At 40.2% G+C, this 62,877-nt stretch overlaps 1 protein-coding gene across 2 annotated transcripts; it reads right to left on the bottom strand.

Moving 5' to 3' along the window:
* Positions 1-2,387: 2,387 nt before the first annotated feature.
* ppm1ba (protein phosphatase, Mg2+/Mn2+ dependent, 1Ba) lies at positions 2,388-33,501 on the bottom strand. 2 transcript variants are annotated; one of them, XM_061911206.1, is made up of 7 exons: positions 33,158-33,501; positions 12,604-13,493; positions 9,470-9,587; positions 8,678-8,792; positions 7,049-7,106; positions 3,593-3,609; positions 2,388-3,075 (listed from the first exon to the last, which is right to left on the bottom strand). In XM_061911206.1, coding segments are annotated over exons 2-7 (1,188 nt in total). In that variant the 5' UTR covers positions 13,483-13,493; positions 33,158-33,501; the 3' UTR covers positions 2,388-3,074. The 2 variants fall into 2 exon arrangements, with proteins under 2 accessions (XP_061767190.1, XP_061767189.1); XM_061911205.1 differs by lacking the exon at positions 3,593-3,609.
* Between the last annotated feature and the right edge of the window lie 29,376 nt (positions 33,502-62,877).

The following is a 62,877-nucleotide window of genomic DNA, read 5'->3' as shown; positions in this document are numbered from 1 at the left end:
GGAGAAATAATAACTATCAATAACATTTTAAGAGGTCAAATGTTCAGATGAGTTTGACCTTCTACCTTAAATTGTCTTAAAATGACATAATTTTATTATAGCTTAACTACAAGGGGATTATAAACGGCAATCAAACACAATAAACTGTTCAGAGATTAAAGGTGCTATTTTGTTTTGTAGCCGATAAAATAGGATGTAACACACAAGCATGCACATATTTGGCTATTTCTAACACAAGGTCATCCCCAAGTAAGTAAAAATGACAATAATAATGAGTATTAGCTTCTAAAACACATGTTGAATTCTCCATTAAGTTTGCAGCATATAAATTGTTTTTTTTTTTTTTAAACCAAAGTTGCTATCTGTAGTACTGTATTACCTCAAAGGCTGGTTTTCAACACAGCATGTGGACCATTCCACTGAATTAGTGCCATTAGCTTGACGTAACAACCTCAAATTAAACCCAAAAAAAATGAGCTTTTCCCCAATTCCAAATTTGATAATAGTTATTAAATTACTCACACTAGTATATTCAAATTTTTTGACAAAGATCTTAAGCCAAAGATGACTCATTTGCAAAACAGGACCGAAAGTAACAGGAGTGACATTTTAGGGGTGTCTTTCATGCTAATAGCTTTCGTACAGCACATGATTTTTTATATCATAATTTAGGTACCAAACCTGTGTTTTGATTTGAAATCTTTGAAATATAAAAAAAATTAAAATGAGCAAATATTTCTTCTGCCTTTTCTGTGGGTTGTAGAGAATGTGGATGATGCAGATCTGGACCATGTGACTTATGGAATATTCCAAATATTTCACAGGGTTTAATGTGTTCGGGCAGTAAATCTCAAACTGTGTTAACTGTACCAGTAGTGGTTTGACAAAGAATCACTTAAATAAAGTACAGTGTTTTATTTTACTATCGTCAAACAGTGGTACTGTTCAAACAGTGTGTAATGATACAGGGGCCAAAATATTAAACATACTTGTTAAAATAAATGTCTGCCCTGGTTTTAATGAATAATTAGGCCTACTATGCTACTGCATTTTGCTGTTTGTCATTATGGTGGTACTTGGAGAAGCAAGTGTTTTCTAAGGGGGTACTAAGTAAAAAACATTTGAGAACCACTCTCCCGTACAAAGGCAAAACCTAGTAACTCACTTCTAGCTGATTTTGAGAAAACAAAGGAAAACCAATCTATCTTGATGCTGTCTTACAAAGATCTACAAAGTCATCAAAAGTATAAATGTTTTCTTGAGCTTTCATTTTCTTGCCGATTGAGCCGTGGATTGAATCTGCTCTCATGAACGTCTGCCCTTTCTCCAGATATTTTATCACAATCTCGGGTGGGTCCCATTCTGCGTTTACACATTGGGCAAGATCCGTGTACAGTGTCCAGTTTTTATTTAGACCTCCACAGTTATCTGCCCAAAAGAGTATGCAAGGGGAAAAATCAAGAACAATACATTTAATGAAGGTGCTTGCAACGTCCTGGGCCAATCTTCCAAATATCCCCTCGTGCCATAATATCACATAATCAGGTTGACCGTCGGCCCCCATTCGTGCAAATGTCTCATTAAAGACAATAAGGCAACTGACAAAGAAGCTCCGATTGGTCCCTTGAGATACTAGGTTTTTCTGTTGTATCTACGCGGTTATGTGGTACTTGCTAGGTCCTGCCATGCGCGTAACAGCTTACTTACGGAACAAATTACAATATCGCATACATTAATGTAAAGCATATCACCTAGGAACTCCAAAAGTATTATCAGCTCAGTTTTGACCAAAATTTAGTTACTGGGTTTTGCCTTTGGACAGGAGCACTGCGTTAGGGTAAAGAGACTGAGGGAAACCCTGGAGACACCACTATGGACTGAATTTTAACTTAACAGTTAAAAAAACATTTGAGGGATTTAAAATGATTATATTTCATGGTCAAATCTAATTTTAAGAAGTATGCACATCCAACAAAAAAAGTTGTTCCCAGTGTTTATGGTAATCATTTAAATTGCATTGATCAAATTTGCAATCATGTTGCTTGATAATAATTTTAAAATGGATTTTACAACAAATGTTATTGTGCATTTACAAGTTATATTTCCTGGGGACCAAATAGGCACCAATTAAATAGAATGGCACATGGCCACCATGTTTGCTTTTGTAACTGGGGCTAAAGTTTCACCATAATATCCTTTAACTTTCAGTACAATTTCCAATGTAGAACTCTGTGAAAAAAATCCAAGGCCCTGGTGGGATCACGTACTTGTGTCAAAATGTCATAGTACTCCAGATAAGTTTGTGCCTCACAAAACAAGTGTAAAGCGTTCACAAATATTGTATGAGCTTAAGCTTTGAAATTTAAATGAAGCAAACATTTCAAGAGTTGAAATTCATGTTTTGGCATTATTTATTGATTTAACAAATCACAAAAGAGAAGTGGCATCACAAGCAGGATTGTGTGTAGAGTCTTTGGAACGTTACCGTGTCGAAACAATAAGGAATACAGTTAAGAGTGATACTGTGTTAGGCCACGCGGCTGTCACTTACTTGAAATATGACCGGGGAATAGTAAATGATATCAAGTGTGGAGTCGAGGAGGAAGCACGTGCAAAAAAAGATCTGACATCACTTTGGACGTGGAGCCGGACCTAATGCGGTCATGCTCCAGTGAGCGCCCCCTTGTGTTAGGGTATCAGAAGGTTTTGGGTCTTTGGACTTAGTGGCTTTTAAAAGTTCTTTAAGTGGTTTTCAAAGTTCACTCTTTAATCCCCTTTTAGTAGCCGCCCAGGAAAAACTGCTTTGGGAATCGTTTGACAGGTGTGTAGTTCTTTAAGAGATCTCAGCAAGTGGGGAAGCCTAAAAGTATCCGGAGCAGTCCCAAAAAATTTTTTCAAAAATAAACGTATTCTTGCTCCCATGTTTTGCACAACAGGACTTCTCCTTGTGGTCTTTCAGTGTGAGGAATTGTAAAGAAAACATTTGTGATCCTGGCTTTTTCTGTTTTAAATCCATCCGGCCAATCGGGAAGTCGTTCCGACCGTCTACCAGTGGCACTCCAAGTCAGCGCCGCTCTGCCGGGTGAACGCCGCCGAGCGAGAAAGGGCGAGCAGGAGAAAAAAAAAAACACAATAGAGAGAAGATTAAAAGGAAAAGAGAGAGCACAGTCAAGAGGTTGTACTCCCCTATTTCAACTTGAACACAAATGAGAAGTTAAAGCAAGAGTAAGCCAGCCGGTAGAGTCTCTCAGGCCTGCAGGGGAAAGGTCCAAGAAGGTTCTCGGTCTTGTTGAAGGAAAGTGACACAGAGACAAAAAAAGGTAGTTGCTGTTTTGGAAAGGCCTGCAATACGAGGGCGGTGCATGCGTGTGCGGACAGTGCATGCGTGTTTTGTGACATCAAAAGGGACCTGGAAGAACGCGGACAGTGAACATTGTCGGCATACAAGAAGACGCAGGCGTGGACACGGATGGGGACAGAGAAGGTGGTCCCCTCCACATGCCTGCAAGACTGTTGTTAATTGGGAGGATACACGTGTGGAGGGGCGGGAGGGGGAGATGGGCAAAAAACACTTATATATGTCATCACTTACCAAATGAAACAGGAGGGCTGCGTTAAGCAGAGGGTGAACACACAGTTAGACAATCTCTACGTGTGCACGTAATGCCCTAATGTGCTCATTTGCAGCCGTCTGAGGACACATCATTAGGTCATTCCCAATAAGAAATAACCCAACGACATTAGTACAAGGCTGTCCTTGCGTTATGACATTACGTTCAGTAAACGATTAGCATTGTACAAAAAAAATTACAATTAGTTACGAGCGCACGATGGAGAAACACTTTGTTGCACATCGCTCGTCTCCTAAGGGTGAGACAGACCTTTCTGATGGCAGTACTTCAGAGAAATGGAAAGTAAAGGTGGACAATATTAATTTCAGTTAAATGGGACCGATAATGAATTTAGGGTCTGATTTCCACCATATGTTTCCTGCTGTTTATAGCTTTGAACAATAAGTAGAAGTACCGTTCCATCCCTAGCGTTTCTACTCATATGGATTCTTCATTCGTCACGCCAGGCAATGTTTGTAAAGTTTATAACAAAAAAATCTTACTTACTAAACCATACCATGTGGGATGATGAGTGTTTTCATGCATATTTGTACATGCTATCATAATGTAATAAAGCTAGCGCATTTGGAATTAGCTACTATGTTAACATTAGCTAATATGTTAACACGTTTACGAGTGTTTGTATTTACTTTATTGTTTCACAAAATCCCAAGTGAATTCATGAGAATGTCACCGTAGAGGTATTGAGTCGGTTTAGCTGATTGGAGAGTTACAGTAGCTTCCACAGCTGGTGGATCCATGACGATGACTTCTGTTTTGTTTAATTCACCGTTTTACTGCCAGGTTACAGGCACCGTTTGAAACAATTAAGTTAAGTAAATAAACATTTTTAAAATGTTTGTGTAAATAATTCATTTCACGACATACATATCTGTGGTTTGTATATGGAAACATATTTTTTCTTTTAAAATATAGAACGCTTATATACCGATGCGCTCTATGATCCGGAAAATACGGTAGGTAAATGTCTGCTTGTCACCTTTTCTTATCAGAATCAGAATTACTTTATTAATCCCCGAGTGGAAATTAAAATTATGATTTCAAAGTAAGTTATCCATCAATCTGAACATCAAAAAAATCTAATATTCAAATGTATCTGAAATCGTGTAATAACATAAGATGATTGTACATTAGTGCGGTCAAATCATATATATATTTTTAATCAGATGCATCACACTTGAATTTCAATTAATAACAGGTAATTATCCAAATGCAAAAAAATGCAATTATTATTTACTTTTGTTTTAAATAAACGGCCCTCTGAAGGAAGCCATTACTGCAATGTGGCCCTTAGTTCAAACAAGTTTGACACCCCTGATGTATATATATACGCCTAAAGAATGTAATATCTTGCAGACGGACTCAAAAACTGTTTTTAAAAGTGATTGTAGAATAAAATCTATGCAAATATTACCCAAAGCATATCCAATACAAATTATCTAGACCACAAAATGTTTTAAATGTAGAGTAAAATTATTATCGTTCACTTTTAATTTTTGTATTCAATGTTTTTCTGACTGTATTTCCTATGTTCTTCCTGTGTCCTGTGTACAGTGTGAGTGACATCGGTGTTAATTTCCAAATTAGTTAAGACTTGCACCATAACTTAACCTGCATCACCATCGTAGGAGCCAAACTCAGACCTTCCATATTTCTCAAGCACAAATAATGTATCTTTTTTCATGCATCTATGCCAGTGACATGTATTAACAGGCAGTGCAAGAAGTCCTCCACTAGATAGCAGAAGGTATATAATCAACCTGTGTGTCAATTGTCCACAGGTGTCAATGGTTGTTTGATGTGCCTCACCTATCGCCCTAAAGTCAGCCGTCTACAGCTGAACATAATGAGGACAGGTTTAGAAAATGGATGGATGGATATTAGGCCTGGGCCGATAAAACTATACAAATATACGTCATAATTGACACATAATAGCAATGAAAAAAAGGGTTGGATAAAACTTATATATTTATATTTTTTGGTCGGGACTAAACGGAAGTTACCGGAAGGTTGGTTGCATAAACAAAGGCACTCGCGCTCTGGTAACAAGCAAAGCAGGAAGTGATCACTGATCAGTGAGTGACACGCTAACAGCCAATCAGGTAACAGTAGCAACTATCAAGTTTTGTTGTGCCACCTTGCTGTCAGCCTGTTGATTCTCTGGATGAAGTGAGAAGAGAAAGTAAAAATGAGTGCTGCAGAGTACAAAGAAATTGTGGATAATACAATAAGTCTCCTCGACAATATGGCAGTATTTTTTTATTTAAAAAAAAAACAAAAACGGACCGTAAGTCCTTTGTCGCCCTTGCCTCTTTTTTTTTTGTTTCAACCCTTGCCCCTTCCCCATTTGGGTATACGAAAACAACAGGTAAGAACTAAAGTGCAGGACTGTATAAATAAAAAATACGAAATATAACAAATGTGCGACTTTAAAATAGTAATTTGTCCAATAATATTTAAACAGAATTTACGGTCTAAGTTACTTTCCTTACTTAAATAAGAATAATAGACAAAAAACAACTGTTACACAGCTGTAAATTCCTGGCACTAAATCCAGCAAAAAAGTACTCTTGAGTTTCTCTATGCTTACATTTTCACACGTTGCACCATTTGTATTGACTTTATTAGGCATTTTGTGCATATTCGTTATTTTTGCACCTTAAAGTTAAATAGCTACTCTTAAGTGTTCAATGTGTTTTTTTAGAATTGTGTTAACATTGATTGTTTCCAATGGTTGTGTTGACATTTTGGGATTATAATCAAATGAAGGTTACATTTTTAATAATGTTTACATTTAATATATTTTTCGTTGGTCCTTATTTTTAGGTGATAAAAAAATATAAATATTATCGATATCAACCGATATGAAACTCTTACATTTTTCAGCCATATCGCCCAGCCCTAATGGATGTAATTAATGATGGATGCCTGACTGTGACATACTGTAGAACGAACACTATCTGCCCACACTACAAAATCTGATAAATAAAGCACATTGTAAAAGATGATTGATTATGCAGAGGGTAATATTCCTAAACCTTAACAGGAAGGGTTAATGCGGACAGTGAAGATCTACAACATGCCTTCTCAGTTGACTATTCCTGTGGGTAGGCGTAAAAAATTGGTAGAAAATGGAAGGAAACTAGTCCTTATATGCTTTGGGAACACAGTCTGCAATAATCGTTGAACATAGTGACTTAATGCCAAACTTGCAAAAAGACACTTTATACACCAATACAACATTAACAATGTGGATGCGCATGCACACACGCGCACACACAAGCATACTCACACAAATACATACACACATATATATATGAACCACCTTTCCAAGTAAAACAGCAAAGCTAGGGATGTCGTCTAAACGCGGGATGCAGACTTGACAAAATCTTTGTTAGCAACGACTGAGTACTGACCCCTTCTTCTTCTCTGCATGGATTTAAACGGTGGTACACTGCTTCAATGACACTGCGTCTGCAAGACCAAGAGCAGAATTAAACAAAAATTTTAAAAAAGCACGAGAGGATGGGTGTGTGACAAAAAAAAATGTAAAACATCACCATAATCAATAGAGGTGCTAAAAAAAATATATTCACATCCAAATCACGAGTTCCATTTTTATTACAATTCCAAATCAACTCATCATTTTCAAGATCGATATTAAAAAAAATATACGTGTGTCTATATATATATATATATATATATTATATATTTTAGTTTGTGAAATACATTTTTGAATTCAGACATTTTAACAACCATCATTAATATTATTATTCATAGTTACTTTTATAAGGACCCAAGCATCAAAGAGTTACGGAGGCCCTTTTGAAATTGCTTCGTTTATTATTCTTCTGTATGTTTTGAGGCATTTTGAGGCCCTCAACGTGCACAAAAACTCACCAAAATTTGAAGACTGTCAGATCGGGCTCTCAAAAGAAAATAATGATTGGCTTTTTAAAGCCCCTTTGATAGTTGTTAAAAAAAAAATAGCCCATGCCACCAGATTCAGGTATTGTCACAAAAATTAATGGAGCGGTCTATCGTGACAGGAAAAGTCTCAAGAACCCATATTTGAAAACAAACAAGTCGGCCGTCTGGGTTTCCATTAGGGGATCCATGCATACCCATTAGTGGTGGGCGGAGCGTAGCGGCAAAAACTGCTCCTCACCATCAACCATCAAAAGGTAATGACTTCACTTTAGATGATCAGATCTCCTTCCAGACTGATATCAAGCTCTAAGATCGGGGTCTGATCGTCACTAAGCGGCGATATTTCGACCAATATCGCCGCTTTGTGGTAGAAAATCATAACGTTCATAACTTCCATCCACATTCGCTGATCCTGCTGAAATCTTTGATGATGGGTCAGGGCATTGGGAAGGTTGTGACTGCATGTCTGCCGTGGCACCAGAGTTGCCCATTTGTAATGGAAAATGTTACTTCTCATATGCTTCGATCTTCCTAAAATTTTGATGGCGAGTCGTGCAGCATTGAGAAGGACGTGACTCAATGCGCCATGCATACTTGCGTCAACCCTAAATACCATGGCGGTGCGAGAGCCCGTTCAATGCTGCTTTGTATTTGTATTTGTAGGTCTTCTCAATTACTTTGTAAATATAAGTCCTAAATATTGTAGGACAAGGATTAGGATGTGATTGGGTTTGCTTACCTTTTCTGTTATTAGATTGAATAACATTCTGATTTTTGTAAAATACAATTTTAAAAATACTTTTTGAAGAATACGTTTTTAGGCGCAAGTCGCATTTCAGCACCTAAGAGGAGCTTTTGTAACCTGTTTTGAAAAGGTTTTATTGAAATTGATACACAAAATAATATTACGATAATCGCGTTGAATCGAAAATCGATACCGAATCAAATCGTCATCACAACAATCGGAATCTAATCTAATCGCGCAGGGCCCAAATGGTCCCACCTTTAATAAGCAAGGCAATATAGTATAGTATATTTCTATCATTTACATGCTACAAAACCCACAATGTGTAACAATGCATGTTTCCTACAACCTCCAGTGGAGGAGCCCTTACTTGCTGGCGAGGCCTCCCCCTGGTGGCAGAGAGGGCATGTTGCAGTCTGCGGTCAGGTTCCTCATCACAGTGACCAGGTCGGGGACGCCCTCGTCGGCCGGCCTGGACAGCATCTCTGAAAAACAACGACACACTTATAGGAGGCGAGTGTGCGGCTGAACTTGACGGGAGACAAATGAGGAGAGGGGAAGCAAGGACGAGAGGAATGTTAGGGAAAAAGATGGATGCAGTTGATGGTGGCAAGTGGCCAGTAAAATGTTCCGCCAAAAACATTCCAGTCCCCTTCTCTGTTGTTTTAACTCCATGTTAGAAGCCAAACGTTTACTTTAACAAGCAATGCTAAATGATTTCATGATAATAAATCAGTATATATTAGTATCATTTAACCATACTGGCAAACAGCTGGCGAGCCCTTCTTGCCAGAACAGAGTTTATAACCAAACTGACAAAAACAAAAACTTTACAGCTCTCGAGAGGGACTCGTGCATCATGAGAGAACAAAATGGGATGAAATGATGGAAGAGGAAGAGAAGGAGACCAATGGTAGAGAAAAGAAGACGCTTTATGTGCGAGAGGACGAGAAAACGAAGAACAAAGTGAGTAGAGCAGCAAGAGGGAAGATGGGTGTTGGCTGAAATGGAAAAGGAGGTAATGTGCTGTCATTCTGGCAGTTGGGTCGAACAAGGCCAGAAGAGGTTAGACAAAAAATTATTTTAAACATCACTATTACATTTGATAGATTTGCCTTCAAAGGTCTTGTATGTTAAAAGAGCCAATGCCATCCATCCTCACCTTCCACTCGGGACTCCAGGTACTGGTTGAGCTCGGCATCCCTCCTCACGGCTTCCTCTGACACTTTAGGAGTGTTGGGCAAACACACCAATACAACGCTCATGTTATCTCGACTCCCCTAAGAAAGAAAGAGAGAAGAGAGGAATCCCAATAAGAGCAGGATAGGGGTGTCAAGTGTGTAGACTTGGGAAACACAATGGCTCAAGGGTTGATGACACCCACCCCGAACTGTGAATGTTAATAATAATATTATTGATTTATGGGTTTAATTCCATTAGACACCAGGGGTGTGGAAACATTTCCCCCAGAGAAAAATTAAAGGATTCCAGGGTCCACTTTGATATATTTTGTTCATTAATGATGCTAAACACAATCTAAAGCAAGTGAAGATATGCTCCACGATTATTTGCAAACAGATGAGTTTGTTACGCAAGATCAGAGCCTGATGTTTGGCGGTTTTACTACATCTTCTATTTGACAGTTAATAGGGTTACAACAGGTGATAAAAGTGTTTAATTTCCACCAATACCCTTTTGGTCTCTAGAATTTTCTATCTATCGATGTAAAATTGTTTTTGTTTATTTCGTTGTCCACTGACAGGGAACAAAATTATTAACTAAGAAAGTAAAATAAACAATGATCGGTCGTACGATAATCAAGATAGTGTAAAAAAAACAGGGGCAAAATGTTGGTGAAAATTTTAGCCGAAAAATTATTCATATGAAAAGTGGGGCATACAAAAAGGAAGGAAGTACTGTCCATCCAATATAAGAATTAATAGTTAAATGTTCTTTTTAATAATAAAAGGAGCGGTGGGCAAAAAATTACCGATCTAGAAGAGAGTTTCCCAACCTTTATTGAGCCAAGGCACATATTTCACATTAGAAAACTGTTACAGCACACCAGCAAGCATGTAATGATTTATATCCTGTTGTACAAATGACAACAGGTGGATCTACTGTAAGTTAACTATGTAACTTCTACCATCTGGCGGAAGAAATGTCAAGAGTGTTGTCAGCGACTATGCGGTGCTGACAGAGATGAATGAAAAAATATGTATTATTGTTGGAATAAATAAATTGTTCTGAGTAAAATCTAAAAAATTATTTTGGCACAACACTAATGTTCAATAGCAGTTATTTTCGAATAGTGGTGGGTGCATAGTGCGATGCCAGGGAGGGTAGGGTGCGTGTGACCCTGGGAACATGCTTTATCAAGATCATGCTGCAAACCCACTTCGAAAAGCAGTGTAATCCTGACGTACTCATTAGGATTAAAAAAAAAAAAAAAAGAAAAACATTAGAACAAATTGTTTTATTCATTTTGCGTTTTGCAGGTTTGTTTTATTTTTTGTTCACCTGAGTTAATATTGCTGATAAATTTGAATGTATTATTTATTGAATGGATTTAATTTTATTATTCAGTAGGGCTTGCATCAAACGATTGTTTCCTGAATCGATTAATCTATCGATTAGATATTTTTTTGCTTAAATTGTATTTTTATTTTTCAAAATAAATTCCCCAAACGTACGCCTACAATTTTATTGGATGTAGAAACTTTAAATGCATGTGGTTTGGTGCACAGATACAAAAGAATAGGAGATCAGCTAATACCATCTCGTGTATTAACTGTAAATTGTATTATGTATTTATGGTGAGAGATATTATCTATATGATCTAAAAAAGGAATCATAAAAGTGCCTTAATTTTTTTTTAAGTAAACTAGTAGTGGGACTGAGACCAATACATTTTACTTCAAAAAATGTAATTTAACTAAATTATTTTGTTTTTAATTTTTCTTCACAATTATAATCCGCAAAAAACACATGAAGTCATTATAACAATACTATCTAAATATTTAAACTATTTTAATATTTTTTTTAGTCAAAGTCCTCCTGTGTCTGGGGACTTATTCACAGATTTTTAATTTTTTAAACATTAACAAAAACATTTTATGAATAAACTATGCCGGTGTGGTCAATTATATTACTCATTACTGGAAGTCTGGGACGCCGCATACAGCAACAGAACACACGCACGTGCATATCTTACTGTAAAATTATCCTCTGTCTAGACTAATTATATAATCTACCTATTAATTTCTTAGTAATATCTGCAAATGTTCTGCTTTGAAGTGGTTCAATAGATGTCTGTTAAAGTGAGCTAAGCACTTATAGTTTTGTTATTTCATGCTTGTGTATCCATGTGTCGCATGTTCAGCCGCTTTCTCCAGTTCTACAGTGATAATAAAACTTGTAGGAGTAGTGGTTTATTTGCCACTATTGTGGAGATACTAATGGAGAACAGCCGCTCTGCATTGAGTATGGACATACACAAACAGCTGTATTGTAGCCTCGTCGGTCAACAAACGGACCAAGATGGAAGGTATGAGCCATAAATTGTTTTGTATTTTTGTGTGGTCAGTATTCAAAGGCATTAATTGGCATCTGGCGATCACAAACCTTTCCAGAGAAATTGGCCAATAATGATTGGTGGCGGATCAATTAAAAGACAGTGGCATCTATTTCGTTGTGCGTGACCATCCTATCTCGACGCATCAACGTAAGATACATGACGTCGACTAAGTCGATGAATCATTGTAGTCTTATTTTTCAGTAAGTCGGTCAAAAATGTTTTTAGCTTAAATTTCAATAAAACGTTTTTATTTTTTATTTTATGAAAATTTACACACTTTAAGTATGTTTTGTTACACCCTAAAACAATGTTAATATAAAGTTTTTCTTTGGAGTAAGTTGATCTGTATTTTTTTCTTTTTTCTTTCATTTTAAGGATAAGACATCACACAGAGGTGTATTTATGATAATTTTATAGACAAATTATATTATTTATAGTCGCGGGCAAGGGAGGTGAAATGTTTTCTTCTCCTTGGGGAGGCCGTACAGAAAATAATTGTGAAGCACTGATCTCAAGTAGGACAAATTTGAGCTCTGCTGTTAGGGACCATCCCTGCTGTAAACAAACTACTAAATCTCTTTATTCTTGCAATCTAAAAAGGAGAACCTTTAAAATGTTTTCTTTCTGTCTTACTAAAGTGAGTATAATGTCAAACAAGTGTAAATTTGTGAAGGAGTAATGTGAAATGGCACCAATAGTAATGCGACATTTGTACACACCTTGTGCAGGCAGGTGTCCAATACTTCATTGCAGACTCTCTCCAGATCATCAGACACCTCAAGCCTCGATTTCACAAAATCGCAGAGCTCCTCGTTGGACATGACGTCCCAGATCCCGTCGCACGCCAGGATCACAAACTGGTCTTGCTCAGGGCTCCGGAACATCTCATAAACCTCCGGCTCGGGGCTCACCAGCTGCTCGGTAGGTCCTTTGCCAACGACACACTTGTAATCGTAGTCCCCCAAGGCCCTGGACACAGCCAGCGACCCGTTCACCCGCTGGATCATTACGGATCCGCCGGCGTTCTGGATGCGCTCTCTCTCGCGCGGGTTGCAAGGCTTGTGGTCGTGCGTGGAGAAGCACACTTGGGAGTCTCGGTACAGGACAGCCCGAGAATCGCCACAGTTCATGAAAAAGAAATGCTCGGGCGACAGGAGGACGCCCACGGCCGTGGAGCCACTTCGGTCCATGCCGTTTCGCAGGTCGGAGAAGCTGCGCATGTGCTCGTCTATCCTCAGGAAGCCTGTCCTGATCTCCGCTTTGACAGCCTCTACTGTGGGGGCAACAAGGGCGTCATTGGGGGTGCTCTCTGAACCAGCCAGCGAGCTTTGCTGCCCTTGGACCCCTAAACCACTGATTATGTGTTCCAAAAGGTGCTTTGAGCAGTAATTGGCAACTTTGGAGCCCGCGTGGCCGTCGTAGACCGCAAAAAATGACCAGTCGGCCATGCCAGGAGTGGGTAATCCCAATGCGGCGGTATGAGCATCCTCCATCTCTACTCGCCAGCCCTGCATGGAGCTCAGCCCGTAGCAAATTCCATTTCCTTCCCCGTGGGAGTTGTGCTTCTCCGTCTTGGGCTTGTCCAGGAAGGCACCCATGGCTCAGTTGTCTGCGGGAGAGGAAAAAAGATGGACACAGGAAAAACACACTGAATTTCAAGTGGAAGTCAGTCTTAATGTTTACCAACTCTTGACAGGCACAGGAACTACACACCAGAACGGCTAGGTCAACCAAAAATGTGAATAAAATATATGTTAAGAATTATGTGAAGTCTTATTGTGCTTCCAAGTTTGTGTTGCGCAGTACCTACATCTTTAACAACTGATGGCATGATGAACATTACTTCCAACGTGCAGAACCTGCATCTAATTCAGGCCTGTCTGGTTAGTTAATGCAGAAAAAACGAGAGTAAAAAGTGCAAATGCAGGGCAGTACAAGATTCTAAGTCAGTGGTTCTTAACCTGGGTTCGATCGAACCCTAGGGGTTCGGTGAGTCGGCCTCAAGGGTTCGGCGGAGGTCAAAACACACCCGACTCATCGTGTCAATAAAAACTTCTCCCTACCGGCGTATTACGGATACGGCAACAGCAGAAATAACTAGTCATCATTAAGTACTTATTCATGCCTTATTTAGCATTGCCTCATTATAACCCTAACCCTCTAACCCTAACCAAATAACTCTGAATTAAGTCTTTGTTACTTAGAATATGTTCCCCTAGTGTCCAAAAAACTCTAAATTAAGTCTTTGTTACTTAGAATATGTTTCTCCATACTAAAGTGTTACCAAAAACACATTACGTTGTCTTAATTTTGAAAAAAATATATATATTTTTCACTAAGAAGGGTTCGATGAATGCGGATATGAAACTAATGGGGTTCGGTACCTCCAACAAGGTTAAGAACCACTGGTCTAAATGTAGAAAGAAATGACATCTGAGGCGCGCCGTATTGGCTTTGGAACGTATGCTATGTATGCATATTGCCAAATGTTATAATCAGTAGACAAATGATCAGTGACTAATGGACAAAAGTCCAACGCTAAATCCTGAAGTTTAGCTTAATGGCGGGCATATTCTTCTAACAATCTTGTTCATATTTTACAAACCGGTACTCATTTAGGTTTCCTAAGTGTATGTACCAAAGTCTGTGATGATTAGGTTAAATAAACCTCGAGTCTGGGTGGGTGTTTTGTAAAGTGCAATTAAAAACTCAGGAGTAGAAGAGTTACTTTTTTCACATGACTGAAATTGATGCATATTGTTGGCCGTCAAAGGTCTAATGTAGGGGTGCCCCAACATTTGGCAGCCAAGGGAGAATGTGCCATTCGTTGGCAGGCCAAACAGGTTTTTTATAATACAACAGCATAACATTTAGCCTCATAAGATCCCTCCATACCATAATATACAAAACCCAAAACCAGTGAAGTTGGCACGTTGTGTAAATGGTAAATAAAAACAGAATACAATGATTTGCAAATCCTTTTCAACCTATATTTAATTGAATAGACAAAGACAAGATACTTTAAGTTTGAACTGAGAAACTTTGTTATTTTTTGGAACTACTTCATTGGAATTTGATGTCTGCAACATGTTTTAAAAAAGCTGGCACAACTGGCAAAAAAGACTGAAAAAGTTGAGGAATGCTCATCAAACACCCATTTTGGAAAATCCCACAGGTGAACAGGCTCATTGAGAATAGGTGGGTGCCATGGGTATAAAAGCAGCTTCAATGAAATGCTCAATCATTCACAAACAATGATGGGGCGAGGGTCACCACTTTGTGAACAAATGGGTGAGCAAATTGTCAAACAGTTTAAGAAAAACATTTCTCAACAAGCTATTGCAAGATATTTAGGGATTTCACCAATATATCACTAATTTCATCAAAAGGTTCAGAGCATCTGGAGAAATCACTGCACGTAAGCGGCAAGTCCGTGACCTTTGATCCTTCAGGCGGTAATGCATCAAAAACCGACACCAGTGTGTAAAGGATATTACCACATGGGCTCAGGAACACGTCAGAAAACCACTGTCAGTAACTACAGTTAGTCGCTACATCTGTAAGTGCAAGTTAAAAGTCTACTTTGCAAAGCAAAAGCTATTTATCAACAACACTCAGAAACGCCGCTGGCTTCACTGGGACACAGCTTATCTAAGATGTACTGATGCAAAGTGGAAAAGTGTTCTGAAGAGTCCACATTTGAAATTGTTTTTGGAAAATGTGTACGTCGTGTCCTCCGGACCAAAGAGGAAAACAACCATTCGGACTGTTCTAGGCGCAATGTGTAAAAAGCCAGCATCTGTAATGGTTAGGTATGATGTTCGTTAAGAAATTATCGATGTCGATGCCATTATCGAATCCTCCCATCGAACCAATTCCTTATTGAATATCTTATCAAATCCAGATAGGCTGTTGTGTGTGCACTGAGTTCCAAAGGCCGTAAATGTTATGTGACTGGGTCACTGTTTATATGGAAGAAAAGCAGACATGACTGAAGACAGCATGCGGACATTATAGGGTGAAGGTTTCAGGTAAGAGAGGACGCTAAAGGCATGCCCTCAGTCAGCATGTGTGCATTGTAAATTAAAAATAATTGCCGACAAACACATCACCAACATGGAACAGGTGCAGCTCATTTTCGACATTCCGGTGAAGCACACAGTGGAGAAGAAGGGGACCAGCCCGCTAATGAATCGATACACACAATGGGGCAAGAGAAGTCGATTTTTACTGTTGTGCTAGCTTGCTATGCTAATGGCCAACGAGACTGACTTTGAAAATGAGGAAAGGGAATCTGGCATGTTTGATGGAGAACTTGCCCAGCTGTTCATTTCGGACACAGAAGATGAGGACTTTGATGGATTTGCGGATGAGGATTGATCAAAAAAAATGTGAAAACATTGACAAATACTTCAATAAAGTACAACCGAATTCAACTTTGCTCCTGCTACCTTTTTAAAACAGCATCCATGCATGCTAGTGTATGTTTTAAGCTAGCGTGTTTAACCATGCCTGCGCCCAAAAATACGTTGCGCCTTATTTGTGCGTTAAATACCGAAATAGCACACGTAACTGACACGGCGCCTTTTAATACAGAGCGCTCTATGGTCGTGAAAATACGATAACGGGAACCGGTTTTTAAAAAGGGATTCGAATCCAAGGAATCGGTTTTCTAATCGAACCATCGGAACAACCGGTTTTCAATCATCATCCCTAGTGAAGGTATAGGGTTGTATTAAGGCCCAAGGCATGGGTAAATTACACATCTGTGAAGGCACCATTAATGCTGAAAGAAACATACAGGTTTTTGAGCAACATGTTGCCATCCAAGCAACATGTTTTTTATGGACGCCCCTGCTTATTTCAGCAAGACAAGGCCGAGCCACATTCTGCACGTGTTACAACAGCGTGGGTTCGTAATAAGAGTGCGGGTACTTGACTGGCCTGCCTGTAGTCGTGACCTGTCTCCCATTGGAAATGTGTGGTGCATAATGAAGCGTAAAATACGACAACAGAGACCCCCAACTATTGAACAACATAAGCTGTACATCAGCAAGAATGGGAAATAATTCCACCTGAAAAGCTTCAAAAATTGGTCTCCTTCGTTCCCAAACGTTTACTGAGTGTTGTTAAAAGGAAAGGCCATGTAACACAGTGATAAAAAGCCCCTGTAACAACTTTTTTGCAATGTGTTGCTGCCATTAAATTCTGAGTTTATTATTTGCAAAAAAAACTGTATTTCTCAGCTCGAACATTAAATATTGAGTCTTTGAATTGAATTGTATTCAATTGAATATAAGTTAAAAGGGATTTACAAATCATTGTATTCTATTTTTATTTACAATTTACACTATATGCAAACTTCACAGGTTTTGGGTTGTGTATAAATATGAGTGGTCTGTTTAATTCACTTAACATGCAACTCGCATCTTTCATGTATATTTTTAACCTGAAAACATTCAAAAAGGTCATTTTTGGTAGATGTTTGCCATTTCCAGGTGTTGTTCTGTAACCGTTTCTTCCTAAGTATTTCATCTGATAGCCTTCAAATTTTACCAGGACAGATTAGACATATGGAGGATGCTACATTTTGAAATGTTTTAGGTTTTCATTTTTGGACGTGGGATAAGCATGGTGACCAACATTATCCTTTTTCTGTAGGGCGTCAAAAAGTCCCAACTTTGCCGTACAGCGGGCGTCTTCAGTTCAAATGCAATTAGTTAAACAATTTTTTAAAAACTAGCAGCTCAGTCAGCTGAATATTACCGTAAAACTTACATTGTGTCTTGTGTCTACATCAAAATGCTGTAAATTGAAAAACTGTACCAATGTTATTACATAAACATTCTGGTGACTGAGCTGCCAGTTCATCGTAAAATCTATGAGTGCCTACAAAAACACTACATAAATCTAATACATTATTATCATTTTTACAGTGCATTACCATAAATGAAACAGTACCACTGTTATTTTTACCACAAAATTGTGGCGACTGAGCTGATATCTTTTTACGGTATAATCTGAGTGTCTAGAAAATCACTACATAAATCTAGTCCATTAATATTAATATTTTTGCAGTGCATTACCATAAATTGAAAAACAGTAACACTGTTATTTTTACCACAAATTTCTGCCGACTGAGCTGCTATTTTTTTTTAATCGTAAAATCTACGTTCCACGCTTTACAGTGCATTAGTTGTAAATGGTAAAATGGCACCAGTGATTATTTTAAAAGGTAAAGCAGCCATTAAGTAGCCAGGTTATTACAGTAAAATCTGACTTTTTTTTTAGCAGTATAGCCTTGCGTACATGCTATCAGTGACGACAGAGCTTAAAAAAAATGTTTTAAAATTTGGTAGCCACCCATTGGCAGGCACAACTAAATGACATGACGGGCTGAATTTGGTCCGTGGGCCCCACTTTGGGCATCCCTGGTCTGATGTATTTGAACACAAACAATCTACTGAGCAGACTGCAAAGCCATGAGTCTTTCCACCTGTGCTGCAAATTCCTTCACACCCACTAATAACAACTTAACTCTGATGTAAGTGCTAATCTGTAAAAGTGATGTCCCCGCAGGCTGACATCTCCATGGCTACGCAGGTTCTTAGAGTGGCGACAGAGCGAGATAGCCACGGCAACAAAAGGATTAATTTCAGGCATTTGCAACATGCGATAAGAGCTACCAAAACGGCTGCAGTTGATGAGGGCTTCTTATGGGGTCTTGGCTGATTAGTTCAACTGTCTTGTCTTTGTTGCTGGTGGCAACTTAGTGTAATGTTGAGGTGGGGAAATAAGGCTGGACAAAATCCGGAAGGTCTGACACTGAAGCTTCCCGACTAGCAGGGCTGTTTTAATGAGCTAAGTCCATTGAGCAGTTAGTCAATGATCACATACTGTTCAGAGTTAAGGAGTTAAATATTGCTGGCAAACAAAGGTTTAATACCTCTTGTTCTCACCGTGGTAAGTTCTTTGGATGTCTCAAAAGTAAGGATGTGACTATATGAAATTTTCATTATCACAACTATTGTGACCACAGTTATCATGGTTACAATGTACTCATAACGTACTTAAACACACACACTGACGTATTTTAATCCAGTTTTAAATAACTATAATTAATTGACACACATTACACTTTTTTGGCAGAAAAAACATTAAATACTGTTGTAGATTCTTAAAAAACGTATTTTCTATTTCAATAATTTAAAAAAGATTTAGAATCTTATTTTAATTGATAAAGACAAATTGAGTGTTCACTTTGCTTCACGTCCAGTTTGTGACATCACGTGGGTTTACTTTAATTGTAGACCACTTTGTCTTTAATTAAGTCGTAAAAAATACATTTACATTTTAAAAATATATGTTAGCGTCATATGCCTCTGAGTATACAGATTAAACTAAAAATGTGAATATAGTGCTAAGGTTCATTTATTGCATCAATTAGAAACTAATACTACAGACTCATAACATGCAATTCAAGATATTTCAAGCCTTTTATATAATTTTGAGGATTATAGTTTACATTTTATGAAAACCTCAAATTGAAAACCTTAGAACATTTGGCGTTTTCAAAAAGTAAGTCCTGCCCATCAAAATTGCAACAAATAAGAGCTTGACATATCTAATTTTGCATATAATGAGGTAAGATTACGTATTAGTTTCACATTTGAAGCTGAATTGCTGACACAAATGAACATTTGCACAATATTCTAATTTTCAAAGATAGAATATCGATCACTCGGTTATAAGTGTGCACAAGCCAGTAGATTCAATGTCAACAATTTAATATTTTAGTTGCTCAGGCAATTAGTTTTTTGAAAGTTTAGTTAGTTGTATGTGGGGGGGTTTTTATGTGAAAAAATGTTAATGTGTCTTGTATTCATGTTAGCATTTAAACGAGCAAGCACTAGTCAGTCCATGAGTTATCAAAGTGCAGTTATCAATCACAGTTTTTTGATCATTAAAAAAAAAAAAAAAAAAAGTACTACCAAGCGTCAGAAGTTTTACCGTGGTTATCATTAATACTGTTTATTGTTACATCCCTACTAGAAAACAAAACATATATACAGTCGAGGCCAAAATATTTAGCTCCCCAGGAATTATGGAACATTTTCCTAAAATTCTCCCCAATGTTTGCAGCATTGATCGATATTGATTAAATCAAGCATTCAACAGTGCTATTTTGTGGCGTTTGTTACGTTTTAGAGATGAAAAACATTTTAAGACTTGCTTTATATCAAACATAGTGAAAAATGTGGTGGTAAAAAATATTAACCCACCAGGTGAATTTTTGCTTTCAAAACACTCTTAATTAAGCATTAAGGTTTCAAACCACACCTGTGCAATCAATTGGCAACCTGACAACACCTGAACATTCAATCAGCAAAAAAAGAATCCAAGGAACAGGGCAACGTGTGCACATTGAAAGGGATTACGTTTACGCATCATGCCAAAGACGAAGAAAATAAATCTCTAAGCTAGGGCTGGGCGATGTGGCCTTTTTTTAATATCTCGATATTTTTAGGGCCATATCGCAATACACGATATATATATCTCAATATTCTGCCTTGGCCTTGAATTAACACTTGATACATATAATCACACCAGTATGATGATTATATGTGTCTACATTAAAACCTCCTTGTTCATACTGCATTAATATATGCTTATTTAAAACTTTCATGCAGAGAGGGAAATCACAACTAAGTCAATTGACCAAAACTGTATTTATTTAGCAGTTATTTAGCAATGGCATAAAACATTCATGTCATTCCCAAAACAAAGTACAAGATTGTCAGAAACATTTTAAGTGTCATATAAAAATGAGCTGCATAATAGGAAATCAAATAGTGTTCGTCCTTCGCTATGTGGTAGGTTACTACGGACGTTATTAAATTCTGTTGTTGACTATTTTTTTCATATGGTGTTTATCTGGAAATGTTTGCCTCGGCATTTTGATGGTGTGGACGTGTAGCACCGAATGGAGATGTTGATATGCTGTTTCATGCACTCTTCATTCTCTAGCAGGTGACTTTTCAAATGATGCTACATATTAGCAGTAATGCTACTTTTGGTTGCAACACTTTTTGCCCACACTTGACAAATTATGATTGTTCGACATATTCCCACTTGAAGCCAAACCACCCCCAGACGATGTTTGGCGCCTGCTGTTTTTCTTGGGAATTAATTATTCTTTCATTCGCACCTTCTTTCTCTCGTATTGCCACTCACACGGCTCTACTAGCATCACAGCTAACGTTACCCATGCTGCTAGTTCTCTGCTCCACGAGGGCGTATACGTATGTGACTTATGACGTGACAGTATGTGACGTGTGTAAGTTTGTGCACTTGGTGTCTGAGGAGAGACAAGAAAGAGCGAGGTGAGCCTGTAATGTAATGCCCGAAGCTAAAAGCAACTGCGTGAGAACGTATACTCGAATATCACGATAGTCATTTTCTATATCGCACAGAGACAAACCCGCGATATATCGTGTATATCGATATATTGCCCAGCCCTACCTCCAGGTGAATTTTTGTTTTCAAAACAGTCTTAATTAACCAATCAGGTTTCAAACCACACCTGCACAATCAATTGGCTTCCTGACAACACCCGAGCATTCAATCAGCAAAAAAAAAAAAGAATATAAGGAACAGGGCAAGGTGTGCACATTGAAAGGGATTACGTTTAGGCCTCATGCCAAAGACGAAGATAATCAATCTTTAAGCTCAGAAAGAAGATAGTGGAGGCTCAGGTGAAGAGGGAATGTTATATTGCCATTTCCAAGCGATTCACAGTGTCTAGAACCGCTGCATATTGCATCATTGCCAAGTACTAGGAGAAAAATTCGGTAAGAAACAAACCTGGGACAGTTTGTAAAAGCAAGAGTTCAAGAACTCCAAAGAAAAAAATCATCAGACAGAACCACCAGATATCTGCCAAGATGATTGTTGCTGACTGGCCTCTTCTGGAGTTGATGTTGCAAGGAACAAGGTTGTGAGGGCTCTTCATCATGGTGGGCTTCACGGCCATAGTCATCAAGAAACCCCTTTACTAAAAGAGTGGCACATCACAGCAAGACTGAAATTTTCCCGTGAACATTTGAAAAGTAAAGAAGAGTTTGGGGAAGTCTCTGCTTTGGTCTAATGAGAATAAACAGGAACTGTTGGGGTGGTGTATGTTTGGCGAGGAAAGGGAGTGGCCTTCAACCCAAAGAACACAGTTCCCACAGTTAAACATGAGGGTAGAAGCATCATGCTGTGGGGCTGATTTGCAGCCTTGGGCATGGGGAGCCTTGTTCGGGTGCATGGCATCATGAAAAAAAAAAAAGAAATGTTGAAATTTTTAGGAATATGCCAAAATCTGCCCGCAGTCTATCCTTGGGTCACACTGGGTCTTCCAGCAAGACAATGACTCAAAGCACACATTGAAATTGGTCCAACAGTTCCTGAGGCAGGGTTTCCCGCAGCGCTTTGTTGGTAAGGCGGACACCTTAACAACAGCCACCGCCTAAAGTTTAAAAAAAAAAATAAATTAATTAAATTATTATTATTTTTACCTGTCTAGCTTCTCAGGCAAATAATATAGTTGATGTAGATGCCCATATCGGCTGTTCAGATTTACTTTACAAGAGAGAAGTGTAGGATACTTCTCTTGTTGCCTTATTTGTATTTGACCTTGTTAAATGTATTTATATTAAAATTTGGTGCTAAACTAAAGTCTTAACAAGCTGCTCCGCTTAGTTCTGCCGCTGCCTCTGCCTCTGTCGGTACGTCTCTGCAGCACGCAGCATTGTCCCACCCAAACAACCATCTGATTGGTTACACGCAGAGCGCAAACAGCCAATCAGCAGTGAGTATTCGTATAATGCCATTCAGCATACAGAGCAAACACAACCAAAAATTGTAGGCTTCTTCAAGCGACAAAGCCGGCCTACTTCACCACAGTCAGTAGTCTATTGCCCGCCAGGCAGCGATGAGATGGAGACCTACTTGATGGTGGCGACAGGCCAAAATACGCTGTTCCTTATACCTACCCAGCACCTTCCCATGTCGAGGGGCACCACCTTCACTACTTAACTATAGGATAACAGACATTCTAGGGGAAACACTGTGAAGGATATCTAAAGTATTTTCTGGCCCCTATCTTTTGTAATGTTACAATCAGGCCTTGTTTGTTGTTTTTTTTCCACAATGTGCCGTGGGGAAACAAAAACAAGCTGTGGCCCACAAATGGCCAGACTTTGGACACAGCTGCTGCTGTTAAGACTTGTATATGTTCTGTTAGATTTTTGTCACATTTTATTAGAAGTAGACAATTGTTTGGCGTTTTCGCAACTGGATTTAAAAAGAGTACTGGGATGTATTCCATAATGTATAAAGAATGAAAAAAAATCAATGGACGTCTTAAATGCTTTTTTTACAAGCCGGACGACTTTCCAGGGTGATGAGTCATCATTATGAGTCGCATCAATATACTGGAAGAGGAGCACTTTGAACAAGCATCTTCAGGCATTGTTAGTGCTGTTGCGTCTGGGAATACCGGGAATCTATCAGACGACGGATATGGAGTAGATGTGTCCTCCTTTAGAGTGGTTAATACACTAATTACTACACTAGCATGAGTGGCTAACTGCATACTGCCTGTCTTACAACATATGATCAACTTTTTTTCATATGCAAGTCGAGATAGTCTAATAATGTGAGGCCAATGTTTCCCATATAATTATTTATATGTGGTGGCCCCTCATCAGTAAATTTGGACGACAACAATTAGATTTAGTGCTACCTGGTATGCCTTTGTGCATAAACACCTTATAATGGGACTGTCCGTAAATGCAGCTTGTTAATATAACTCCGTAAAGTGCATGGCATCATAGCTCTGCTTCTTAATGCACCTCGTTAGCACCGGCTCTGCCAGAGCATGAGAAAATGTGTCGTCAACTTAGCGATTATTCCGAACCTTTTAGATTGTGGTTTTAAAAAAGCGACAGGTACGAAATCCAGCAACAGTTTCTAGTATTTTAAGACATTGTTTGCTCTTTTCAAAAGTGTCATCCACTTGTCTTAATTGACTCCCAACGCCACAAATGGATTGCAGTCCCTTGGGAAACACTAGTGGAAGCTGTAATCGCAAGAAAATAAATAATGTGGAAATGTGTGCTGATTTATTGGTTTTCTATAATATTACAAAACATGTCAAAATATGGATTGGTTTAAACAAAGCAAATCCAAAAAAACAGAACAATTTCCGACTTAACCAAGATTATGCAAAACCAACTTCTCTTACCTATCGGGTCCTGCTGTTGTGTAGTTGGGATATGCATAAATCCTGAAAGTTTGAAACCAATTCGCGGAGGCATGGCGGAGATATTTATGAAACAATCTTGCCTTTTTTAATAATTCCGAGAACAAAGCCGTTTGGAATCTGGCCATTTGGTGACGTTCTTCCCGTTGGTGACGTCAGCTGAATATCCATATATCGTATACATTTACCCAAAGGGCTTTGGACAAGTCCACCATTGCAGTACGAATCTGTAGTCAATAAGCTCTTTCTTTTTTGCAATCCTCCTGCTGTGGAGCAGACTGTCTCGTACATGCACATGCACCCTATGCTTTTGCCATTTCTAATACAAAGTAGCATATAGTTCAAACTTATATCGGTCAGTAGACTTGTGATGGAAATGCAAAAATCTACAACAAAGATGGCGGGGAGAAGACGCAGTCGAAGTGGAGGCATGTGAATTAGATCGTCCACAAAACAGCATATCCTGAAGAGATGGTCAGAAAGCAGCTTGAAGATGGTCTATAAAATAAAATTTTTATGTAGAATTTAGACCATCCATTTCCTACCGCTTGTCCCTTTTGGGTCGCTGGAGCCTATCTCAGCTGCATTCGGGCAGAAGGCTGCATACACCCTGGACAAGTCGCCAACTCATCGCACAAAATTTAGACCAAAGAACCACAATTATGTGTTATGTAGACCACAAGTGTTTTAAATGTAGGAAAAAAATCATATTATGACCCCTTTTAAAGGCCTACTGAAATGAGATTTTCTTGTTTAAAAACGGGGATAGCAGGTCCATTCTATGTGTCATACTTGATCATTTCGCGATATTGCCATATTTTTGCTGAAAGGATTTAGTAGAGAACATCGACGATAAAGTTCGCAACTTTAGGTCGCTAATAAAAAAGCCTTGCCTTTACCGGAAGTAGCCAAACTATAAAAAAAAAAAAAAATAATTTGTTTTTGCTGGACTGTGGAGAAGACTGCGACTTATAGTCCGAAAAATACGGTAATTCTGGGAAATCCCTTATCTGCCTATTGTGTTGCTAGTGTTTTAGTGAGTTAAATAGTACCTTAAAGTCGGAAGGTTGTGGCCACAGGTGTTTTGACTCCAGAGTCCTGCAGGAGGATGCTGGCTCCGCTGATCTCCGGTAAGAGGCGACTTATTTCCACAATTTTCTCATCGAAAACTGCCGGTTGACATGTGGTCGGGATCCATGTGTGTTTGTGTGGCTAAAGGCTAAAAGCTTCCCACCTCCATCTTTCTACTTTGACTTCTCCATTATTAATTGAACAAACTGCAAAAGATTCAGCAACACAGTAGTTCAAAATACTGTGTAATTGCGCGATGAAAAGAGACGACTTTTAGCCGTAAGTGGTGCTGGGCTAATATGTCCCCTCCAACCAATAACATCACAAACACGCGTAATCATCGCGTCATCATTCCGCAACGTTAACAGGATACTTCGCGGGAAATTGTAATTTAGTAAACTAAATTGGCATGTGTTGCAATGTTAAGATTTCATCAGTGATTTATAAACTATCAGACTGCGTGGTCGGTAGTAGTGGGTTTCAGTAGGCCTTTAAAGGAGTTTTAATAAGAAAAACCTACTTTTCTTACCTATTGGTAGCTTGTTATTGTATATTTGGAATCAAACCATGGCGGGGATATCTATACAAAAATCTTGCCTTCCTTCATACCTCCTTGCTCATCCTGTGACCATTTTCGCACTGATAACGTCACCAGATTATCCATATATGTTACAAATGTTTCTAAAGAGCTTTGCGTGTGTCAGCATTGTCAATAAGCTCTTCCTTTTTCTCAATCCTCTTGTTGTGGTGCAGACTGGCTCGTACATGCACATGCATGCTCCACTTCTGCCATTTCTAATACAAATTAGTGTATAGTTCTAACTTATTCCGTCAGTAGAGTCCATATGGAAGCGCTAATAACTACGACATGTCTGGCGGGGAAAAAGACGCAGTTGAAGTGTAGGCACATAAATAAGACCGCCCACAAAACAGTACGAGATGGTGAGGAAGCAGCTTGAAGACGGTCTGTAAAACATAATCTATGCAACATTTTGACCACAAAAACACCATTACATGTTATTTAGACCACATGAAAGCGTTTTAAATGTAGTAAATCACACTATGACCCCCTTTAAAGAGTCTTAATATGCAAAAACATTTTTTTTTACCTATCGATAGCTGTTATTGTATATTTGGGATCTGCATAAGGCCCAAAAAATTTAAATCAAACCATGGGTGCATATTTATACAACAATCTTGCCTTCCTTCTTACCTACTCCGAACAAGTTGTTTGGAACTTGCTCAATCTGTGACCATTTTCGCACCAGATTATCAACGTATGTTACAAATGTTCCCAAAGAGCTTTGCGTGTGTCCACCATTGTCAATAAGCTTCTTTTTCTCCATCCTTTTGTTGTGCGGCAAACTGGCTCGTACATCCACATGCATCCTCCGCTCTTGTAATTTCTAATACAAATTAGTGTATAGATCTAACTTTTTCCGTCAGTAAAGTCCATACGGAAGCGCTAAAAACTATGACATGGCTGGCGGGGGAAAAGACGCAGTTGAAGTATAGGCACGTAAATAAGACCACCCACAAAACAGCAGGAGAAGGTCAGGAAGTAGCTTGAAATCGGTCCGTAAAACATAATCTATGCAACATTTTGACCACAAAAACACCATTTCATGTTATGTAGACCAGTCTTTTTCAACTAGTGTGCCGTAAAATACAGTCTGGTGTGCCATAAGATACAGTCTGGTGTGCCATGGGAAATTATCTAATTTCACCTATTTGGGTTAAAATTATTTTTTGCAAACCAGTAATTATAATCCGCAAATGATGTGTTGTTGTCTAGTGTCGGTGCTGTCTAGAGCTCGGCTGAGTAACCATGTTATACTTTTCCATATCAGTTGGTGGCAGCCGGTAGCTAATTGCTTTGTCGAAGTCGGAAACAGCGGGAGGCAGGGTACAGGTAAAAAGGTGTCTAATGCTTAAACCAAAAATAAACAAAAAGTGAGTGCACCTAAGAAAAGGCATTGAAGCTTAGGGAAGGCTATGCAGAACGAAACTAAAACCGAAATGGCTACAAAGTAAACAAAAACAGAATGCTGGACGACAGCAAAGACTTACTGTGGAGCAAAGATGGCGTCCACAATGTACATCCAAACATGTCATGACAATGGTTCACAATGTACAGCCGAACATGACAATCAACAAAGTCCCCACACAGAAGGATAAATACAACTGAAATAGTCTTGATTGCTAAAACAACGTAGATGCGGGAAATATCGCTCAAAGACAGACATAAAACTGCTACATGAAAAAAACAAAAAAAGAGAAAAAGCCACCAAAATAGGAGCGCAAGACAAGAACTAAAACACTTCACACAGGAAAACACAAAAAAAACTCCAAATAAATCAGGGAGTGATGTGACAGCACACCTACTTGGAGACATGAGCTACAGTCATGCATGGTTGGTTATGGTTTAAAGTCACATCCAACAATTGCGACAACGTTTTACTGTCAACTGAGTTTATTTTTTAATGATTTCTGCTGGTGGTGTGCCTCCGGATTTTTTCAACGCAAAAAATGTGCCTTGGCTCAAAAACGGTTGAAAAAAACTGATGTTGACCACATGGAAGTGTTTTAAATGTAGCAAACAACCACAATATGACCACTTTATCAAACTAATGTGAAGATAAAATTCATGCCAACCGATTTCACTTATACTGTGCGCGGCTAGAAACGCACACGATGTTGTTTGGTGGATTATTTTAAAGACGGTGAGTGATATGCTGCTGCCTGCTGCGAAACCTGACAAAGAAATGGTGTGCTGGGCGTCAAACACTCAGTGTGCTGGAAAGGCTGCCAGTAATGACCTACAAGTTGTAAAGTATCTTGCAAGAAACAGACATCTTCAAGGGAAACATGGAATGTTAAAAGTGATTTCTGCACAGATAAAAATGATTTCAACAGATAAACTTAATGATAATATGAAAGTGCCATGGTTGTATATATTCATTTCACCCACTGTATAGAGTGTACATTTGTACAGAGTGTATAGAGTGTACATTTGTACGGAGTGTATAGGGTGTAGATTTGCACAGAGCGTACATTGTACAGAGAGTATAGAGCAGGGGTCACCAACGCAGTGCCCGCGGGCACCAGGTCGCCCGTAAGGACCAGATGCGTCGCCCGCTGGCCTGTTCTAAAAATAACTCAAATAGCAGCACTTACCAATGAGCTCCCTCTATTTTTTAAATTGTATGTATTTACTAGCAAGCTGGTCTCACTTTGCTCGAATTTTTTAATTCTAAGAGAGACAAAACTCAAATAGAATTTGAAAATCCAAGAAAATATTTTAAAGACTTGGTCTTCACTTGTTTTAATATTTTCATTTATTTTTTTACTTTTCTTCTTATTACTTTCAGAAAGACAATTTTAAAGTAAAAGTACAACCTTAAAAATGATTTTAGGATTTTTAAAAACATATACCTTTATACCTTTTAAATTCCTTCCTCTTCTTTCCTGACAATTTAAATTAAAGTTCAAGTATTTTTTTTTTGTGTAAAGAATAATAAATAAATTTTAATTTAATTCTTCCTTTTAGCTTCTTTCTTTTCGACAAAGAATATTTGTGAAATATTTCTTCGAACTTATTATGATAAAAATTTAAAAAAAAATTAGTCTGGAAAATCCAGAAAATCTTTAGAATCAAATTTAAATCTTATTTCAAAGTCTTTTGAATTTATTTTAACATTTTTGTTCTGGAAAATCTAGAAGAAATAATGATTTGTCTGTTAGAAATATAGCCTGGTCCAATTTGTAATATATTCTAACAAACTGCAGATTGGATTTTAACCTATTTGAAACATGTCATCAAAATTCTAAAATTAAGTCTTAATCAGGAAAAATTACAAATGATGTTCCATGAATTCTTTTTTTAATTTGTTCAAAAAGATTCAAATTTTTGTCTTCTTTTTTTCGGTTGAATTTTGAATTTTAATAAGTCGAAATTCAAGATAAACTATGTTACAAAATCACTGAAGACGCCGCACCAATCCGCCTGTCGATCTCACGATCCACTCTTCCCTCACTCGTGAACAAGACTCCAAGGTACTCAAACTCCTTCACTTGGGGCAGGGTCTCCAACCCAACCCGGAGATGGGACTCAACCCTTTTCCGGGCGAGAACCAGGGACTCTGACTTGGAGGTGCCGATTCTCATCCGAGTCGCTTCACACTTGGCTGCGAACCGATCCAGTGAGAGCAGAACATCCTGGCCAGATGAAGCCATCAGAACCACATCATCTGCAAAAAGTAGAGACCTAATCTTGCAGCCACCAAACCGGATACCCTCAACGCGTTGACTGCCCCAAGAAATTCTGTCCATAAAAGTTGTGAACAGAATCGGTGACAAAAGGCAGCCTTGGCGGAGTCCAACCTTCACTGGAAACGTGTCAGACTTAATGCCAGCAATGCGGACCAAGCTCTGACACTGATTGTACAGGGAGCGGACCGCCACAATAAGACAGTCCAATACCCCATACTCTCTGAGCACTCCCCACAGGAGTTCCCGAGGGACACGGTAGGGCTGGGCGATATATCGATATACGCGATAGATCGCGGATTTATCTCTGTGCGATATAGAAAATTACTATAACGTGATATTCGAGTATACGTTCTCACGCAGTTGCTTTTGGCTGCGGGCATTACACTACAGGCTCGTCCCACTCCTTCTTGTGTCTCCTTCTCATAGACAGTAAGCGCACCTTCTTACATACGTCACATACTGTCACGTCAGACGTAGGGCTGGGCGATATGTCAGTATATTCGATATATCGCGGGTTTGTCTCTGTGCGATATAGAAAATGACTATATCGTGATTATCGAGTATACGTTCTCACGCAGTTGCTTTTAGCTGCGGGCATTAAACTCAATGAGTCTCTCCTTCTCACAGACACTTAAAACAAGCGCACCTTCTTACATACGTCACGCGTGCAACGTCACACTCCCTCCCCGAGAAGAGAGGTAGCGGCATGGGTAACATTAGCTGTGATGGTAACGGTCTGTTGCGAGTGGTAATAATAGAGAAAGAAAGTGCGAATCTGGTAACAAATGAAGGAAGAATTAATTCCAAAGAAAAACAGCATGGGGTGCATCATCTGGTGGTGGCTTGGCTTCAAGCGGGAACATGTTGAACATTTATATGGCAGAAGCGTTGCAACCAAAAGTAGCAGCACTGCCAATTTGTAGCATCATTTGAAAAGTTACCTGCTAGAGAATGAAGAGTGCTTCAAACTCTGCATGTCAACATCTCAGTTGGGTGCCACACCCACAAAAGGGACGGCGTGGCGCCATGGAAGAGTGGCCGTGCGCAACCGGAGCGTCCCTGGTTCAATCCCCACCTAGTACCAACCTTGTCACGTCTGTTGTGTCCTGAGCAAGACACTTCACCCTTGCTCCTGATGGGTGCTGGTTAGCACCTTGCATGGCAGCTCCCTCCATCAGTGTGTGAATGTGTGTGTGAATGGGTAAATGTGTAAGTAGTGTCAAAGCGCTTTGAGTACCTTGAAGTAGGGCTGGCCAATAAATCGATATATACGATATATCATGGGTTTGTCTCTGTGCGATATAGAAAATGACTATATCGTAATATTCGAGTATATGTTCTCACGCAGGACTTTTAGCTGCGGGCGTACACTTCAGGCTCTCCTCGCTCTTTTCTGTCTCTCATTCTCACAGACAAGCAGGCTCACATTCTTACATACGTCACATACACGCCCTCGCAAAGACAGAGAGGTAGCGGCGTGGCTAACGTTAGCTGCTAACGTAGCCGTACGAGAGAAAGATGGTGCGGCTCTGGTAACAAACGAAGGAAGACTTCATTCCCAATAAAAACAGCAGGGTTTCGATCGTCTGGCGGTGGTTCGGCTTCAAGTGGGAATATGTCGAACAGACAACCATAATTTGTCAATTGTGGGGGGAAAAAAGCGTTGCTATAAAAAGTAGCATTACTGCTAATATGTAGCATCATTTGTAAAGTCACTTGCTAGAGAATGAAGAGAATTTCATAACCTTAGTAACATACCACATAGTGAAGAACGAATACTATTACTGTCGGGGACAGCGTGGCACAGTGGGAGAGTGGCCGTGCGCAACCCGAGGGTCCCTGGTTCAAATCCCACCTAGTACCAACTTCGTCACGTCCGTTGTGTCCTGAGCAAGACACTTCACCCTTGCTCCTGATGGGTGCTGGTTGGCGCCTTACATGGCAGCTCCCTCCATCAGTGTGCGAATGTGTGTGTGAATGGGTAAATGTGGAAGTAGTGTCAAAGCGCTTTGAGTACCTTGAAGGTAGAAAAGCGCTATACAAGTACAACCCATTTATTTATTTATTTATGCTCACACTGCCGCCACCCGCAGCTGTTGCTTTTTTTTCTTTTTCTTTTGTTTTCTAGTCCTTCACCATCAAAATCCTAATTCACGAGTCTTTCATCCTCGCTCAAATTAAAGGGGAAATTGTCGCTTTCTCGGTCCGAATTCCTCTTACTGCTGGTGGCTCCCATTAGAATCAATGTGAATATTTGTGGAGCCCTGCAACTCGTGACGTCACGCGCACATACTTCCGGTAAAGGCAGGGCTTTTCTATTACCGACCAAAAGTTGCGAACTTTATCGTCGATGTTCTCTACTCAATCCTTTCAGCAAAAATATGGTAATATCGCGTAATGATCAAGTATGACACATAGAATGGACCAGCTATACCCGTTTAAATGGGAAAATCTCATTTCAGTAGGCCTTTAAACAAGTTGAAAAACTTATTCGGGTGTTACCATTTAGTGGTCAATTGTACGGAATATGTACTGAACTGTGCTATCTACTTATACAAGTTTCAATCAATCAATCAAAGGTTCGACTATTCGACACTTCATTCACTAACAGTGTTACAAAAAAGATCAGTTAGAATAATACATAATGTTGGTTGTATAGAACATACAAATCCTTTATTTATTGAATCAAAGATACTGAAATTCCATGACATAGAGAAATTGCAAACAGTTAAAATTATAAAAGCATACTATAACCTGCTACCCAAGAATATACAACAATTCTTCTCAAGAAAAGAGGAGAAATATAATCTTAGAGAAAAATGTAATTCAAAACATTTGTACGCACGTACAACACTTAAGACCTTCAGTCTATCAGTATGTGGAATTAAATTATGGAATGGATTAAGCATAGAAATCAAACAATGTACTAATATGACCCACTTCAAGAAACTCTTCAAACGTAGTGTTTACAAAGTACAAAAATGAAGAATCATGATAAAACATTCTGAATGTATTCATCCATCCATTCTTTCATTCTCAAAAAAATCTTACTTATCTCATCGTATGGAATATAATTTACTTCACCAGTTATTTATTTATTTATTTTTATTGTGATAATTATGGAATATATTGTGAATACACTGAGAACAGGAAGTGAACAAAAGTTTTAGCAACTGATGTAAAAAAAAAGGGGGTAGGATTAAATAAGCTCTGCTTCTTCCTACTCCTTTTCGAACATGTTGAAAAGAGAAACTGGAAATTGTGATGTATCATGTTGTATGCTTGCATGTTCGAAATAAACTCAAACTCAATCATCATTGCTGTTGCATTAAAAAAAAATACCTCATCCATTACAATGCCTTTGATGGTGGAACACCTTTGATCAACAAGCAATATGAGCTCACAAACACTGCAGGCATTTTGTGTTGCAATGAATTGTTCAACAATTAAAGAGCAATACCTCTAGCAAGGTGTCTAATTGATGCATAATTAACCCCGGGGTGCTTCGCTGAAACTGACACCAATTAGGACGCTAACTGCAGCCAGCTAGCAAACTTGACACTTGTCACATTAGGACACTTATTAGCTGTGTTTATGCTCGGTCGACTAGTCCAGGTACTTACTTTATTGTAGACGGTGACTTATTTAGGTTCTTGCGGTGTCTTCAGAGGCAGGTTGTGTTTAAGGAGCCTAGCGGGCTTGTTGTGATAGGCTTAAAAACATTAGCCTCTCTTGGCGTCCACCCGCTAGCTCGCTTGGCTAGCTCGTTTTTTCACACGACCAGCTCCGCTTGCGACGCGTCTCCGCATCGGGCTAAGGCCTCCAATGTGACACTGGGCACGGTCAGTGGCTGGACGACAAACATACTTGTTTGCGTGCGGTGGAAATGCGCGTAAGGGCGGCACGCTAGTGGTGGCTAACGCTAGTTTAAATGTATGAAGGGGGTGACGTTTTTTTTCAATGTCCAAGGGGGGAGGAGCTAGAATGGCGTTTGACTTCTCTGATTGGACAAGCGTTGATTTGGAGGTGCGTTTCAATTGGCCAGTAGATCTGTCGGTCATAGGGCCTCTGACATATTGTAAACAAAGTGTGTGAGTGTGTGGCACTAACACACACTGGACACTTTATTAGGTACACTGGTCCAGTGGTTCTCAACCTTTTTTCAGTGATGTACCCCCTCTGAACATTTTTTTTATTCAAGTACCTCCTAATGAGAGCAAAGCATTTTTGGTTGAAAAAAAGAGATAAAGAAGTAAAATACAGCACTATGTAATCAGTTTCTGATTTATTAAATTGTATAACAGTGCAAAATATTGCTCATTTGTAGTGGTCTTTCTTGAACTATTTGGAAAAAATGATATAAAAATAACTAAAAACTTCTTGAAAAATAAACAAGTGATTCAATTATAAATAAAGATGTCTACACATAGAACTTAGGGGATTGTAATAGAGATCCATCTGAAATCATGAACTTAATTCTAAACATTTCTTCACAAAAAAAGACATTTTTAACATCAATATTTATGGAACATGTCCACAAAAAAATCTAGCTGTCAACACAGAATATTGCATTGTTGCATTTCTTTTCACAGTTTATGAATTTACATTCATATTTTGTTGAAGTATTATTCAATAAATATACTTATAAAGGATTTTTGAATTTTTGCTATCTTTAGAATATTTTTTAAAAATCTCACGTACCCCTTGGCATACATTCAAGTACCCCCAGGGGTATGCGTACCCCCATTTGAGAACCACTGTTATATTTTATCATCATCCATCCATCCATCTATTTTCTACCGTTTGTCCCTTTTGGGGTCGCTCCTCTTACCTCCCAGGGGGTGATCAAGGGTGATGGGTCAAAAGCAGAGAATAACTTCGCCTCGTGTGTGTGACAATCATGGGTACTTTAACTTTTTAACTTTTAATATTTAACTTATTACAAAAGAAAATGTGATAGTAGTTAAGGTAAAAGTTTTAAACATATGCAATTACATGTATTTTTTTTCTGTCACAATGGAAAGAACGAATACATTTAGTAAAGAAAGGTATTTTTTTAATGCATGTTATTTTCAGGCTTCCGTGGGTCGTATAAAATGACGTGGCGGGCCAAATCTGGCCCCTGGGCCTTGAGTTTGACACCAGTACTGTACAGAATGTGATTTCAAAATTAAAGTATCCATCCATTTTCAACCGCTTGTCCCTTTCAGGGTCACGGGGGGTCGCTGGAGCCTATCTCAACTGCATTCGGGCGGAAGGGGTTGTACACCCTGGACAAGTCGCCACCTCATCGCAGGGCCAACACAGATGGACAGACAACTTTCACACTCACATTTTTTATTCCTTTCATGAAAATGCATATATACAAGCCATGTACAGTTGACAGTTTCACTGTTTTTTTTTTGTTCCTTATACATTTCCATGATCAGAAAGTAGCAGATGGAAGAATCAATCAATAAATGTTTATTTGTATAGCCCCAAATCACAAGTTTCTCAAAGGGCTGCGCAAGCCACAACGACATCCTCGGTTTGGATCCCACATAAGGGCAAGGAAAAACTCACAACCCAGTGGGATGTCAATAAGAATGACTATGAGAAACCTTGGAGAGGACCGCAGATGTGGGTGACCCTCCACAAATATAAGAATACTATTCTTATATTTATCTGCCCCCTTTTGAACACAAATTATTTTAAATGACTTTATAACTGTTCCCTCCACCGACACCCGAACTCCAACATACTTTTCATTTTAGTTTAAGCATTTTCACAATGACACGTCCAATCAAAATCAAAAATCAGTTTGATATAATTCCAGTTGTCTCTTTTTGTAACTCTTTTTAACCCAGGGTGTACCTCGCCTTACGCCCGAATGCAGCTGAGATAGGCTCAAGCGACCCCCCGCGACCCCGAACGTGAGAAGCGGTAGAAATGGATGGATGGATGGATGGATGGATTCTTGCAACTTTTTAAGTCCCAAATGTATTTCAGTGGTTCTCAAACTTTTTTCACCAAGTACATAATCCATCCATTTCCTACCGCTTGTCCCTTTTTGGGGTCGCGGGGGGTGCTGGAGCCTATCTCAGCTGCATTTGGGCGGAAGGCGGGGTACACCCTGGACAAGTCGCCACCTCATCGCAGGGCCAACACAGATAGACAGACAACATTCACACTCACATTCACACACTAGAGCCAATTTAGTGTTGCCAATCAACCTATCCCCTGGTGCATGTTTTTGGAAGTGGGAGGAAGCTGGAGTACGCGGAGGAAACCCACGCAGTCACGGGGACAACATGCAAATTCCACACAGAGCCCGGGATTGAACCCAGGACTAATAAGGAACTTCGTATTGTGAGGCACATCCACTAACCCCTGATACATCGTGCTGCCAACATACAAACCCCGTTTCCATATGAGTTGGGAAATTGTGTAAGAGGTAAATAAAAACAGAATACAATGATTTGCATATTCAACTGAATATGGGTTGAAAATGATTTGCAAATCATTGTATTCCATTTGTATTTAAATCTAACACAATTTCCCAACTCATATGGAAACAGGGTTTTTACTAACATAATGACAGATATTATATACAGTGGTGTAGTAGGCCTAAATTTTCATTAAAAGCAAGGCAGATGTTTTATATAACATGTGTCACGCCTATGTTTCATGTTTTGTTTTGGTCATGCTATGTTTAGTTTTTTGGACATTTAGTTCTGTTTTGCATTTCCTTGTTTGTCTTGTTACCATGCCAACTGATTTAGTTTTCATCTGTCATGTCTGATCATTAGTTTTGTATGTCCATACTACCCTGAGCATCCCCAATCTCCTCTGTTCTCAAAGCTAAGCAGTGTCTGGCCTAATTAGTATTTGGATGGGAGACTGCCTAGGAATACTAGGTGCTCTTTGGACTCTAAGTCCTTTTTTTTTCACTCCCTGTTTTGTTACCATGACGACCAATCAGTTCATCTGTCTTGTCTCACACCTGTTTTCACTTATCATGTTCATTATTTAAACCAAAGTTACCAGCTAGTCAGTCTGGCAACATCATCTCCTTCACGACCTTGATTATCTGCTTCATGCCTTGCTATGCTGTTCATTTTTTCCACCTAAGTTTTTTTCATTCATGCCATAGCACAAGTGTTTTGTTTCATGTTTATATTTTATAGCCTTTGTGTTAGTCTTTTGTTTTGTAGCCCAAGTTTTGTACCTCCATTGTGAGCGCTTTTTGTTTGTTCCTGTTTTTAGTTTATGAGTAAATAAATTAAATATGTACCTACCTTCACGCCGTTTCCACTACATTCGCTTCGCACCTCGGGAAAACAACCTAAGGCCAAGTCCTAGCCTGACAACATGCATATTTAATATTTTGGCCATTACACACAGTTTGAACAGTAACACTGTGTTGAATATTTACTTAAGTGATTCATTGATCTACCACTAGATGGATCACTGTTCTATATATTCATTTGTTTATTTATGTGTTCATAATATTGCCAAAACATTTAAAAAAATATTTTTTTAAGTTTGTTATCCACCCAGGAATGGGGCCATATGACTCATTTCCCTACGGTTTGACAATACTTGTATAAGGATTCACTTCATGGTATGATTACACTGCATGCACGCATTTGATTGTTAAAAAAAAAAAAATTCTGACACTGTAGAAAAAAAAATAATCTGTAGCTTTTACGGTAAAAAACTTGTAGCTTAGTTGCCAGGATTTAACTGTGAAATTTGACGGGGATTTTTACAGCATATTAATGTTAATGTTTTTGTCCGATAAATCTTTGGCAACCCAGTTGCCAATTATATATTTTTTTTACTGTAAAATCTACTGCTGTTGTTCGGAAATGGAAAAACAGGACCACAATTTTCCATAATTGTTTCCATATATATTGTAAAAAGTACGGTAAATTTTACGATAAAAAACTGACAGCTCAGTTGCCAGAATTTTACACGAAAAATCTACTGTCATTTTTACAGCACACCATTTAATGGGGAAGTTTCTTTAAGTTCGTAAGTCAAGCAGATATTTAGGTATTTACCCAAAAATGTTTTCAATTGTATGTGAATGTGAGTGTGAATGTTGTCTGTCTATCTGTGTTGGCCCTGCGAGGAGTTGGCGACTTGTCCAGGGTGTACTCCGCCTTTCACCCGAATGCATCTGAGATAGGCTCCAGCACCCTTGCGACCCCTAAAAGGGAAAAGCGGTAGGAAATGGATAGATGGATAATATATTCGCTGCTCTTTAAGATAATATCAAAGTTGAGAAGATATGCATTGCATGTATTTTTTTTTTTTGTTGTCAATATGGAAAGAACGAATACATTTAGCAAGAAAACATGGAGTACTTTCCTGACACTTATTTCCCCAAATCTGGCTCTGAGGCTTTGAGTTTGACTTCTGTGGTGTAACAGTAAAAATGCAATGTGCTCCACTGTAACGTTGGATGCATGTTCAAAATAAACTAAACCAGTGGTTCTCAAACTTTTTTCACCAAGTACCACCTGAGAAAACACTTTACTCTCCAAGTGCGTCTATAATGACCAACATTAAAATACAGTACTGTAGTAGACCTAATTATCCATTAAAAACAAGGTAAAGGTTTCATCGAACAGGTATATTTAATATTTTTGGCCACTTTAGCATTACACACAGTTTGAACAGTAACAGTGTAGTTTGAATATTTAAAAAGAAAACACTAATCACTTAATTGATTCTTTAGCATACCACTAGATGGGAGTCTGAGAGTCTCAATGACAGATGTCAAAACTTTTTGATTTGGGTGCTGCATTGGGCATATAAAGTATATACCGTATTTTTGGAATATAAGTCGCACCGGAGTATAGGTCGCACCTGCAGAAAATGCATAATAAAAAAGGAAAAAAAAAACATATACGTCGCACTGGAGTATAAGTCACATTTTTTGGGGATATTTATTTGATAAAACCCAAAACCAAGAATAGACATTTGAAAGTCAATATAAAATAAATAAAGAATAATGGACAACAGGCTGAATAAGTGTACGTTATATGAGGCATAAATAACCAACTGAGAACGTGCCTGGTATGTTAACGTAACATATTATGGTAAGAGTCATTCAAATAACTATAACATGCTACACGTTTACCAAACAATCTGTCACTCCCAATTGCTAAATCCGATGAAATCTTCTTCCTCGGTATCGCTTCTAAATAATATTATTTGATATTTTACGGTACTGTGTTAATAATTTCACACATAAGTCGCTCCTGAGTATAAATCACACACCTGGCCAAACTATGAAAAAAAAATGCGACTTATAGTCGGAAAAATACGGTATATATATATGTGTATATTGTCATGACGCAGAGTCAAACCCGCGACTCATCAGCAGCTGGAGCTGCATGCGCCTCTACTGACAGTGCGCCAAGAGGCGCCTCTGCTGACAGCGCACTCAGACACGCCCTCACTTGTGCTGAGTGCAGCACGTCCACGCAGCGACGAGCCTGCAGCCTATCAATAATCAACACATCTGGATTTGATGAGAGGGAGCAGCAGACCCGAGGAACCTTTGCCAGAACGTCGCTAACCTTCCAGTAAGCATCACGTCTGGCATTCCCTGTTTTCACAGTGATTTTCTCGCCCTTGTTTTGCTTTATCTCTCCGTGTTTTCCCCTAGTTCATGTCCTTTTGTATTTCTTCAGTGACTTCCCTGTCCTCCGTGATTGTGCCTTGTCACTCAACTCACATCCGGATTCCTGACTGCTCTCCTCAATCCACGACCTCCCTGCTCGAACCCAGACCACACTGCCCTGCTCTAGCCCCTGACCTCTTGCCTGTCCACGACCTGCCTCTTCGCCTTGCCCTCTTGGATAACGACGAAAGACACAACCAATATTTATAGACAACAACCTTTGGTAACAATTACATATTTAATATTACACATAGTCAACACTCATTCACTTTGAGTAGCATACACACGCCACGTATTCATCAAAGGTTTTAATAAACCTTGTAAACCGCAGTCCTGCCCTGGTTGTTGCTTCTTTCCTTTCTCTAGTACACAACATATATGAATGTAAAGTATGTATATATACATGTTACTTTACATGCCCAATGCAGCATATATATATATATATATATATATATATATATATATATATTATAATATATATATATATATATATATATATATATATATCCTATGCATTAAGAGTATATCAAATTTTGACTCCTACCTTGTTTACTTCCATGACGGCCTCCTTATAGATGTGTAAGCAATCAGAAATATCAATCAGCTAATATGCACCAAACATGGATAAGTGCAGCGAGAGGATTTTTTTGTTGCTGCATTTTTCCATCATGCATTGTAATGGATTCAAATGAGTGCAATTTAGATTGTTTTATAATATCCACAGAGTTCAGTGAGCAGGTAGTGTTAAGTGTGACCATGTGTTTAGACTTTTTGTGTTGGTTGCATTTTTTTTCTTAGCGCCATGACTGGGGAAGGTTGTTTGGATTGGGTCATAAGCTGAAGCATGTGCTGTGTCACTTCAAATCCAAATTCAAAGTTATCGACCTGAATTGCTCAGAACAGCCTTGAAACGGTGCTAAATTTGCAGCACTAGGACTGTAAGATATTTAAAATAATTGGAATATACCCACTAGCTAAAATCCATTTTATAATAATGTCTCACTGGCCAAATTGAAGAAGCCTGTGAGTCGTAGTTTCGACACCCCTGAACTAAACTAATAACCTTGTATCTACCTGAAACTGGAAAAATGTTTGTTTGAGCCTGCAAATTGTTTGCAAAATCTGAGTCGTACGGCCCCTCTTAACGTGTGTTTTTAGGTGTGATTCCAACCGGTGGTCAGCAACCCATGGCTCCAGAGCCGCATGCAGCTCTTTAGCACCACCCTAGTGGCTCCTCGGACGTCTTTCAGAGATGTGTAAAATTGGAAAAAGATGAAGAAAAAAAAAATTGTGGTTTTAATATGGTTTCTGTGGGAGCACAAACATGACACAAACCTTCTTTATTGTTAGAAATCCCACTGTTTATACGAAACATGCTTCACTGATGAGAGTATTTAGCAAGCACCGTTTTGTCCTACTAATTTCAGCGATCCTTGAACTTTGTTTACATGTACAACATTCTCCAATGCTGTTGCAGAAAGACTTGTTTTATGCCACTCCTCCTTTGTCTCATTTTTCCACCAAATGTTTTATGCTGTGCGTGAATGCACAAAGGTGAGCTTTGTTGATGTTATTGACTTGTGTGGAGTGCTTATCAGCCGTATTTGGTCACTGCATGACTGAAAGCTAATCGATGCTAACATGCTATGTAAGCTAGCTGTATGTACATATTACTCAGTGGCCTAGTGGTTAGAGTATCCGCCCTGAGATCGGTAGGTTGGGAGTTCAAACCCCGGCCGAGTCATTCCAAAGACTATAAAAAAAAAATGAGATCCATTGCCTCCCTGCTTGGCACTCAGCATCAAGGGTTGGAATTGGGGGTTAAATCACCATAAATGATTCCCGGGCATGGCACCGCTGCCGCGCACTGCTCCCCTCACTTCCCAGGGGGTGATCAAGACGTTGGGCCAAATGCAGAGGACAAATTTCACCACACCTAGTGTGTGTGTGACAATCATTGGTACTTTAACTTTAACTTAACTCAACTTAACTTTAATTCATTTGTTTTCCTTTCCTTATATATGCATGTCTCATGACAAATTATCTCAATGTTATATTGGCTGCATTTCTGATAGTTGTTTGTGTGCCATGTTGTTCCAGACCACAGCAAACGTTACCCAGTTTGCAAAGATTGTAATAAGTCCATTAGAAAAAGATAGCCTGCCGTTTCCTTCACTTTGGACACACACATCTATGCCTTTGGCCATTCTAAGTCAGTAATGTCCTGTGATAAGCCTCCATTTTACTAATGATTTCCCATTAAATTAAAATACAACATTTCTGTCAACAAAGATTTGCGTCAGCCTTTGATAGTAGTCTAAAATAGCTAATATAGACACTTCCATTATGTGTTGCCTTCATTATAACACTTATAGAAGGCTTTTAATTTTTTGCGCCTCCAAACATGTTTTTTTTTTGTTGAATTTTTGGTCCAATATGGCTTTTTCAACATTTTGGGTTACCGACCTCTGTACAAACCAATAGATGTATCCAAAATAAATCCAGTTGCCCCACAAGTATTACACATTCATAGATGTACTGTTCTCCTGCTCTTACATTATTTAGATGGCGGTACTTTCCATTTTCTATTTCAGCTGCGCGTGTTGGCAGCGGTACAAGTGGCGTCCCTCATCAGGAGCCTCATCTGAGCTATTCTTAGCCTGGTGCCTACTGGGAAGTCTTTGAGATGACGAACACACAAATGCAACATAAGAAGGTGCACTCCCCATCATTCAATCAATTGATGCTCACGTCATAAACTCCTTTAGACACATAAAAAACAAATACAAGTCCAGCTTTGAAGTTACATAAATGTGTTTAGTATATTTTGCGTCGTTGACTAGTGCAGGGGGCAGCACGGTGAAGGAGGGGTTAGTGCATCTGCCTCACAATACGAAGGTCCTCAGTAGTCCTGAGTTCAATCCCTGGCTCGGGATCTTTCTGTGTGGAGTTTGCATGTTTTCCCCATGACTGCGTGGGTTCACTCTAGGTACTCCGGCTTCTTCCCACCTCCAAAGATATGCACCTGGGGATAGGTTGATTGGCAACACTAAATTGGCCCTGGTGTGTGAATGTGAGTGTGAATGTTGTCTGTCTATCTGTGTTGGCCCTGCGATGAGGTGGCAACTTGTCCAGGGTGTACCCCGCCCACCGCCCAAATGCAGCTGAAATAGGATCCAGCGACCCCCCGCAACCCTGAAAGGGACAAGCGGTAGGAAATGGATGGATGGATGGACTATTGCAGGGGTTCATCATGTCGGTGCTGGTGTGTCTCTCCTGGAATCTATGAATTGTTTTCAACACTAAGTAGCTCATCAATGATGCATTATGCTCATGTGCTCTTTGTGATGTCCACTTTCCAACAGGTTGATAATATGCATGGATCGATCGATCCATTATTAGCACCGTCAAAATCATTTATGAACTACGTATGACATCAGTTACTGGGTTTTATGTTTGCTTAATCACCTAATGCGGTGATTCTCAAAGTGTGGTACCATCTAGTGGTACGCCAAGGACATTGTATGTGAAATAGATTGTATTTGATTCATTATTTGTTTTGTTTTTCCTAAATTGAAAAATAGTGTTCGCTGTCTTTTGTGAACACTGCAATAAATAGAAAAAATTGTGCTGCTGCAGTAGGGCTGCGAGTCTTTGGGTGTCCCACGATTCGATTCAATATCGATTCTTGGGGTCGTGATTCGATTATAAATCGATTTTTCAGATTCAACGCGATTCTCGATTCAAAAACGTTTTTTTTTCGATTCAAAAGGATTGTCTATTCATTCAATACCTAGGATTTCAGCAGGATCTACCCCAGTCTGCTGACATGCAAGCACAGTAGTAGACTTTTTTTTTTTTCAACTTTTATAATTGTAAGGGACAATGTTTTATCAACTGATTGCAATAATGTAAATTTGTTTTAACTATTAAACGGACCAAAAATATGACTTATTTTATCTTTGTGAAAATATTGGACACAGTGTGTTGTCAATTTAATGAGATGCGATGCAAGTGTAAGCCACTGTGACACTATTGTTCTTTTTTTTTTTTATAAATGTCTAATAATAATGTCATACCTGCTTTTTTTAATCACTGCTATGCTGGATATATAACTAATATTGATACTGTTTTTGATAATATTCATTTTTGTTTCACTACTTTTGGTTAGTTCTGTGTCGTGTTTGTGTCTTCTCTCAATTGCTCTGTTTATTGCAGTTCTGAGTGTTGCTGGGTCAGGTTTGGTTTTGGAATTGGATTGCATTGTTATGGTATTGCTGTGTATTGTTTTGTTGGATTGATTAAAAAAAAAAAAAAAAAAAAAAATCGATTTAATATCTGTGTTAGCCCTGCGATGAGGTGGCGACTTGTCCAGGGTGTACCCTGCCTTCCGTCCGATTGTAGCTGAGATAGGCGCCAGCGCCCCCCGCGACCCCGAAAGGGAATAAGCGGTAGTAAATTGATGGATGGATTGATTTAAAAAAAAAAGGGAGACTCGATTCTGAATTGCACAACGTGAGAATTGCGATTCAAATTCGAATCGATTTTTCCCCACATCCCTATGCTGCAGTGTTTATGGATTTAACAAAAGCATTTTTACACAATTAATTACAGTATCTCAATAAACAAACTAGAAAATTGCAGTGGAAATTTTGATGGGCCTGCTACCTCTGAGGGAGTTTAGAGCTGGTCTGCAGTTCCACGACCAGCACAAAAAACCCCACTGCTCCTCCTGAATCCGAGGTTCGACTATCCAGTGTAGCATCCTCTCCAGTGTACATGAATAGACCTCAACGGGAAAGCTGAGGAGTGTGATCCCACAATAGTTGGAACACACCCTATGGTTCCCCTTCTTAAAGAGAGGAACCAAACCCCCGGTCTGCCAATCTAGAGGTACCGCCCTCGATGTCCAGGCAATGTTGCAGAGTCTTGTCAACCAAGACATTCCCACAGTATCCAGAGCCTTAAGGAATTCAAGCCAGATCTCATCCACCCCCAGGACCTTGCCACCAAGGAGCTTTTTAACTACTTAGGCAACCTCAGCCCCAGTAATAAGAGATTCCACCACAGATTCCCGAGGCACTGCTTCTTCATAGGAATTTCCACCCCAACCCCTTGCCTCTCACTGCGTGGTACGCCAGAGTGTAAGAGAGTCAAACCCCTGTCTAGAGAACTGGTTCCAGAACCCTTGCTGTGCGTCGAAGCGAGTCCAACTATATTTGGCCGGAACTTCTCCACCTCGCGCACCAGGTCAGATTCCTTACCCCCAGCGAGGTGACGTTCCACATCCCAAGAGCTATCTTATGTAGCTGAGGATCGGACCGCCAAGTGCTGTGCCTTCGGCTTCCGCCCAGCTCACACTACACCCGACCTCTGTGCCCCTTCCTATGAGTGGGGAGCCCATTGGAGGGCAGACCCACGTTGCCTTTTCGGTCCGGGCCTCAAGGGGACAGGCCATGCTACTAGGCATTCGCCATCAACAAGAATTTCCACCTCAACCCGTGGCCTCTCACTGCGTGCAACGCCAGAGTGTAAGAGCGTCAAACCCCTATCTAGAGAACTGGTTCCAGAGCCCTTGTTGTGTGTTGAAGCGAATCTGACTATATTCCAAGAGCTATCTTATGTAGCTGAGGATCGGACCACCAAGTGTTGTGCTTTCGGCTGCTGCGCAGCTCACAATACACCCAACCTCTATGCCCCGTCTTATGGGTGGTGAGCCCATTGGAGGATGGACCCACATTGCCTTTTCGGTCCGGGCCTCATGGGGACAGGCTGGGCTACCAGGCGCTCGCCATCAAGCCACACCTCCGGACCTAACTCCAGTGGGGGGCCCCGGTGACCCACGTCCAGGCAAGCGAAATCTGAGTCCTCGTTTAGTCTTCTTCATAAATGTCTTTTAGCTGCTCTTTGTCTCATCCCTCACCTAGGACCTGTTAGTCATTGGGGACCCTACCAGGGAGCATAGAAGCCCTCCGGACAAATTAGCTCCTAGGATCCATCCATCCATCCATTCTCTACCGCTTATTCCCTTTGGGGTCCTCTACCAAAATAAGGTGGCAGCTCACATGACTCCCTCAGTTCCTGGTTTGAGCACCCCTGGGTTTGTGTTTTAGTTGCCATGAGTGCAGATTGTTTTCACCTGCCTCTGATTGGTGTTCCGAACGCTCACCTGCTCCTGGGCACTAATTAGAGAGCTACTTATTCCCGTTTTTTGCCACACCCAGTCTGGCTTTCTTATTTGCTTCTATGCAACAAGTTACGTTGATTTACCTTTGGATTCCTGAGCTAAGCTTGGCCATTTGTTTTCTTATCCGCTATTCCATTAGTTTCCTGTGCTATTGGCATGCTGTATTTTTGTATGTTGAATGATTTATGGACATTAAATCATTTTCTTACCTGCACCCTGCATCCAGAGTTCCGTGTGCATCTTGGAGGAACAACCCGCGCATCACCATGCAAACCAGAGCGTAAAAATAACAGAAAAATTCCCAATACCTACTCAGTGCCCTTGTGGTTAGAGTGTCTGCCCTGAAATTGGTAGGTTGTGAGTTCAAACCCCGGCCGAGTCATACCAAAGACAATAAAAATGGGACCCATTACCTCCCTGCTTCGCACTCAGCATCAAGGGTAGGAATTGGGGTTTAAATCCCCAAAAATTATTCCCAGGCGTGGCCACCGCTGCTGCCCACTGCTCCCCTCACCTCCCAGGGTGTGAACAACGGGATGGGTCAAATGCAGAGGACAAATTTCACCACAGTTAGTGTGTTTGACAATCATTGGTACTTTAACTTTACTACCAGCGAGGATTCAACTGGAAAGAGGGCCAAAACTGTGTGTGCAACATTGCAGTTTCATGAGATCCCGATATTATCACAATTTCTGTTATGATGCACACACCATCTGCTTCTCTCTCCCCAGCAGTAGCACCTTGAGGCCCCGCTGTTCGCACGGCAAGACACGCCCCCGCACGTGCCGCGCAGACTGCAGCCATGCGCCTCCACAGCTGCCGACAATCACCTATCAACGCAGCTGGTCTTGACGAGAGGCAGCGGCATAAAAACTCACGCCACTGACTGCTCCATGCCGGAACAACCTTTTGATTCAGTAAGCTTCACGTCTCTGGCTCCTCACCTGTGTCTCTCTCTCTTGCTCGTTTTGTCTCCCTCGTGCCTAGTCCTTATCTGTCCTTGTCGTCTGCTATTCCCACAGTACCTCCGTGCCTCTGCAGTGAGCGGTGCGTCTCACCTGCTAATTTCTTTCCCCCGGACTCTGACTGCCTCCCTGGACCCTCGACCCCCCGCGCTCGCACCTGGATCTCTGGACGTCTCTCTCTTACCCCCACGGACCTCGCTAGGATTTCGGACCTCTCTCGCTTCACCCTTCTGGACTTGTTTGCTACTGCAATCAACACACACTTACAACAACCCCAGGTAACTTATATTTGAGTAACTTCCACACATAGCCTTGCATCCACACACATAGTTGCATACACACCCCACGTACTCATCAAGCCAAAATAAAACCTTTGAGCTAGACCTCCTGATGTCGTGCCGTCTCCTTCCCCCAGTATAAACGTAACAATTTCGTGTGTAAACACAGAATTTTCGTATGTGCACATGCTTGTAATGCTTCTTTCGGCAACTGTTGAGGTAGAAGGGGTCTTCAAATGCAGATCCAATTTTCTTAATGGTGTTTCTCCAAAACAATGGAGTTATAAATAAACAGAGAGTCAAGTGCTGCTTCTTTTGTTTATCATACAGTGTGTGAAGGAGAAACACACACGCACATGCACACACACTGTAGCAAGCCTTGCCTTCACCAATTCCTCTTCCTCCGAATCAACCAGCAATCACACCTCGCCTTGCCCTCCGCTCTTCAAACACAAAAGCTCTTGAAAAAAGCTGATTTCCTGCCTCCTCGGCGGTTGCAGGTTGCTTTTGTCCGCGGAGGAGCCGGGTCAAAACAATAATTGTGGGCAAATTGCGCCTGGAAAAACATATACACCACGCTCGTTCGATTTGCATGTGCTTTTCCTGCATGGCGGTTGTTCTCCAGGGCCATTTGTTGGTATTACACACACGGGCAGAGAATGTTGCATACATGCTAATAATGCATGTTATGTGAAGGGGGAAAGCTGCTCCCCCTTCTTAATGGGATTACAGTCATTAACCAACTGTTTTCTAAATGAGAGACGACCTCTCTCTCTCTCTCTCTCTCTCTCTCTCTCTCTCTCTCTCCCTTGCTTTGTCTCCTCCTGGTTCTCGTCCACTCTTTCTCCATTCTGATCCCTAATCAGCAGCATGGCCTAGAAGTGCCTTGGGGGAACATGAATGAATGCAGCTGCTCACTATATGGATTACTACCTCACTTTACACACACACACACACACACACACACACACACACACGCGCGCAAGTGCGTAAACATAATAGACGACTGTGTGTGTTATTTACATGTGTGGGCGATTCTTGCTGACACATACACACTCACCGGACTCTCCATTAGGCACCACTGCATTGCATCGGACGATGTTATTGTGGTTGTCATGGGTACGAACGAGCTGCCACTTCTGATATGATGTCGATATTGGAGCCTTTAGTATTGATAGTGAACTGTATTTAGTATATCGCACTTTTTCTCTAATGCAGTGGTTCTTAACTTGGATTCGACCGAACCCCAGGAGTTCGGTGAGTTGGCCTCAGGGATTCGGCACAGGTCAAGACACACCCGACTCATTGTGTAAATAACAACTTCTCCCTATTGGTGTATTACGGATACCCCCAAACAATGTTCCCTCTAATGTTCCATTTAATTTGCAGATGTGTAATTAGTTGTGAGTTCATGCACTGTGTTGGTTTTGTTCTTTGGATAAGGTGATGATCATGGACGGTTCATTTTGTGCACCAGTAAAAAAAACGTATAACTTTGTCTTGAATTTAAAAAAACATATACAGTGGGGCAAAAAAGTATTCAGTCAGCCACCGATTGTGCAAGTTCTCCCACTTACAATGATGACAGAGGTCTGTAATTTTCATCATAGGTACACTTCAACTGTGAGAGACAGAATGTGAAAAAAAAATCCAGGAATTCATATTGTAGGAATTTTAAAGACTTTATTTGTAAATCATGGTGGAAAATAAGTATTTGGTCAACCATTCAAAGCTCTCACTGATGGACGGAGGTTTTGGCTCAAAATCTCACGAAACATGGCCCCATTCATTCTTTCTTTAACACGGATCAATCGTCCTGTCCCCTTAGCAGAAAAACAGCCCCAAAACATGATGTTTCCACCCCCATGCTTCACAGTAGGTTTGGTGTTCTTGGGATGCAACTCAGTATTCTTCTGCCTCCAAACACGACGGGATCTTTCGGTGTCGAGTTTGCATGTTCTTCCCGTGAATGCGTGGGTTCCCTCCGGGTACTCCAGCTCCCTCAAACTTCCAAAGATATGCACCTGGGGATAGGTTGATTGGCAACACTAAATTGGCCCTAGTGGGTGAATTTGAGTGTGAATGTTGTCTGTCTATCTGTGTTCCCCTGCGATGAGGTGGCGACTTGTCCAGGAGGTACCCCGCCTTCCGCCCGATTGTAGCTGAGATAGGCACCAGCACCCCCCGCGACCCCAAAGGGAATAAACGGTAGAAAATGGATGGATGGATAGTCTGTGCTAAGCAGTAGCCTTAGCTTCAAGAGCGATCGGCACCTTGTTCCGTCGGTTTGTTTTCTGTTTTGTACCTCGAGTGTTTTTTTAATTTTAAATCATGCTCCTACCTTCACGCTTTGTCTGGAGTTGTCCGTTCTGCATCCCGGGAGAACGAATGCAAATCGTGACATTAACTGTAACCACGGTGGGAGACGAGGAAAGACCGGTGTGTTGTTTACTTTAATGTTAATAAGCTTACAATGTTATGCAGAGGTATATTTATAACAATTTTATGGACAAATTTTACTGTTTTATTATCATGGTGGGGCTGAGGCGCAAAATATTTTCTTCTTCGTAAGGAGGGCGTAACGGAAAATATTTGAGAAGCACTGGTTTAAAGTCGTATCCAACAATTGCGACAATGACTTTTTACTGTCAACTGAGTTTAAGTTTTTAGTGATTTCTGATTCCGGATTTTTTCAACGCAAAAAATGTGCCTCGGCTCGAAAAAAGTTGAAAAACACTGGTCTAGGGCAGTGGTTCTCAAATGGGGGTACGCGTACCCCTGGGGGTACTTGAAGGTATGTGTCACATAAAGTTGGTGACAAACCCCAAGATGCAGAGAAGGTGGCAGGCTTAGTGCCGGAAAACATGATTTAATCCTTAAAAATGAAAAAACATAAACCAGGAACTAGGAACAGCCAAACAGGATCCAGCAAACTAGGAACAAAAAAACAGCGCGCTGCAAACAGGTCAGGTGCCAATGGTCGGAGCTACAAGTCGTAATGATAATAATCCAGCCCAGAGTGGAGGGACAAGCGGGTCTAAATAGCACCTGGCTGATTGACACCAGGTGTGGCCCGGTGCCAATCAGCCACAGCTGAGGGGAAAAAGCACTCAGGGATAACAGCAGGAAATAAAGACAAAATAAGAGCGCTTACAGGAAATAAGACAAACACAGAGGAAAAACTAAAACATGACCAAACTGTCAGGTACAAACCTGACAGTATGCCAAGTGGTACGTGAATTATTATTTTTTTAATTCTAAAAATAGCAACAATTCAAAAATCCTTTGTAAATATATTTATTGAATAATAAATATATTTACTGTGAAAAGAAATGCAACAATGCAATATTCAGTGTTGACAACTAGATTTTTTGTGGACATGTTCCATAAATATTGATGTTAAATATTTTTTTTTGTGTGAAAAAATGTTTAGAATTAAGTTCATGAATCCAGATGGATCTCTATTACAATCCCCAAAGAGGGCACTTTAAGTTGATTTCTACTATGTGTAGAAATGTTTATTTATAATTGAATCACTTGTTTATTCTTCAACAAGTTTTTAGTTATTTTTATATCTTTTTTTCCCCAAATAGTTCAAGAAAGACCACTACAAATGAGCAATATTTTGCACTGTTATATAATTCAATAAATCAGAAACTGATGACATAGTGCTGTATTTTACTTCTTTGTCTATTTTTTTCCAACCAAAAATGCTTTGCTCTGATTAGGGGGTACTTGAATAAAAAAAATGTTCACAGGGGGTACATCACTGAAAAAAGGTTGAGAACCACTGGTCTCAGGGGACTGGCAAAAGTTAAGTAGGAGAAAATGCGGACTGGTTATAAATTATTTAATGCCTCTGTGCGGCCGGTTAGTTGGGGGTCCACTGATATAGAGGATCTTTGTCTGGATAGGTTGTGTTTTTACTTATGACCACATGATCTTTTTAGTGAGGTAGAGTGTGAACGTGGCAGAGCCTTGCATGACCATCACATACCAAAAAAGGAATAATAGAGAAGTCTGACCCACACGGTGACCTTCCTAAAAACGGTCCCCCCCCAGACCTCTTTAGTTGAAGAGCCCCGACGTCAAGTCCTGTCTCGTTTGTGAACCTCTCTCAGCTACGCAGTGTTCCTTTCTATCCTCCTGCGGGGTTCCCACTGGCAGCCAGCAGTGTGCCGTGCTATCATGCCAAAGCCCACACAGCTTTAAGTGTAACGCATTGCTGCTATCACATGGCGGCTATAGAGAGGTCACAGAAGAGCTGCTAAATAAATGGTGCTGGTTATGTTGCACCCACTGTGCAAGGGGAGAGGGGGTTGGGGGGTCAGAGGTGAACGGTGGGTGGTGGACAGTGGGGCCATACCACCATCTACTGCCGGAAAGCAGTACTGTTGCAAAGAATCGCTGGACAAACCTAAAGTAGGATAGTAATAATAGGGATGTACGTTGGTCTCTAATAGAATACATTTGAGTACTGTATATAAGTGCATAACACTACAGTAGGTAGACATGACTACATGACATTTGTGGGGCCCCCTATGTGAATTTCCTTGACATTGAACCCTCGTTTATGTCGTGGCGTGGAGGTTTTCGCAGCTTACTGCGAGGATTGTTCTCCCGGGATGCAATTGGACTATACTGGACACGGCTTGAAGGTAGGAATATTATTCAATTATTCAAACTAAAAGTACTACAAAAAGCGCTCGAGTCGAAGGCACAGCTTAACGCAGGAAACAAAAGCTAAGACTATGGACATGAAACATGAAAACTAAAAACATGAAAAAAAACTCATTAAAATTGTCACGCTTTCGGCGCACTTGCTGCGCGGAGTTGCCACTTCGTGGATGCACACGACCAGTCAGGCAGGAGTGCAGGTAAGACTTGTTTTTAATATAATAAAACAAAAGAACACTGATACAAAAGGACAAAATAAAGTGCGTGCCTACGCACGGAAGCTAACGCTAAACTTAGCAGGAGTCAAAAGTACAAAAAGGTGACGTGCCAAACGCACGCGAAGCTAAAACGGAACTTAGCACAACAAAAGCAGGGATAAGCAGAGAATACATACGTGGTTTGTTGCAAAAGCAAACAATGGACCGAGGACTAACTAAGGAATCAGGTGGGCTCAAATACACAAATAATAATCAGAAACAGGTGTGTGACAGGAGCCCGTGAGGAGGAGCACAATATGTTGCCATGATGACTAACACAAACAAGGAAGTGCTCAAACAAGGATCGGCAGAGTCCAGAAACAAACATGATGAAAAACATATCAAAAGGCAAAACCATAAACGATCCGAGTCGCGGATCGTGACAAAAATGTGGCTTGAAACAAATAGCAAGAACTATGGATATGAAACAAAAATACTTACTGGACACGGCATGAATCGAACAGCATGATACATAGCAAGAAAAGTCAAAAAAGGGCAAAAGGAGGCTTAAATAGTGCCTCTGATTAGTGCTCGGGTAGCAGGGGAGCGGCCGAACACTAATCAGAGACATGTGAACATAATGATCAACCATGGCAACCAAACCAAACTCAGGAGCTGCACAAACAGGAACTAAAGGAGTCCAAAACTAACAGAAAACACAAAAACATGATCCGGACAAAAGGATTATGACCGTTTATCACTGATACTTGCTACCATGACTGACCGGGAAACGTTGATTTCCGCAAAAGTATAAATTATTATTTACACAGCAAGAGCATGAAAAAAAAACTCTTCTAAATATGATTTTTAAATAATGAAATAACACCCACGTAGTCACATCTATACTCTTTAATCCAGGGGTGTCAAACATACGGCCCGAGGGCTAAGTTTGCTAAGTATAAAAATGTGCCTGAAATTTTTGAATGAAAAATATTGCTATCCTAAATGCGTCCACTGGATGTCGCAATAGCAATTTTTTGTATCTATGTAAATGATTCTACATATGTACAAAATAAACCACATGATGTTAGTACATCAGTCTATGAAAATTATCAAACTATATACATAACATCCTGTAATTTGATTTTGATATCTTTTTTTTTATATATTGCTAGATTGAAAATTAACACCAATGAGTTGACTGATGAATATTATCACATAATTTATTCAGAAAATATAAATAACCACAAATAAATTATTAAGTGTAAAAAAAAACAACAGTATGATTTGTACATTTGTGCTTGTTCTATTTTCAAACAAAGAAAACAATCTGAAGTTGTCTTTTTTTAAGTTATCGTGCTGGGATTTGACCAGTCCGTGTTATGGCTCAGACTCCTGCCACCGCTGCTCATCCATCTGGGCGTTCCCTCTCCGCTGTAGGCGCGCCCTCGTACGGCTGCAGGAGGTCTGCAATCAGTGCACCTCCCTGTGATGAGCGAGCTACCTTCTTAAGCCTGCACAACCTGCCATCCCTCGCCGGAATATAGTCTTCTGTACCCAATCTGACTTCTCTTTTGGACTTTGGACTGCCACCCTCGATCCTCGACCCCTCGCATGGACACGGACTCTGACGCCTCTCTCTCGCCCCCGGACTGCCTTCACGCCTTGTTCCTCTTCTCGAGTCAACATTTCTGGTAAACACTCAGCAATTAATTCCTACACATACTCTTACACAATACACACTCTTGGCTTTTGCCACACACCAGTCTCTAGTTTATTAAATTATATTGTTAATTATTTATCATATTGTTTATATATACATATAATAATTACAATTTTCCCCCTGGTGTTTTTGCCGTCATCTCCCTCTGTTAAACCAAAACAGTCCAGCCCACTTGGGAGTAGATTTTTCTCCACGTGGCCCCCGATCTAAAATGAGTTTGACACCCCTGCTTTAATCCTATACAGCAGGGGTCTCAAACTCACTTCATTTATTCCAATCTAATCCAAAGTGGGTCAGACTGGTAAAATCATGGCATGATAACTTAAAAATAAAGACAACTACAGGTTGATTTCTTTGTTGAAACACAGACCAAGCACATTCTGAAAAATGTACCAATCATTATGTTTTTTTTTTGGTTTTTTTTACACTTACATTTTGCGGTTAATAGTATTCTATCTTCATTTGTTGGTATTTATACTCCCTGAATAAAAGATGTGATAATAATCATCAGTCAAATAGGTGGAATTGAGTCCTTGTTTGGCGCATTTTAGCTGCTTGATATTTCTGATTGATTACAAAACTTTAAGGAGGTTGTCATGGAAGTAAACAAGTCCAACTTTCACATTTTCCCGACCGTGCCTCATGTTGCGTTTTGTTAGTGTTCTGCGGTGTTTAGTGTTTTAGTTCCTGTCCTGTGCTTTTATTTTAGCGACTCTTCCGGTTTTGTTGGCTGCTTCACTTCTGTCCCGGAGCATTCCCCCTCACCTGTTTTTTGTATGCAACACACCTTTCTCTACCTTCGTTGTCAGGACATTGTTGTTGTTATCTGTTCACTGGACTACAGAGGATCCTTTTGATGCTCAGTGGCCTAGTGGTTAGAGTGTCTGTCCTGAGATCGGTAGGTAGTGAGTTCAAACCCCGGCCGAGTCATACCAAAGACTATAAAAATGGCTCCATTATCTCCCTGCTTGGCACTCAGCATCAAAGGTGGGAATTGGGGGTTAAATCACCCAAAAAATGATTCCGGGGCGCGGCCACCTCTGCTGCCCACTGCTTCCCTCGCCTCCCAGGGGGTGAACAAGGGGATAGGTCAAATGCAGAGGAAAAATTTTGCCACACCTAGTGTGTGTGTGAGAATCATTAGTACTTTAACTTTTAACTTAACCAAGCCCAAATACGCACTACTTTGTGGATGCCGTCTGCTCCACATTTCTTGGGAGTGTTATGCTGGGTTTCAGTTTGTTTTGTTTTCTTCATAGTATGTCCGGGCAGTCTAATTTTGTGAATTAATCATTGAATATAATTTTTTTACTGCACGCGGCTACCTCATCCTTAAAATCACTACAACCTCCTGCGTCTTCCACGACGCCTTGATTGTAAACGTTTGAGTCTTATACTCTTAATATATTCTATATTTATTATATATCCATCCTTCCATCCATTTTCTACCGCTTGTCCCAAAGAAATGCTAGCTAGCTAGTGTCAATGGGAAAATGCATACAAAAACAAGCTGCCTGACCTTGTTTATTTTGTATGCCAAGTTTAAGAAGCAGATCAACTCCACTCTCGGAGTCCACCGGAGTGGCAATAAAGTCATTGATTGACTCCCTCATGAGCCCTCCGCCCAAGGTGACTTCTGGGAGAATTCCGGGAACACGGTGTACTCGCAATCTCGGCTTGCGATTGCTCGTCGAGCGATATCGGGAGGAAGGACTTCACCCGGAAGAAATCGTTTAAACGAAACAAGGACGATCTTCTCCCTGAGCAGTCCACCTCCTTGGGGTCTTGCTCCGCCCGCTCCAGTCTGACTTGGTGGCGTCTAGTCGATGGCTCTCTAGAGCAGTGTTTTTCAACCTTTTTTGAGCCAAGGCACATTTTTTTAATAAAGAAAATACGTAGGCACACCACCAGCAGAAAATGAAACTCCACCAGGTTGCCGTGCCTTATTTTGAGGTTATTGTTGTTTTCCTGTGTGAAATGCTTTAGTTCCTGTCTTGTGCTGTTATTTTTCTGTTTTGTTGGTGTTTTCCTGTAGCAGTTTCACGCCTTCCCTTGAGTGCTATTGCCTGACCTGCTTTGTGTTAGCAATCAAGAATATTTAAGTTGTGCGTACGCCATCCTTCTTTGTGGGGACATTGTTGATTGTCATGTCATGTACGGATGTACTTTGTGGACGCCATCTGTGCTCCACATGCTGTAACTCTTTGCTGTCGTCCAGCATTCTGTTTTTGTTTACCTTGTATCAAGTTCAGTTTTACTTTGGTTTCGCATAGCCGTCCCTAAGCTCCAGTGCCTATTCCTTTCCCTTTTGTTCATTTTCAGTTCCATCATTGCATACCATTGTTCTGCATATTGGGATCACGACAAACCATCCCCGATGTATTCCGACTTCTACAATCAATCAATTAATCAATCAATGTTTATTTATACAGCCCTAAATCACAAATGTTTCAAAGGACTGTACAAACCACTACGACTACGACATCCTCGGAAGAACCCACATAAGGGCAAGGAAAACTCACACCCAGTGGGCAAGGAGAACTCACACCCAGTGGGACGCCAGTGACAATGATGACTATGACAACCTTGGAGAGGACCTCGAAAGCAATGGATGTCGAGCGGGTCTAACATGATACTGTGAAAGTTCAATCCATAGTGGTTCCAACACAGCCGCAAAAGTTCAGTTCAAAGCAGATCCAAGACAGCAGCGAAAGTCCCGTCCACAGGAAACCATCCCAAGCGGAGTCGGATCAGCAGCATAGAGATGTCCCCAACCGATACACAGGCGAGCGGTCCATCCTGGGTCCTGACGAGCGGTCCATCCTGGGTCCCGACTCTGAACAGCCGGTACTTCATCCATGGCCATCGGACCGGACCCCCTCCACAAGGGAAGGGGAGACAGAGGAGAAAAAGAAAAGAAGCGGCAGATCAACTGGTCTAAAAAGGAGGTCTATTTAAAGGCTAGAGTATACAAATGAGTTTTAAAGTGAGACTTAAATCCTTCTCTGCAAAAGCAATGAACTACCTGTTGCCACCTACTGATATGGAGTTTTACATGGTTACTCTCCTGAACTTTATACAGCGCAGACACTCGACAATGGCACATTATTTGCAGATTATAATCATTGATTTGCAAAAAATATTTTTTTGACCAATAAGGTGAAGTTGCAAAATTTCCCACGGCACACCAGACAATATCTCACGGTTGTTGAAAAACACTGCTCTAGAGGAAGAATGTTTGTTTTGCTTTATAAAAATAAGCTGGGTATTTTTGGTTGTTTTTGTGCCTACACCGTCCTTCAAATGTCAACTTTTGATGGACTTCTAAGGCTATTCGATAAAAGTGGGTACAAGCCTCACCGAAACTTCGCTTTAAACTAGTCAACACACAGCAACGTTATTGTCTCAATGTTTAGCAACACGGGTGTCCAAATTGTGTTTTCAGTGTCACCATTGTTTAAGTTTCTCTTAACCACAGCTGCCCAGTAGTGGCAGCACTCGTGCGTGCAGCCCTCAACCGTGACGTGAGCACTGATTGACACAATGACCTTGTTACTTACTTTTATGTGTCAGGCTTGCCTCTGACAGTTTGACTATGTTGTAGTTTTTTTCCTCTGCATTTGTCTTTGTCTCCTCTGTGTGTGTAGTGTTTCCTGTCAGCGCTCTTATTTTGTTGGTTTCCTGTCTTTCTCCCTGAGTGCTGTGTTCCCCCTCAGCTGCGACTGATTGGCGCCTGGCCACACCTGGTGTTAATCAGCCCACTCCTATTTAGACCTGTCTTCCCATCCAGTCACTGCTGGATTATTGTATTGTCGATGTCACTCTTGTCGTTGCTACCTGTCGTGTCGTATCTTTGCAGCGAAGCGGTAAGCTATATTTCGTTAGCGGTTTTTAGCTTACTGCCTTTTGTTCCCTGCTTCCTAGTTTGTTTTTATATTATTTGTACGACTTCTGTTTCATGCTCGATTCTTGCTAGCTTCCATGCTAAGTTCCTTTTTATTTTCGAGATCCCATGCTAGCTCCCTTAGTTTGTTATCTGCCCACGTGCGTGCTTTTTGTTTGTACCCTTTGTTTGTTTTTGTCTTAGTGTTTTAAATTAAATCATGTTTTCCTACAAAGTGCCACCCTTCTTCTCTGCATCTTGATAGAAAGATGCAGAGATGCTGGATTATTGTATTGTCAATGTCACTCTTGTCGTTGCTACCTGTCGTATCTTTGCAGCGTAGCAGTAAGCTATATTTCGTTAGCGTTTTTTTAGCGTACTGCCTTTTGTTCCCTGCTTCCTAGTTTGTTTTTATATTATTTGTGCAACTTCTGTTTCCTGGTCGATTCTTGCTAGCTTCCATGCTAAGTTAATTTTTGTTTTCTAGCTCCCATGCTACCTCCCTTAGTTTGTTATCCACCCACGTGCGTGCTTTTTGTTTGTACCCTTTGTTTGTTTTTGTCTTAGTGTTTTAAATTAAATCATGTTTTCCTGCAAAATGCCACCCTTCTTCTCTGCATCTTGGGGTTCGACAACAACAAACATTGACAGTATGTTTAGACCAGGGGTGCTCAATCGTTTCAATCAAGGGCCACATACTGAAAAGTCAAAGGAAGCGGGGGCCATTTTGATATTTATACAATATACAATTTAATTAGACCAGCAGCTCTTAACCTTTTGGACCTCGGGGCACAACTTTTCCGCCACAGAGGGGCCTGGGGCCCAATCAAATATCAACACCGAATCATTAATCTTACTCTTTAATCATTCAATAATTATATCTAATTTACTTAATCTAAAAGGGATAAATCATGTATAAATCAAATATGTTTTTTTTATCAAGGTTTATGTCAGGTTGATTACAAAAAAAAGATACTAGCTCCATCCTATCTTGCCGATTGTATTGTACCATATGTCCCGGCAAGAAATTTGCATTCAAAGAACTTATTAGTGATTCCCAGAGCCCCCAAAAAAGTCTGCGGGCTATAGAGCGTTTTCTATTCGGGCTCCAGTACTATGGAATGCCATCCCTGTAACAGCTAGAGATGCTACCTCAGTAGAAGCATTTAAGTCCCATCTTAAAACTCATTTGTATACTCTAGCCTTTAAATAGACCCCCTTTTTAGACCAGTTGATCTGCTGTTTCTTTTCTTTTCTGCTCTGCCCCCCTCCCTTGTGGGAAGGGGGACACAGGTCCGGTGGCCATGGATGAAGTGCTGGCTCTCCAGAGTCGCCTGTCCATCGGTTGGGGACATCTCTGCCCTGTTGACCTGTCTCCGCTAAAGATGGTCTCCTGCTTACCCCACTCTGGACTGGACTCTCACTAATATGTTAGATCCACTATGGACTAAACTCTCACTATTATGTTAGGTCCACTATGGACTGGACTTTCACAATATTATGCTAGACCAGGGGCGCTCACACTTTTTCTGCAGGTGAGCTACTTTTCAATTGACCAAGTCGAGGAGATCTACCTCATTCCTATTTATAATTTATATTTATTTATTTATGAAAGAGACATTTTTGTTAACAAGTTAATGGTGTTTAATGATAATACAAGCATGTTTAACACACATAGATTCCTTTCTTCCATGAAGACAAAAATATAAGTTGGTGTATTTGATTCTGATGACTTGCATTGATTGGAATTAGACAGTGGTGCTGATAACGTCCGCATTTTCAAATGGAGGAAAAAAAAAGTCCTCCTTTCTGTCCAATACCACATGAAAGTGGTTGGATTGGGCATCTCATTTGTCCAACTTGCATACTCGTTTTTAAACACTTTGTTATGAGAGTAGCATATGTGTGTGGCCCTTTAATGTCTGGCAGCAGGTGAGTGACGTCAGTGAGTGTGCGGGTGGGCAAGCAAGTGAGAAAGCGGTCGCTGAGGGCAGGGGAGAAATACATTGGCATCAAACTCCGTAGCTTGCTAGCTTGTGCACGCTAGCTTTCTGAGACTCTTATTTTGTTAGCACAGGCAGGATGAAACAGGTCTTTTATGGTGAAGACAGGAACTGTGCAGTCGGTCTTTAGAGTTTTGACAGTAGGTACGGAATCTCTAGAAATAAAATGTGTTTCTCTGCGTCCGCCCTGTTAGTGATTTTTTTCTTAAATATGAGCTCGCAGCAGCCAGCGTCATCTCACAAGATCCTCGGGTGCCGAGAATGTCAAACAACTGACGAAAGTGAAGTCTTGGTATGATTGATGATTGCTCATTTTTATGTATATTTTTTAATGCCTGGCTTGAGATCGACTGACACACCCTCCGAGATCGACCAGTCGATCGCTATCGACGTAATGCCCACCCCTGTGCTAGACCCACTCGACGTCCATTGCATCCCGTTTCCCCTAAAGGGGGCGGGGTCACCCACATCTGCGGTCCTCTCCAAGGTTTTTTTTAATCATTCACATTGACATCGCACTGGGTTGTGAGTTTTTCCTTGCCCTTATGTGAGATCTGAAGCAAGGATGTCGTTGGGAGACACTTGTGATTTAGGGCTATATATATAAACATTGATTGATTGATACTAATCGAATACACTGCAGAAGAAGGGACTCAGATGAAAAATATTTTATATCATATTATTTTTAAATTACATTCAAATTCACAGCCCTAAAATGAATATGAACTAACTCAATTAAAAATAAATAATAACCTTTAAGTGTTTTTAATAAACTGGGGGCGGTATAGCTCGGTTGGTAGAGCGGCCGTGCCAGCAACTTGAGGGTTGCAGGTTCAATTCCCGCTTCCGCCATCCTAGTCACTGCCGTTGTGTCCTTGGGCAAGACACTTTACTCACTTGCTCCCAGTGCCACCCACACTGGTTTAAATGTAACTTAGATATTGGGTTTCACTATGTAAAGCGCTTTGAGTCACTAGAGAAAAGCGCTATATAAATGTAATTCACTTCACACTTCACAAACAGTATTAAAGTGCAGATGAAAATACAGCTTCACCATTTTATTCTTACTTTTTGCGTTTAAGTAACTTCTCTATGACTTAAGCTTCGGACTTTTTTGATATTGTCATGACTGCCACAAGTGGTGGAAAAGTGTATTACAACCAAGTATCGCTGCAGCCCATCGGGATCACAGCAGAGAAACACATATATTTTTACCGGTATATTTTTTTTAATTTTCCGAGTTAATAAACCGCTTTAGACAATCCTGATTTAGACAATAATGGATGTGTGTTTACTTTTTTTCAGTAGTAAACATCAGTCTTCCTGTTTATTTCTTTGTTTTGTTTTGTTTGTATTTTATCCGTTGAAGGTCAAACAAAAACACATTGAAATGAATCATCAATGAAAAGGAGCAGAAATAAGTACAACATATCTGTCCCCTAGTCACACAGTCACAACATTTGTTGTTAAACTCCGAAGACTATTTAGGCAATTGTTCTACATTCATAACATGCCTAGTTTATAACAAACAACATAACTAAACATGGAAACAATAATGAACTCCAAATCCTAACTTTTTGTCGCCATCATTTTAATACATTTTTAAATATATATATATATATATATATATATATATATATATATATATATATATATATATATATATATGTATATATATATATATATATATATATATGTATATATATATATGTATGTATATATATTTAAAAATGGCCGTGTGATGAGATGGCGACTTGTACAGGGTGAACCCCGCCTTCCGCCCGAATGCAGCTGAGATAGGCTCCAGCGACCCCCCGCTGCCCCAAAAGAGACAAGCGGTAGTAAATGGATGGATGGATATATTTAAAATAATATATAAAATGTAGTGCAGGAAGAGAGTAGGGATATTGTGATTGTAAGATGTCAGTTATTTTACAGCATGTCTGACAGCCATCATATGATCCTGAGACAGCGTGACAGCTGTCTTCACACCCACCCCTCACTCTACACACACACACAAACATACACACACAGACACACACACACACTCATACACACACACGCGTATAGGGCGAATGGCAACTTTGATGGAGCAGCTCCGTGCACCGACAGGAAGCAGACCAGAGGATGCAGGATTGAGGAATATGGACAGAGGTTAGCATGCAGTGGCTGGAGGCGAGACAGGAGACAGATACACAGATGGACAAGACACCAAAGGGCCGGTGGGGTCGTCAAAAGTCAGGTGACAAGCGGAGGGAGGGGGGCATTGAAAAACACACACGGACAGGAGTTATTATAGACTTTTACAAGTAGTTCGAACTTGATGCTCATTCTTTAAAGGGGAACTTTATCACCAGACCTATGTAAGCGTCAATATATACCTTGATGTTGCAGAAAAAAGACCATATATTTTTTTAACCGATTTCCGAACTCTAAATGGGTGAATTTTGGCGAATAAAACGCCTTTCTATTTATCGCTCTCGGAGCGATGACGTCAGAACGTGATGTCACTTAGGTAATAAAGCCGCCATTTTCTCAAACACATTACAAACACCGCGTCTCAGCTCTGTTATTTTCCGTTTTTTCGACTATTTTCTGGAACCTTGGAGACATCATGCCTCGTCGGTGTGTTGTCGGAGGGTGTAACAACACTAACAGGGAGGGATTCAAGTTGCACCACTGGTCCAAAGATGCGAAAGTGGCAAGAAATAGGACGAAATTTGTTAAAAATACGAGGGTACTGGGAAAGCCGACGAAATGGTCAGTCGTTTGTTCCGCACACTTTACCGACGAAAGCTATGCTACTACAGAGATGGCAAGATTGTGTGGATATCCTGCGACACTCAAAGCAGATGCATTTCCAACGATAAAGTCAAAGGAATCTGCCGGAGTGTCTGCACATTTTACCGGCGATGCTAAGGCAGACATGGCACAGAGATGAATGGATAACCTGCAGATGTATTTCCAACGATAAAGTCAACGAAATCACAAAGGTGAGTTTTGTTGATGTTATTGACTTACATGCTAATCAGACATATTTGGTCGCGGCATGACTGCCAGCTAATCGATGCTAACATGCTATTTAGGCTAGCTTTATGTACATTTGTAGCTATATTTGCATCCAGCGTTTCCCTCCAACCACATTTAATGCCAAACAAACACTTACCAATCGACGGAATTAAGTGTCACAAGATGCGAAACTTTCGATCGTTTGGTCTGCATATTTTACCGGCGATGCTAAGGCAGACATGGCCGAATAGCGTCAATAGCTATTTGCTCAATAGCTTCAGTTTCTTCTTCAATTTCATTTTCGCTATCTGCCTCCATTCTCCAACCATTCGTTTCAATACATGAGTAATCTGTTGAATCGCTTTAACCGCTGAAATTCGAGTCTGAATCCGAGCTAATGTCGTTATATCTTGCTGTGCTGGCCACCATTTGTTTGTACTGGCATCACTGGATGACGTCACAGGAAAATGGACAGGTGGATTTAGAGATAGCGAAAATCAGGCACTTTAAAGCCTTTTTTTAGGGATATTCCGGGAATGGGTAAAATTTTGAAAAAAACTTCGAAAAATAAAATAAGCCACTGGGAACGGATTTTTATTGGTTTTAACCCTTCTGAAATTGTGATAATGTTCCCCTTTAAAGTCTGTTAATGTATGACCTGATGGCTTTTTTTGTGGGTGGGGAATTATTTCTGAGGCAGTTTTACCCTCATGTGAGCCTTGCACAATATATAATTGATGCACTA

The sequence above is a fragment of the Nerophis ophidion genome, linkage group LG09, assembly GCF_033978795.1.
Source record: "Nerophis ophidion isolate RoL-2023_Sa linkage group LG09, RoL_Noph_v1.0, whole genome shotgun sequence".
Taxonomy (NCBI): domain Eukaryota; kingdom Metazoa; phylum Chordata; class Actinopteri; order Syngnathiformes; family Syngnathidae; genus Nerophis; species Nerophis ophidion.
This window is presented reverse-complemented; position numbering and strand designations above follow the sequence as displayed.

What these genes read in the sequence shown, in the direction of transcription:
- ppm1ba (XM_061911205.1), bottom strand. Translation starts at nt 13,482, where the DNA reads ATGGGTGCCTTCCTGGACAAGCCCAAGACGGAGAAGCACAACTCCCAC. An exon ending in TGGACACCTGCCTGCACAAG is followed by an intron (nt 9,588 to 12,603) that starts GTGTGTACAAAT and finishes TTTCTTTCTTAG; the next exon opens with GGGAGTCGAGATAACATGAG. An exon ending in GGGGGAGGCCTCGCCAGCAA is followed by an intron (nt 7,107 to 8,677) that starts GTAAGGGCTCCT and finishes TTGGTCTTGCAG; the next exon opens with ACGCAGTGTCATTGAAGCAG.